This window comes from Netta rufina, assembly GCF_964035555.1.
Source record: "Netta rufina genome assembly, chromosome: 9".
In the NCBI taxonomy this organism is placed as follows: domain Eukaryota; kingdom Metazoa; phylum Chordata; class Aves; order Anseriformes; family Anatidae; genus Netta; species Netta rufina.
In genome coordinates, this window is record NC_140132.1 from 22,862,242 (window position 1) to 22,932,534 (window position 70,293).

The 70,293-nt window shown below is 41.1% G+C and overlaps 1 protein-coding gene across 3 annotated transcripts; it reads left to right on the top strand.

The window, feature by feature from the left end:
• The first annotated feature begins 3,347 nt into the window (after positions 1-3,347).
• On the top strand, positions 3,348-35,768 carry GOLIM4 (golgi integral membrane protein 4). 3 transcript variants are annotated; one of them, XM_084291900.1, is made up of 17 exons: positions 3,348-3,371; positions 3,854-3,995; positions 17,569-17,643; positions 18,851-18,900; positions 19,657-19,710; positions 20,221-20,371; positions 21,688-21,770; positions 22,338-22,421; positions 25,285-25,452; positions 26,234-26,566; positions 27,826-28,064; positions 28,655-28,734; positions 29,203-29,312; positions 30,557-30,727; positions 31,461-31,529; positions 33,485-33,565; positions 33,915-35,768. In XM_084291900.1, the coding sequence occupies exons 2-17, from the start codon at positions 3,899-3,901 to the stop codon at positions 34,065-34,067; spliced, it is 1,998 nt and encodes a 665-aa protein (XP_084148026.1). In that variant the 5' UTR covers positions 3,348-3,371; positions 3,854-3,898; the 3' UTR covers positions 34,068-35,768. The 3 variants fall into 3 exon arrangements, with proteins under 3 accessions (XP_084148026.1, XP_084148024.1, XP_084148025.1); XM_084291898.1 differs by lacking the exon at positions 3,348-3,371 and having other exon boundaries at positions 3,394-3,995; XM_084291899.1 differs by lacking the exons at positions 3,348-3,371; positions 22,338-22,421 and having other exon boundaries at positions 3,394-3,995.
• The last annotated feature ends 34,525 nt before the right edge of the window (positions 35,769-70,293 follow it).

A 70,293-nucleotide genomic window follows, 5' to 3' on the forward strand; every position in this document is an offset into this window, starting at 1 on the left:
ACAAGTGCACATTTTAATGCATCTGCTCCCCTGCGTTAATTATTTACAAGGGTAATGTTTTGGAGCCACTAAAGCGACAAGGCTGTTTGAGTCATGAAGCACCAGAAACAAGATGCTCAAGGTCTGAGCGTGTCCTCCGTATTCATCCGCACTAGTAACCACATTTTCTCACCTCAGCACGGCACGCTGTTTTAATTTTACTCTGCACCTACACAGAATTTCTGATTGGTGTTTTATCCCCATTCTTATCATGACTGCCAAGTGGTTTTAAAACAATGCATCTTCGTTTGTATCCAAGAGGTAGAAGTCAGTCATCTGTTATTTCATAGCCAGAACCAAGGTCCAGAAAGCAAATGTCAAAACTGTGCTGAGTTTCCAGTTTGGGATACCTTATTTTTGATATTTATTATTATTATTATTATTATTTTTCAGATTAAGGAGCACAGCACTTTCTATATTGAAACACAGCCCTGCTTGTCTTCACCTCAAATTGGGACATCAGCCAACAGAGTTCAACTGATTATATAAGCTGGAAACTCAGACAAAAGCAGATGAAAGGTCAGCTATCAAAAGCCAGGTTTAAGTGACTTCCCCTAACGCCACAGCCTATGACCTCAGGCAAAGATAAGTTCAATTTTACCAGGAGCATTCACCTCATGAAGTCCAACCTTTTTATTTCTTCAGTTCCTGGCCACTAATAAATGACACTGTGTGTTAAAACAAACTTTGTATGCATTAGTGGGCTTCAGTCACAGGACAAAAAGGTCATTCTTGCCTAAACATCTGCAGTTGGAATGTACTTTGTAGCTGGAGAGGTAATAACATATGCCTTGCCAGGACATTCCTTAACTTTTGGCAACCAAATGACTGGGCTGTGAGTTGTATAGGACAACCTTCACTGTACATTTCCACAACTTTGGATCCCTGATCCATTAACTGGTAGGTTTATATATATATACATATAAAACCTGCTGTCCGCTCTATTTAACTGCTGTGTTCATTGGATCATTCATGAAAAAAACTGTATAAATGTCAGCTTATGAATTCCCTGTTGTAACCTCTGAGTGTGCTTCCTATGGTACAACATGGCTCAGAAAGGACCTATCCCTCTTCTTTCCTGATTGCATCAAGAACTTACTCAGTAATTAATCAAAGTAATATTCCTCTCCTAGCTACTACTTTAAATATTTTTTTTTAATATATTACAGTCTTTTTTAGGTCCAAACCTTTCTATATTGGGACTTTCAATTCAAATTTGCGTAATAGCTTCACATAATTGTCCCTTGCTCCCAATAAATTACTTATTTTAACTAATTGGTTTGCTCATGAACAATCACAATTTACATGAGCTGAAGATGAGATGTAACTAGCTATTACTGAATGTAGGTAATATTTGATTAAGCAAAAGAGACAGAGACTCATTTCCTTTCCTTCTCAGCATTTGTTAATGATATTGCCAATTTCTACAAGCAGATAAATTAGATTTACCGTAACAATTACATGTGTTTGGAATAGGTTTTAAATAATGATGTTAATTCAGTGTCCTCTTAAATTTATGATGTCTATTCAATGAGTATAAACCCATAATGATTACCAAAAGTGACAAATGCATTCACATGTTGTAGCTGGTTAAACAATTAATTGTTCTTCAGCACAAAGTCATCAAAACTAAAGGCATAGACTGGTTTTATAAAAGGTAATGCAGGCAACAGGTGGACACACAAGAAGTTCAGCAACTTGAATAACTGCAAGACTGAAGTATAAATCACTTTCAGTGATTTCAAAGCCTCAGTCCCAAGATAAAAAAGTGTCTCATGCTACATCACAGCTCATCCTGATGAGCCTGGTAAAGCAACAATGCACAGGACATCTCTGAAGGACTCTTGGGGAGGAAAGGGAGCTGGATTTGGATTCTGCGTGATGATATTAATAAGCCTACCGTGACTACTTTGTGAAAGTAACGGATACTGAATGAAAATAAGGCAATTTGAAACACCTGTGGTTTTGAACAAAAGTTTGAAAATGTAACTTTGAGGGCTTCAGGAAGCTTCCTAAAGGCAAGGGAAAAGAAAATGAATTTTTAAAAAACATCACTATTTCAAAGCAATTACAATCACTTCCTGGGTGCTTACCTCTCAGCTTTGAACAAGCCCCCTATCTTATAATTAAGAAAGCAAGGCATTCAGTTAAATTAAAAGACAATGAATAAAAATTTGAAATACATCTAGACAGAATTCATACCAGCTTGTTGTACCGACTGCTATTTAGTACTGGTAGATGTAGAATATTTGAATAACAAAGTTTTAAACCTCTTTTATGTTGTTTTTCTTTTAAGGCCAGAATAATGCCTGTGAAAAAAACACAGATCAATGAGTTGGATATGTTCAGAAAAAGAACTTTGGAGTACGCCTTTGATTTTTTGTTAATGCCACTAGTTTAGCTTGAGACAAGCAGGTTTTTCTTTTTCTTTTTCTTTCTAATAAGATACAATAGCAGAGAGAACTCTTGACATCATGCTGGTGAGGGATGAATCCCATAAAACTTTCCTCACCTCTTTATGCATGACAGCAGCATTTGGGAGCAGGGCCCTAGCACGGCCATGCCGCGTACCTGACATAAAATCCAGCAGTGGCCTCAGCAAGACTCTGGGCGAAGGAAAAGGCCAAGCAGGGTGAGGGCAGCACCTCCTGGGTGCAAACAGCAGCCTGCGGACAAAAATAAAGGAATGGGATGACCAAGAGAAATAAGTATGAGTGAATAAGGGAATTGGGGTTGTTTAGTCTGGAGGAGGTTCAGGGGAGACTTTATTGCTCTCTGCAACTACCTGAAAGGGAGGTGTGGGGAGCTGGGGGTTGTGTCTTCGCACAGGTAAGTGGTGATAGGACTAGAGGGAATGGCCTCAAGTTGTGCCAGGGGAGGTTCAGGCTGGAAATTCAGAGACATTTCTCCTCAGGAAGAGCAGCCAGGCGTGGGGACGGGTTGCTGAGGGAGGTGGTGGCGTCCCCATCCCTGGGGGTGGTCGAGGGAAGGTTGGACGTGGTGCTTGGGGACACGGTTCGGTGGGTGACGGTGCTTGGGGGATGCTTGGACTAGCTGATCTTGGAGCTCTTTTCCAACCCTAATGATTCTGGGATATTAAAGCGGGACCTCTCGCACCCACAGCCCTCACACTGAGCCCCCTCAGAGGGGTCGCTGCGGGCTCTGCAAGCCCCGTGCGGGCCGGACAGACGCGGCGGGCACCCAATGCGCTCAGCCGCTGCCTCCCCGAAGGGAGGGGAGAGAGCCGCGGCCGGGCCCAATGAGGCGGCGCCCGGAGCGGGACTTCCTCCGGGGAACCGGCGGCGGCTGCGGCGGGGCAGCGGCGGCGACACGTAAGTGAGGGGCCGGGGGAGCTGCCTTTGTTCCCCTCGGGTGGCGGCGGCGGCGGGGCCGGCTTCAAGGAAGGAAGGAAAAAAGGGGGAGCCGGGGATCCCCGGACCCGCTTCAGCCCGGCCCCACCGCCGGGGGCAGCCCCCTCCGGTCAGCCCCTCGTAGCCCCCTCCGAGCCCCGCGGCCGCAGCATGCGGCTGGGGCAGCGGCCCCGCTCCGCCTCGCCGCGCCGGGGCCGCCGGCAGGAGGAGAGCGGCCCGGGTGTCGCCACGGTGGTGCCCCGGGGCTGAGGAGCCCTCCCGGCCCCTCTGTCCCTCCTCCACCCCCCTCCCGGTCCTCCCTCCCTCCCTCCCATGTCTCCGCCTCGTCGTCCGCCGCCTGCAGCCGCCCGCCGCTGAGCCGTGAGGGGCGGGGGGCCCCCGGGACCCCGCCGGGGGACATGGGCAACGGGATGTGCTCCCGAAAACAGAAGCGGATTTTCCAGAGCCTGCTGCTCTTGACCGTGGTGTTCGGCTTCATCTACGGGGCCATGCTGTACTACGAGCTGCAGAGCCAGCTGCGGAAGGCTGAGGCCACGGCGCTCAAGTACCAGCAGCATCAGGAGTCCCTCTCGGCCCAGCTACAAGGTACCGCTGCCAGGCAGGTCCCCTGCCCGTACACTCTGCTGGGGAACCCCAGCTCCAGCCGTCCCGATGCTTGCCAAGTTTTGCTCCTTGCCTTCTTCTTCCCTTCCTCTCTCCCCGTGAGGTTTTGCTGTCAGGCCATGGTGAGCCCCCAGCCCCGCTGACGTCAGTGGGAGGTTTCACGGCTGGTTCCTAGAAAGCTCCCCTATTCCCTCGCCCCCGCACGCTTTCTGGAGTGCCTCTCGATCCCCAAGGGCTGCACATCGCTCGGCAGTTCCTGGTATAAAAGGCAGGGATGCTCCCATTCGTGTCCCACAGACCACATCCAGTTCTGGGACTTCTGTGTGCTTCTGTGTTGTCTTAGCAGTGCTAGTGGTGCTGAGCGGCTACTCGGCTGTAAAAAGGCAAGGCTGCAGTTCCAGGAAGACAGCGTGAAAGTTAAATAGCTCCAGCAGGGTGAGGAATATTGTAATAAACATTTTTTTCAAAGGGTAAGTTATTTGGATAAAGCTATTCCGTAACTGTTGAAACAGCCTTGAATTTCTTGGCTTAAAGTTGCCACTTAAATACAGATCCGTATGTATCTTGGTTTGATGCTGCACCAAACGTGGGCTTTCAGTGCTTGAAGATGAAAAGATGCCGATCTCTGACACGTGCATGTCCCGAAATCAGATGCAAAGTGGCAAACATCTACGTGAAGTATCAGCACTGTAGGTAGGGCAAGACCTCAGCACCTCGCTAATTGGCGGGTGCAAAGTTATCAGCCCAACGTGTACAGAGTCCAAAGACAACCTTCAGAACAGGATTTTTTTTTCTCAAGGTTGTGTAAATCATGAATACAGGTGATCTGCTTCAGTTCAGGGCGATCTTCTGCCATGCTTTTTTACTGTGGAAGTGTACATAAGAGCACGTCCAGAAGCATACTGCTTTTATGCAGAAATAGCAGAATTAGGCTTATGCTGTTAGATTCTCATAGCGGTTTGTAACTTGGAGTATGCTTATCTGTGATCTGAGACCGTTGTTGCTTCATATTTCAATTTCAGGAAATAATGATGCAATGCCTTGGGAAAAAAAAAAGATAAAATCCTTCATTTTTTGTCACTGAAAAGGCCTGAGTGTTTGGCTGGGAGATGGGTATGTGGCAGTGGGCTAAAAGGCTACTTTTGCTAGTCTGTATATTTGCCAGCGGTATTTGAAGGGGAAACAGGAACATCTTGTTCTCAAGTTAAAATTCAACAAGTTGGCTTTTTCTGTCGCTGTGGCTATACCAAGGAGGGTCATGCAATAAACTTTGTCCTAACAGCGATAGTCTCTTGATCAGATGCATTGGGTCTGGATTGTGAGTTTTAACTTTCCCCTTCTGAAACGTTATTTTAAGTGGGCATCTACCCAAATGAATTCATGGAAGCAGCAGGCAATCAGTAGCTGATGAACGCAGCAACAATGATGCACTGAAAAAAAAGTAAGAGAATAATTATATAAAAATGCAGCAATGAGAAATGTAAAATATGAACCAGGATCTGAAAATGCAAATACATTTGATTATCAATGAAATATCTTTAAATTGTTCTGGGATGCGTGCCAGTGTATCAAGCCTAATAAATAGGGATGTTTAGCTATGCCTAATGCGGTAGCTGTAAACTTTGGGGAAAAAATACTTACAATTAAATCAGAGCATACAATGAAAAATATGATTTAAAAATAAAATTGTTTCTTAAAAATTGTTCTATGTTGTGGCAGCAGTTAATGGAACTAACAGAGGGTGAGGCTGGGAGCTCCAGGCAGGTTAAATGCAGCAGCAAGCGTTAGGTTCCTGATCTCCTGCTACAGTAAGTGGAAGCTACAAAGTAAACTTCTCTTCCCTGCATTTCCCTGTAGATTTCACATGACACTTGCTAGGATGAGCTGCCTTGTGTCATCACCAGCATTTCTGCAGAAGGAGTTCATTAGGGATGAGAACATGGAGAAGTCAGGATCTATGCCCAGTTCACCCTGAGATACACAAACACCACGTTAACTGGTGAAATACAAAACCAAAGCTATTTCTGAACCTTTCCCATTTGTTAAACTCTTTCACATGGAACAACAGAAGGGAATTTGTTTTAAACAGAGAAGACTTGAAAACAATGCAAATGCTAACAGAAAACCTTGTGTTTGCAGGTGCAGCGTCTGACTGCACTTTGAACTTTTAAATAGCCTGGATTTTAAATCAACAATGTCTCTGTTACCAAACAAAAAAGCTCTGCAACTATCTAGGCTACATATCTTTGCTGTCCTTCACATTGCAAGATACATTTCCTTGGATTTATCCTTTTAGGAGAACAATAAAATGTGTCATTGCTACACATGCAGCACAACTTCTCTTCCTCGTGACGTAATTGGTTTCTCAAAGATGCTGATACTGGTGTAGAGATAACTTTGGGACTTGCAGTGTGCTGGGAGCACTGAAATCTTTAAGAGGGAAGCAGTTAAAAGGGCTGCTTCACTTGCATAGTAGTGCCAGGAGGAAAAGAGTGGGTGTATTCACAATGCTTGATTTCTTAGTGCTTACTGCTCTTTTCTGGGTGATTGAATAAGACTTTAAAGCTCATTACAAGCTGAGGAGAGAATTGAACCTTGGACTTCTGCTTCCTGAGCAAACATTTCATCAGTAAGCTTTTATTTAATTAAAAAAAAAAAAAAAAAGAAGAAAAAGGCAACTTCTTAAAGTTGGCCTTTTGAGGATCCTGAGGCTGTATTGTGCTGGGCTGGCTGTGCTCCTGGAAAGCCTGCAGGATTGAAACGCGTGGATGCCAGCGAAATACCACCCGGTCTCTGAATCTCGTTGGGTTTCGTTGTGGCTGTTCGGGCCTATAAGGGTAGCTGCTTTCCTGATTGTGCACAGAGGAACGCTGTTAGGGCTTGCGGGTGAAATATGAGTCGGTTTGGGAAATGCTTAAGGCAGTGTAGGTGACTCCTAGGTTTGTATATCCAGTCAGAGTTCGGTGCCAGAGTTTTAGACTTGAAAGCCTTTGGTCTCCCCAAAATCTTGAGAAGGCTCCTTGGATATAGCTTGGAGTGTAGCCTCCCTTAACTTCCTGCTATCTGCTGTTTTCTCTCTCTGTAGTTTTTCAGGTTTTTCATCTGCGCTATGTAATAGGAACCTCCCTTTCAGTACTTGCCAGTTCTTTATGCCTGAATGAGCAGTGTTTTCTGTTTTTGCTTGAAAAGCCAGTCTTTTTAGATTTTAATCTTTTTCACGGTCTTGCTTTGTTCAAATGCAGCATGTGAAGCAGGCTGAATCTGCTGCACGCTTGGGCAGAAGCAGCACCACAACCTGCCATGGCAGAAGGTACAGATCACTGAAAAACGGTGATGGGAGAGGTGTCAAAATCATTTAGCTCGTGTGCTGATCTGAAGAATGGGGCATACGATGGTTGTTGTAGGGAGCTCTGCTTTCTGTGGAGCTCACAGCTTAAGGTACTGGGCTGAGAAGTGTTTGTGCCTCCTGAAATAAGATCAGGTTGCTGTTCGAGCAATGATTGACTTGGGAAGCCTAGGAATAACTGGCTGGAAAGGTTGGATCTTTAGCCCAGCTCACGTTGTAGCAGATCTCGTGTTTGAAAGCTAGACTTCCAGGGCATTTCATGAAAGAGAACGTCAAACTTCAGTATTATCATCTCTTAACAATGTCCTGATGGGCAAGGAGAAAGCAGGGCTGCTTCTGTAAGTAACGAGGGGAATGCCAGAGGCAAGATTTTGAGATGACACAGAATCTCGTGACTGCTAAGAAAACTAAGCCATTGTTATCTTAAAGTCCTTGTTTTCTGGCAGGTGTTTCACAGAGAAGCAGATCTCCCCAGTAAGCTGATTATTTTAGTCTCATTCTCTGAGCATTATGTGTTTGAAACATGAAGATAATCTTACTTAATATTCCTTAAAATGATTAAAACCAAAACTTGATACTGTTCACCTCCTGCAAAGATGCATCAAATGAAGTCTTAAGCTACTGGCTTACTGGAACAGACTTCAGTTACTAGAACAGATCTGTACTGACAGCTGTAGACAAACCTGATCATATCTTTGCTTCAAGATTTAATGTATCTACATGATTTATTTATTTATTTATCAGCCTTTGCAACTTCTGGCTTCTCATCTTCCAGGTATTAGGTAATTCCTTGTGTACTGTTTTAATCTGTTTAATCTGTTTCAATCCCTAATCCTAATAACAGCATACATTTAGTGTCTTTTCCTCCTTTATTTTCCTGCTCTTAGAGTTTAAATGTCTGATGGCTTCAGGTGATCTCTGCAGGCTGAGGCTGTGCGAGGTAACCCAGCAGGGGCTCTGGACTTGCAAGCTGAGAGCATACACTGTTGTAGACAACATCTGGATTTCCACAAAACTATTCCATCCAGTGCTAGAAAGCTTCACCTGAACAGCAAATGGAGATTCCTCTGGGCCTTTTGTGCTGTGTGTCCTAAACCAAGGCCCCTCCTTGCAGGTGACCCGATAAAACTTCACCAGATCTGTAGCAGCCAGGTGTAGAGACTCGCACAATGTGGCACCGTACTGGATCCATAGATTTCCAAACTGTTCATAGTGAAGTACTTAAACATGGAGATGTTCTTCATTCTTGCACCCCTTTTTGTAGCACTGTATTGAAACTTGTTCCTTAAGTTGGCTGAGCTAGAACTAATTACTTCTGACAGTTTGTTCTTCATGTGCATCATCCAAGTAGAATGACACCTGTGCAGCTCCTGCATGGTTTCATTGCTCCTTGTAACAGCAGCCTGAAGTCCCGTGAATCCCATTAGTGTCAGATTGTACCTAACACTATAAAACGATCCCCTACAGTTTTAGGAAATGGGTCAAACTGAAAAAAAGTGCAGAGCAACCTTTAATGTGTGTACAAACTTAAGGAAGTTTGTCTCACATGCCAAGTAAGACTCCAGTGCCTGTATTTTGAACTTGCTGATGTTGAGGGCAACATGCACCTGCTAAAGTGAGTCTTCTGCATCAGTACCATGCTAAATAGCAAAGAAGGCATCCCTTGTTCTGCTACCATTGCAGTATCCTGCCCCCTTATTCTGAAGTGCTGTGCTTGTGCATGTTTAGAACCGATCTAAATATGTATGTGTCTGTTTTGAAGACAAAAGACCTGTAGATCTAAGGTTACCTGGAGTTACCAGTATTTCTTCATACTCTGAGCACAGAAAAGGTGCTGGAGCTTTGAGTTCTGTAACCCAGGGAGCTGCTTTGCTCCTTCTAGGCCCAGAGGGATAGGTCTGGGCAGCTGAATTCCAAGACTGGAAAAAGCAAATTGAGAAAATGCCCATAGTTATAGTTCTGTGTGGTGGTGGGTGGGTGTTTTCTACTCCTGTAATATGTTCCTGAATACTCTAAAATCACTTCCCTTATGGGCATAATACTTCCTGGACGAATATGTACTAGTGCTGCAACTTCACACCTGCTTGGGATCTGGTGTGCAGATCACAGAGCATGTAGTCTAGATGAACGCTGGGCAATATGAGATAGAGCCACTATCCTGAAACTCTGTGTTGCTGATTACAATTGAAGCCTTTTCAAGCTTGTGAGCGATGGGTCTGTCTGGGTCTGTGAACATTTCAGAGCTGAGAGAGGAGGGAGAAAAGATGGGTGAATGCTTTGGAGGGTTTACGTTTGACGTTTTCAACAGTCACCTTCCGTCGTTTGGTCCTAGCAGGTGAAGTTTGACAGGAGCTTCTGCATCACCTAAATATCTCCAGCTTTGGTGAGGGAGACCTGTAGAGAAGGAGCAGATGCCACAACCTCAACCTGATGCAGCTGCAAACTGAGCCCGAGTCCTGCAGTCCCCAGCACAGGTCAAGTGGTGTCTAGCTGTGACTCTGCAGTTGCACTGACAGTATTTTTGCAGTTAATGTCAGAGAGTTAGGTACTGCTGGAAGGGTTCAGCTAATACTGTAAGATTCTTACGCCTTAAATAAAACGTTCCAGACGCATTGTGTCACCGGACTGCGTGTTTTGGCTGGCAGGATGCCGGGTGTCTCTAGGTGGGGCTTCTGTAGGAATAAAGTTTCCACCCGCCCTCTGATTTGGGTATGCATTGTAGCATGTCTTACACAGTCGTGAGGATCTCATCAGCAATTTGTGGTTAGTATAGTTCGCTTTGCTCATTTTGGAATAGGATCTTTGCGTAGCAAAAAGTAATTACATCTGCCCTGCTAAAAAGTCAGGTGCTATTTTGAGGTTTAATTGTAATGAAAGCTAAATAATTCAGATTAATAGCTCTGTGTACTCCATTTTTTCAGTAATTAAGGCAGAATCTGTTGTTGGGTGACTTTTTTAATGAGTCAGGGGTATGAATTTCTTGTCGTACCGGAGCCTGAGGTAAGCACGTAGGGAACACAGCCTGTTTGGATGCTGTTCTTTGTTTAAAAACGTCTTCTGTGATGGATGTAGTTCTGTTCTTTTTCTGGTGATCTAGCATAACCCAAACTTCCTGAGATTTTTCCACTATGTCTCTAATTGAAAAATTAAAGAAACTTCAACTGTTCCGCCTCTTCCTTTGCAGTTTTTTTCTTTCCTCCAAGGTATCCAAAATTAGTCTAGTATCTTATTTCCTAGAGGTGACTCAGATCCCGAACTTGGCAGTCATTTCCAGGGATAATTACAGAGATGCTGAGAGAAGCGTGGCCTGTTTGCCCTCCTGGAGGGCACGGTAGGCGGCCTATTCCTATTCATGCCACCACTGAATAATGACGTTTTTGGTGTTCCAGTCAATCTGTCATGCTCAGATGTATATTGTAAGGTTTGATAGTGATTTTCTGTTTAAAAAATAAAAACGATGATACATTAACTTAAACTATTGATTTTTTTTTTTTTTTTTTTTGTATGCAGCTTTTTGAAATGTACAACTGAAGCTGACTCCCAGTCCCCTATGTTAGAGTTCTCTTGAACAAATTTAAGGAAGCGGTTTAGCAGTTTTGTAAGTTGATAACTGTAGCTATTGCATCAATTTTTGCCATACTTTAAGATAAAAGTGCAAATGTAGGTTTTTGTTGGGACAGACCGTTAGAATGCACATGTGAAGTAATCTACACCATTTTTCTTCACTGCCAATTTTAAACTAGTAGCTGAATGTATATATCTGAAAAGTGTATATATATGGAAAAAGATACAGAATCTTAGCAGCATGTAGATAGAGTCACTGGACTTCTTCAGAAAGTTGGAAGAGCTCTAAAACAATTTTTGAGAGAAGGAACAGGCCCTTGTTTCCTGGAGCCAAGAGGTGAGCAGCCCCAGACATTCAGAAATGAAATGGAAACTTGCTGCCACAGCCCTTCTGCATGTTTGTGTGTCTCTACAAAATGAGCCTGTGTGTTGTGACACAAAGGGCAGGAGAACTGAGAGAAGAAAATAAATAAAAAGGGGAGAGGAATCCTGTTAGAAGAAAATTTGCTAATCACCCTGTGTGAAGGACAATGTAAGCAGCATTCATGCCACTTGCCAGCCAAGGAGTTGAACAGCCATGTACCTGATGTGTTTTAAATACAATCATAAAAATAAAGTTAAGCATTTGTCTAAAATCACCAATCAGGTTTTGTCTGAACAATTTGCATTTATCACTTTAAAAAAGCAAACAAAACCAAACAAATTAAAAACCACTTCAGCATAGGCAGGTGGATAGGAAATGCCACATGCAGGGTGAGATGGTGATCTGATCATGGGCACTCTAGAGGTTGGAAGAAAGCATTGGTGGAGTGTGCAGGAAATCTCTTCTGTGACAGAAAATGTGATCTATTTCCAAATAAAAGTCATGTTTGAAGCCTAGCAGGCATTAAACATTCAATCACATTTAATGCTCCTTCTCAAACTTTTGTTTTGAGCAGCACCTACTCCAGTTCACTGCTTCAACATGATAAATACCTCCCCAAATCCCACCTCATTGTTTGCTTGCAATTTGTTTATAAACATGTTGTTTCCTAGAGGTGGTCTTAACTTCTAAGAAAGAAAAGCATATATGAGGTAGGGTGAAATATGAGTCTTTTAAACTTAGATGTTTACTCCACTTTAGAAATCCATTTTCACATCATCCTGATAAATGAATAGAGGCGAAGACTATTTCTTAGAAACATAAGCGTGTTTCTGGGGTGAACTGCAGTAGTGTGCTGAATTCTCCCGTTCCACAACTGCAAAAAAGCAAACTTTTAAGACCTGCAACACTTCTATGTGCTGTGCTTCAGCTTTTCCTTTTCTATTTGAGGATGCAAAGCTGAAGGTTTGATAAGCATATGAAACTTCTTGTATGCTTATCTGACCTCTGCACACATTCCAGAGTGGGTTTTGAAGTTCTATCATGATGAGTTCTGGTATCTTTTTTTAATCTGTTTCCACACTCAATGTTGCAGAGCTTGGTCCAAACCCTTTGATGTAGGGCATGTTCCACAGAGAGCACCAGCGTTCTTGTCCCTGTCAACACCCCAGGGACCGAGTTGGATTTCATAGTGCTGGAAGCAGGAGTCTCACAGCTTTCAGTAAGAAATCAGCTGTGAGCTGTAACGGGCTCCCGGTGCTCTCTGTGGTAGGGACCAGCAGGATACAGGTACTTCCTCAATTACCCTCTAGTTTTTCAGATACAATCTGACTTACCTGGAAGAGATGCCTGTGTTGCAAGATTAGAAAAAAAAAGTTGCATAAAAATGCAAGTTTTCAGTTCTGCATTATCTTTGGGTAGGTTTTATCTGGTTGATCTTTAAACTTTGACATAAATGCCTCCTAAGGCAGCATAAAGCTGCATAATTTGCTCAAGTCCCATTCTCCAGTTCAAGTTTAATGTTGGAGTGCTGACTGAGCTAAAGGAACAGACTTACTTTAATTGGTAGGCTATTTTTGGTGGGGTTTTGGTTTCTTGCCTTGTGCAGCTGAAATCATCACTAGGTTTATGATGGGCACTACAAAACCCCTGAATATGGAGATCCATGTATTAAGTACAAACCTCTCTTAAATTTATTAATGCTATGGGCAAAGTAAACGACCAGAGAATTAAGTCAAAGCAGTGGTTATTTTTAAGTACAATTACCACCACATTGATTTAGTTTGTCAGGAGAAATCCCGTTCCTTTGTTGTAACTGTTGTAATGTGACAAAGCTGTTATCTGTTTTTTTTATGTGTGAAAACTGAAAAGTGTAGGGCTTTGTTTTAAAGTGAACATAAATGTGATACTGCCTGCAGTGCTAGTTGGGGTTTTCAGTGAACAAAACAGAGCAGCCCATTCCTGCCTGTATACAAAGCTGTTTCTTAATTAAGCCAGAAGAAAGTTTGTTTTTCACGCACGATCAGCTTTGTGTTATCTTGGCTTCTATTTCTGTTCTTTTTATATGAATTCAAAACAGAAATTTTAAAGGGCATAAAATATGAAATAATTTCAATATTTTGTTCAATATATTGTAACTGTACTATTTCTGTAATGCTGTTTACTTGCACTTTATTTAAAAAACAGCTTTCCTACTCTTTACTGCTGTGGGAATGCTTCTTTAGCTTTATATTTCTTAGATATTTGCACTGTCACTGGAATATTGATTTATTGTGAACCTCACAAATGAGTCTTTCAAGTAGGAGGAGTGCATCCTGTGACCAGTATGGGTTGTACTGGTTGGATTGTCAGCGGTGAAGGTGAAACAGGAGATCTTCCAGTCTGAAGGCAGATTCACTGACTTAACAACATGCAGAGCTTGGAGCTGGGAGAGCAAGTCGTGCTATACTAATAACGTGTTCTCCCAGCATGAAACATTAGCATCAGATGAGTCAAGAAATCTTTTCTGAGATCAACATTTTAATTATTATCATTGGACTAGAAAATCTATTCTAGAAGGGATTACATGCCTAATAGAAATGTTTTTCTCCAAACAGAAAAGCTATTTGCATGGGTTCACAACTTAAATGGCTCTCTTTGAAGTGACAAGAACTTGAGATGTAACTGTATTTCTGTAACAAGTCTGCGTTCTACAGCCCTGCATAGCCTTACCAGAGAAGTGCTGGTGTGGTGGGCCCTGCTCTGCTGCTTCAGTTCAACTCTGCCCCAGTCTGAGACAAAATAACATTGGATGTTGCCAAGACTACTGAAATCTGCTGTTTTAAAACCAAAGATGGTATTGCTGTGAGCTCAGAGAAAGATTGCAGAATTAGTTAAGAAACAATAACACTGCAGTTAGTGAAACTCCTGGCATCGTGCATATTTAAGTTCCAGTATGTTCTTAATTTTTCAGTGTGTAAGATGGATGTTGGGGTGCTTGAGGCTTTTTTGGGTCATGCTTCAGACAGACCAAAATGCCAAAGTAACACAGCTGGAGTTGCTGATAATGTAAAATCAGAAATACATTCTTTTATATGTATTATAATGGCTTATTTTTTCTAATAGTTTGACTGCTTAGAGATGCAAGGCCAAGTGAGCTAACTATGACTGTTAAATAAACTTGCTTTCATCAGATAACTGGACTCCGGTGTTGCAATTAACGTTCAGCCATGAACGCGGTGATGCAATCTGCTGAGAAGCTTCCCCCCTTCCCCTGCTACCTGTTCTTCCACTTCCCTTCCTGAATGGTAAAAACTCTCACACCTTAATTCAAGATCTGTTAGGTGTCTGCTTACTGAAGACAGGGTGTCTGAACTAGCTGTGATTTTACTGGTTGTGTTTCTGGGCTCTGCTCCTTGAGGCTGGATCACCTTTCTGTGCATTCCTGTTGTGTTGTCTGTTTAGTCACATAGGTGACATTATATAGATCCCCTAGGCTTGATACCTGCCATTATTTTGGTTTGGGAATAGTGCATATTAACAGTTAAATTATGTTTCTCCCTTTGTTTTGTACCGTTCTATTGAATAACATACCAACAAAATGCAGTTACTTGTGCAAAGCTTAGTAGGAGATTAGGGGTGGGAGAACTTACCCTGGGACAAAAGATGTTTAAGTGCTGTGTCTGTGCATCACACTGCCAGGAATTTATCCCTTTCCTTGTATAGTTTCCATACCCTGGATGGGAGATCTGTAATAGAAACCATGTTTTTCAATATGTGTATATATATATTTGAAATTCTTGCTCAGGCATATCCATGCTGGTAGTGGAGAAAGAAATCCCCTGCTACGAAAACAAGCCTTTGGACTCTTGCCTAGAAAGTTTACATCACGATTTCCACCTTACTGGTACATTAATGGGAGATAAACTCCAACCTGTATGAAATCTGACCTCTGCCCTACTCCCGAAAAGAGCTAGTGAGAATATATGGCAGCTACGCTTTCTTAAAAATCATTCTTCATGTTGCATGTTATGGGTTTTTATTAGAGAAAAAATGTTGCAGAACATGTTTCGACCAGCACATTAACTAGGTGGGAAGAGAGGTGGGAGGAAGTTTTTCTTACCCTCCTCTTTGGTTGCTTTTTGGCTGTCTGAGAGACTCCTCAGGACGCTGCAGGCTGTATCCCAGGATTTCAGGGGCTGTCGCACACAAGGTGGCAGTGAGGATGCACCCCCCAGGAGGGGCACCAGTGACACCGAGTGCTGGGTGAGGGCAGCAAAGCCACAGCTCAGCAGAGCCAAAATTGGGTGCGGAAGTGAAAGAGCACTGTGTGAAAGTTAAGCATCGCATTCCTCGTCTCCTTTCTTCCGGCCCTTACCGTGATGGCTTTGGTGTGAGTTCCCCACTTGTTAAAACACCAGGAGGAGCTGCGCAAGGTCGCCTGCGGACAAAGAAGTGCAACAAGAAACGTTACCTCAGAATCCGTTTGTGGCTCAGTCTGCTTGCCAAAAAGCCTATTTCCACTCCTAATGGCGTGGGAGGGGAAAACCATTATGGATTTTCATTTCTCTCCTGAGTTGCTATGCTACAACCGCTGCTCCTCTTGCAATGTGATTCAGCATTCACCATCTTCGGTGCCTAGATAAAACCATTACTGTAGTGCTGCCATCTTTTCTTCTTCTCTGGAAACTTACTTGCTGGCGACTTTGTGAGTGTTCATTAAATGCCTGTTTTGTTGCAGAGGATGTTGATACATTAGTTCATCTTGACTGATGCCCTTGACTTTAGATGATAAATGGCAAGGCAGGGATAGAGGCGGGATTGCTAATCAATCCTTGTCACCTAAGCCAAACTGTAAACATTTCGAGATAAGCCAGTAGCTAAAGAGCCTGCAGAACGAAGCTTGGGGGAATTAAGAATGCTTTTTAAGGTGCAAGAGGAGTTTTCTGTGGCTGCCAAGATACTGATCTTTGAGACTTCCTGTTGAAGGCTTATGCACACCAATGGTTTGATATTCAGAGAACACGTTTCCTAGTTTTGAAGGAAAAAATCAAGTTCCTTTAATTTGTGTAACAACTCTTTGGTGCAAGAGTACAAATTAAAATTCAAACAGTGAAAGGTGCTGGTGTCAAACCAAGCTTTAGCAAATCCAATTGTGAATTTATGAGAGATCTAATTAATATTGTTGCTGCAAAGTCAGCTATTTCAGATAATGATCCTTCTGTCTAGTGAGTGGTGAGGAAAGGGTAAATAGGGTCTGATGTTCACTGTCTGTTGAGACACATCCAAAACTCACTGTCCAAAGCACGTGCTGCCTGAAAAGCTGCTCAACATGTACCAAAGTGGTGGAACCCTCTGCCAGGGGATACAGCACGTCCAAAGTACGTGTGGGTACAACAAACAGATAAATTCTTAAAAGCAAAAACCTTTTGGCAGGTAAAACTAGATGTCAATTCATTTTTATCCAGATTACATGCAGGTGTTCACACAATCTTGGCTTTAAAAGAGCTTATCAAAGACATCGGGACACCTTCCTTAGAGAACACATGGGATTTTTTCCTAGCAGATGCCCCCCATGGAGGAGATGCGGGCACCATACATGCCTGCCTTGCCTGGCCTGTCAAGGGTTTTGTGGGATGTGCTCTGAAAGCTTTGCCTTTAAGCTCGGCTTGTTGCTCTTTGCCCGAAGCACTGCACGCAGACCACTTCTTCATCTCCAGAATATCGTATGGGTACTTTGACTCAAAGGAAATGCATAAATGGAGTTAATCAGTGAAGATTAAATTTTGTTCTCAAACTGAAATGATCCATGACTAGCAGTCTCTGATACCCAAGCCTTACAGAGAAGTGCTATGGGATGTGTTTTTTTTGTTTGTTTGTTTTTTGTTTATTTTAGCTATGCTAGCCCCTCAGATGGCTTATTTTGTTCTTCTTGCTTTATCTTCTCTTTACAAAAAAGGCAGAAGATGAGGAAAGCATGGAAAAATGTGTATGTACATACCCTAGAAGGAACGATGATCTACACAGGTTTCGTGTAGAACAACCATAGCTGACTCCACCAAGGATAGAATGCAGTAACTGTACTCTGTAATGCAATAGAAATAACAAAAATATTCAGGACCAATATCACATGCAAAAATAAAAATAAAAAAGATGTAAGCAGTCCTTAACCTTATGACCTCATTCCACTTGTATTTTCTGGGTATGTTTTTTTTTCTTTGGGTGTTCTGGGAGATGGGGACTTTTATATATTTTTTTAATATCCTGCTTTTAAAATTAACTGTGTATAAAATCTGTCTTTTCAGTTGTATATGAACACAGATCAAGATTAGAAAAATCATTGCAAAAAGAAAGGCTTGAACATAAGAAAGCAAAAGAAGGTAAAATATGATTTTCACCTTGATATCTATGATAAATTGACTATTAAAAATAGTGACTTTAGATGTTTATTGTTCAATTTTAAATGAGTTGTCAATATATTTAAAAAACAACACATCAGGAGGACCACCTTGGCAGATCTGTGGAATACATTTTTAGTGCTTTTCACAGATCACTACAACGTGGCACAGTATGCGCAGGAAACATGTATATGGATATACCTACAACAAAAATGTATGTGGAGTATGGGCATGTGTAAATCCTGCTATGGCATAACAAAGTTTTAAACCTTGTCACAAAAACATAGGATCTTTTCCTGCATTCCAATGTGAAATTAGACTGATTCAGTTAAATTGATTCACTCTGATTTACTTAAAGGTACATGCATGCTTGCATACCTTTTTCTGATTTAAAATTAAGTTCTTGATGTGTGTGATGGAGAAGTGTTCACACATTTTATTTCTTACTTTTTTTTCTTAACATCTCCCCTCAACAAAACTTTAGCAGAATGCAGAAGTTTGAGTTTTCTCCGAGTCTTTTGTAGTTGTAAATTCACTGTAATTCTCGGAGTGAAGTCTGCATTATTCCTAAAACCGATGACTCAGCCACTGCATTCAAATAACTACTTTAGGGAAGGCATAAGAGCATTTAAAAAAACAAACCTCTTAGTGTGCAGCTCCTGATAGCTGTCTGGTGCCATCTGGTGGACAGCTGCCTCATAGGTATGCAAAGGTGAGTCGTCATTTTTAAATCCTGAAAAGAAGCGAAAAGAGGAGATTTTTGTTGTACTTCAATTTAGTCTTGACTTTCAAACTTTTTGAAGTACAGATCTTTATTGTAATACAAATAGGCACGATTTATAAATGTCCTGTTCCTTTTGAATGATGCTACTGCGCCTCTACTGAGAAAGCTCGTGTGGTATGTGATAATTGCTTCCATAGTCTTGAGCCTTTATATGTGAGCCTTATAGTCTATATCCCCTATATCTCACACAAAGATTTAAAATACATTGTTATTTATGACTTTTTTGAATGAAAATATTTGGGCAAAACTTGAACATTTTTTTAAAGTTCCTCTGTTCTTGAAGATCTCTTGGAAAATTGTAACTGCATAAGTATTCAGCTCTTAAGAGAAATTATGTACAGACAATTATGCTATTTAAGTACAGATGTTTTTTTATTCATCAGTGTTTTTCCTTTTATGTTTTAGATTTTCTTGTTTATAAACTAGAAGCACAGGAAACACTAAATAAAGGAAGGGTAAGTCTCATCATTCCTAGTACCAGCTTTTAATATTTTGCTAATATTTGATGCTATTTGAGCTGCAGGAACAAGGAAGTGCTTTGCAATTATAGCTGTTCAAAGAAAGAGGTCTCACAAGTGCTAATTGAAAGAGCTCTCACTCCATTTCTGCTCTGCTGTTCTTAATTATTTTTACCTCTTACTTTATAAGAGATAGATAATATCTTTCCAGAAAATTAATTTAGGAAATATCATATCCTCCTGTGTATATTATTGGCATTCAAACATTTTTATTTTTAAGTGCACAGGCCAATGAGAAGGCATTGGAAATCTTTTCATTGCTTAGTCTGCAGGGAAAAGGACAGTGACAACTTTCTAACAAGTGGTCAAGTGGTCTTTGAACTGAAAAGTATAAAAATAAGTAAATCATGAACCTGTTTTAGATACCAAGTGCTAGAAAGAAGGATGTGTCTGGTAAAGGACCCAGAAACCTGTAGAGAACTCTTTATAAAGAAGAGAATAAGCTAGTATTTTATGGACACTTCAGGTTGAAAGTGGGAAGACTTTGTGAGCTGAGTTAGGTATGTTACAACTACACAGTTGCTACAGCAAGTGCAAAATATGTATACTTGCTATGGTCAAAACAAGTGGAGAGCTTAATTTGTTTCCTGTGAAGTTATGTCCATTGGCTTGTGACTTCTAAATAAGCATGTACAGAGGTTAGAAGAATGACAATATTGTTCTGATGAACACTGTTTTGTTTTCTTTTTACAGCAAGACTCAAATAGCCGATACAGTGCACTGAGTGTACAACACCAGATGTTGAAGGTAGGTGACTGAGGTAACCGGTGTCACAGGACACTGCAGTTCGAAGGGTGTACGGCCTCAGTGGCTTCTGGAAATTCATTCCAGAACATCAATACATTGACAGTGCCTTCCTCGCGCAGCAGTACTGTTGAAAGATGATTTATTGCGGTTTTCACTAGTCAGGCTTTCCAGTGGATAATTTAATCTTCTCAAATGCAATTACTTGCATGGAGCAGTGACTAATCAAACTTCACATATTTTGGCATCTAAGGAATTTCTTAGACACATTCAGCAGCTCCCCATGGGACAGTGCAACTGCTGAGTGAGGTGACGTAGCCCTAGAAAAGGAGACTACTCATCACAGAGATCATTTTGTGTTTGAAAGGATCTGCAGTGTGCATGCTTTGAATAATAAGCTTCCTTTTATGAAAGCTTCGTATTCATCTGGACTTATTAAATAAATTGCCAAAGACAATATTAGGCGGATATGCTAATACAGAACTGTTCCGGTGTCCAACTTGGTATTTGCAGAGTCAACATGAAGAACTAAAGAAACAGCATGCTGACCTTGAGGAAGACCACCGAAAACAAGGAGAAGAGTTTAGCAGAACATTCAGTGATCACAAGGAGAGATATTTACAACTGCAGCAGGAAAAAGAGCAGGAGATCTCTAAGCTGAAGGGTATGTGCTGGCTGTCCATATTAAAGTGTGCGTCTGTCATCGTGTTTTGTGTGATGTGACACAAAGGCGGTGTCTCTGTTCTCACTAACAGGTCATTCACTCACAGCCTGTGCCTATGATAAGTTACACTTTCTTGATGATTTTCCATGGCCTCTTTCTGAAAGCTCTTCGTATTTGTGCTTTCTGTTTCTGTCTAGATTAGGGAAGCAGTAAGAAACAGATCACTCAAAAGCCCACCAAGTGTCAGAGGCTGGTTTATCCTACCATTCATTTTTAGTTCTAAAATTCATATAAAAGCTGGAGAAAAAGGTCTCCCTCTTTGCCTTTTGTTTACCAAAAAAGGTAAAGAGTTTTTGTCATTTCTATTAGAGACCTAAATGTGCCTTTTTATGAAGATAATTTACATAATTTCTCATAGACCTAATTTTCTCTTTCTCAGCTCCTCTGAAACATGTTGCACCTGTATACTTAGGGGATGAATTAGTAATTTTTTTACTCTTAGCATCCAGCTTTCTATTACAGAGATTTCTTGCAGTTTGCAGAACTTTTCAATCCTAATAATACAATAGCATAGAACAAAAGGATGAGGCATTTCCCATCGAGGGCCTTTGGCCACTTTCTGCCATGTGTCACTAACACGAGTTAGTTTTGGAGCTGTCTGCAGTTTTGTCTGCACAGTATTTTGCAGGCAGAGGCTGTGTTCATTAGTTCTGCCTTGGCACCACACCAGTGAAGTCATACAGCGAGCTCTTGGACTGAGCTGGATTGCAGCCTAGCAGCTTGGCGTGTCGGTAGAGCTTGCTTGTGTCTGCTTGCAGTATTCCACATCACCATAATGTAACAAGTGGGAAGAAAAGCCCCTCTCCCTGGTCCCAGAATGTAGTGCTGCTTAAGTATGCTGGCCATCTGGGCACCTTTTCCAAAATAATAGCGTAGTCCTACAGAACAAAACTCTCACTCACCAGATGCGATGTGGGGGAAGAAGGAAGAGCAGAGGGTGTCTTCCTCTCTGCATTTTAAAGATTTGGATTACCATAATGAATTTTGCCATCTGCAGACCCTAGAATGAACAATAATGCATAGTTCCAGTTGCACAGTGGGTACACCAAAAAGAAATTTAACCAACTATTAAGTTTTCTGCTTAAAAATGTAAAGTTCTGTACAGGGTGGGGGGGAGATGTAAGGTAAGCAAATCCTACAATTACTCTAATCCAGAGTTACTACAGGAATTGTTTAGAATTAATTGTAGTTAATGTTACAGTGCTTTAGTATTATAAATCTGGGCTTAACCTCTGTATTTTGTTTCTTTTAAACAGAATCCCTGTATAATTTACGGGAGGAGAACAGACAGTTGAGAAAAGCTCACCAAGACATTCATACCCAGTTACAAGATGTAAAGGTAGGCTTTGTTTTGAAGGAGAACTGTCAAAGCAATTGGCAACAAGAACAGATTTTCCAAGTTCTAACAAGCCAGAAATGGGCAATAACAAAGAGTTGTAGTTTCTCTACTGTGGCAAAAGAATATAGCTGAACTGGATTTGTCTTCTGCCACCAGCATTTAAGGAACATGCTCATTTACAATAAAATAATGAACTAAAAAAAGACTAAATTGGAAGAGAAGTATTTAGTATAGAAATTGGAATTGGAAATGTGACTTTGTAAGTAATGAACTGTGTGTTTGCCAAAAAGAATGTTTCCCAGCTCTATTTTATCAAGCATTTATTGAAATCGACTCCAATTTTTAGTTGCATAAATTCTGGACTTCAGATTTTCTTTACTGGCACCGCTCGCTTTCTCTATGCTTAATATGCATTCCAGGTTAAATAAATAAATGCTGTTATGCCAACTCAGTGTTTTCATTTTAGAATACACTGAATTATCTTCTTAGCTCAGAACCCCCCAGGCTACCTAATTTACCTTTAGAATGAACTTTGTGAAACATGTTATGTTCTTTTTTTTTGTGTAGCAACAGCATAAGAATTTACTCTCCCAGCACAACCAGCTTGTAGTGACATTGGAAGACCACAAGAGTGCACTAGCTGCTGCACAGGTCAGAAAGGAAAGCAGCTTGTAGTAGCTCTAACCTTCCTTAAAACTCCTTTCTCCTAGTTCAGCTGACTGTAATGTTCTGCATGTAGCCTTTCGCATGGGGAATTTGCAGGTAGCACCATGCTGCACACTGCAGGGAACTGCATGAGTTAAGAGGTTGCTTTTAAGAAGAAGCTGCAACAGCTTATATGGCTGTCAGAAAACACAAAGCTCTGTTTGTAGGCCCAAGAGTGCATGTATTACTGGTAAGAGAAGTACCTCTGCATTCATGAGAGCTGTAGAATACCTTTCTCTGTCTTCTCTGATAGAGCTTCTGTTAGCTTAATGTCTCACTTTCTGACATTCACTTGTATCACTTTTAAAATGCAGATCTATTGATATTTCAAAGTTTCATTTTATGTACACCTAGAATGTTTAGAAAGCTACATACATCAGTGCTACAGGGGTCGGGTATATACCAAAGTATGCAAGCTCCATATGAAACCCAAATTAGGTTTTTGTTTAAAAAATAAATCAGCAGTGTCTTAAATGCCAATTTCAAATGACCTATCCATGTAGCACAAACTTTGCTAGGCTGTGGCAAATTCAGTCAGCTGTACCACCTGTGTAGGTCGCAGGGAATTGGAAATTAGGAGTAAAGAAGGTAATTTTGAGCAAGGAAGACTTCAGTGAAAGATCAGAGGGAAGGTAATGAGGTAGAATGAAGATACTCTTATTCCTGACTAATTTTCTTCATTTGAGTGTTTTTCAAGGTCCAAAAAAAACATGAGTAGCACTAAAAGGACTAAATGTATTTGAGTGCTGCTTGTTTTATGTGTCACATGTAGATATTCAAGTGATAGAGAAAGACCAGGAAAGTCACTCAGAGAATAAATATGCAAAGATTCTGAATTTCCAGCACTAAAACATACTGGAAGCTAATTGTAACCTCTTCTCCCCCTGGCCCTATTAGTTATGTGGTACATATTTGCTTATATCAGAAACTCACCCAGAGCAGATTGAAGGTCTGACTTAAGGTCCACCAAAGGGAGGCTCCTCTTACTTCTGGCTTTTATTCAGTTCTTTATTTTGAACACCTGTGTCTCACACAGCCTTCCTGTCTGCAATCAGAATGTGGCATTTCTCATGGAGAGCCTTTGTTCGAGTTGAGGATCTTGTGGAGCCTTTCAGAACAGAAGGTGTTCAGCACAGTCACGCAGTTTCTCCTGCAAACTAGCTACAGAAAGTTCACAGGGGATTATTGCTTAGAAACACAGCTCTGTAAATTACCCCGCTGTTTCTAGGTGTATTCTAGACATAAAATATCAGTAGTCAACCCAGCACTAATGTATTTGTGACCTGAATCTTTAAGACTTTGTGATCTTTGTCCTTTCCCATAGCTCAAACAGCCAGACAGATCCTTCATATATTTTTACAAACCCCATCTGTCTGCCAGCATTAATACCTTTTAGGCTGTGGCCTTGGATCACAGTGTTCAGCTTAGAATGATTTGTATTGTGGGGTGGAGTACTTCGATTCTAGACGTGCACAGTTTAAATATCCACATGTATTAAGTCTCTCTGCATGGTCAGCGAGCGGGGAGAAAAAACAAAGACCTCTGTATTAGCCTATGGCTAAATAAATACTGGTTTTTACTCTAAAGTTTCTTACTGCACTCTCCAGCAGCTAATCAGGGAACAGCAGTGCCCTTCTGGAATGATGAGTGTAATTACTTTGAACTCTGCTTTGCTTTGCTTTTAGGCCCATCCGTTTTAATGGATGCCATAGTCTTTTGAAGATGCCTCGAGGTGCGTCTAGCTTGAGAGCTGTTATGCATTGCATCATGTCAATCCGTAGCACTGTGGATATTGTTTTGTATGAGTATCATGCATTGTACATCAATGCATCGTGCCTGTCTGCTGTACTATTGATTGCTATGATACCACGTAACACACACAAAGTGGCACACACAGTGCTGAGTGTAAAGTGTAATGGTTCTAACCCCAACTCTTAAATGACTTACGAAAAGCACCTCTGACTTCAGAACAGTAAACACTCCCACCACCTCCCCTGGAGCAACAGAGAAGCCCTGTCATGGGGCACCACCTCTTGTCTGTGCAGTTGGTCAGCTTTTATAAGTCTTATGCCTCAAAATTTTAACTCTATTCTCTGCTGTATAGACTGTGTGCCAACCAGTCTTGCTTCTCACACTGGACTTTAAAGCTTGTTGAAAATACTCTGATCTTGTACAGAGTTAAGCTGCAAACCAAAATACAACATCCTACTGTTGCATTTTAGGAAGACAAATTTACATGTCGTCATCGTTTTTTTTTCTTTTCCTTTGTTTCTTGCTCTTCACCAAAGGTGTTCTGTGACTTTCTTTGCCTCAGTTCCGTACCTTGACTGTTGTCTTTTAAAACACCTGCCTAAATGTTGTGGAGTTGGCGTTTTCACGATGTGTATATAAACTCTTGGTTCCAAAAAAACGGCACTGCTTCCTACCAGTAAAGAAGTTGTGGTGCTCTCAGTTTCCCTCGCTTTAGTCTTCCAAGAAAACTGAATCATCCTCTTCTGAAAATTCTCCTGCTTGGCATGAAAAAAACAATCTTTGTCTTTGTCCCATGGGGATTTTTCCAGTATCTTTGTATGCATGTGCACTGTGGCTGAAAAGATCGTGATGAATCAATGCTGTTTAGCGCATGGAAACAACCGATCTTGAAAGCTCTCATCCCTGCTTCTCCCCAGTCTTTGCTCTGATGTGAATATCGAGTCGTTCTAGCATACATCTTGCCAGCAAGTTCACTCAGGGGTGACTGTTTTATTAAAACACTTTTATTGGTTTTTGTTGATCGGGACACTAGTTGTAATTAATATGTCGACTTTAGTCCCAGGTGGAGGAATACAAACAGCTGAAGGACACGCTCAACAAAATGCCAAGTTTCCGGCAGCCTGAGAGGTTGGAACAACCCAATGAGCAACCAGAGGTGCGGGCACCGTCTCCCCACAGCAGCCTCCCAGTACACCACGAAGCTGTGGCTGAAGAGCCTAAGGAGGTACGCAGCACTGACTGGAGCTGTGGGAAATAGTTCTCATTCAGCAAAACACTAGCTGTGCGCTCAGCTTCCCTTAGAAACGTGTGGATAATTATACGTGTTTGTCACTTCTTGAATAAGGTAGTTAGGAACAGTTTAATTTGATTGAGTAGTAGAAAACTACGGTCAAGATGATGTTCAAAGGCCTTTAAAACTGTTTTATGTAAGCTGTTTTCAGAAGTTGCTAAAAATATGAAGTTTAATAATACGTTGTCCATAACATTTTAGATATTTCATGTGTTATAAAAAGCTTTAGCTTAGTTCTGAAGAAATTGTCTTGTCATGCGTTTCATAAGGTTTCAGTGGCACACTTGAAGTCAGTATAGTTAAAATTGACATACTACCTGATGCTCAAAGATAAAAAAGGCAAAGATGTGGGTAAAGTCTACAGGTTAAAATACCAGTAGTGTTTTTGTTTTACTAGAGTTATTGACTGGCAGAACCCACAGGAAATAAAAACACATTCTTTTTAGATGCAAAGTGGTAATAGTTTGTTCCACCTCAGAATAAAGTGAGGCTTAAACTGCTTTTATGATGCTATTGTGCAACAAGTTGTTTAGCTATGTAGAGCCAGGAGCCGGGTACTCATCCCTCTTGGCAGGAAGGGTAGTTTGTTCTGAGGCAGGCACTTGGCTCTCCTGACTACAGATTCACTACTGCAGGCTGGATTAAAGGTATCCATATCTGGTCTATAGCTCTCTTGAAAATATGAAATCCTTAATGTCTTGTGCGTGTTTTTCAGGATGAGAAACCAAAAGAGAGAGAAGAAATAAATACCCAGGAAAGAGAAGACAGAGCCGAGCCTTTTCATCTACAAAGAAGGCCTAATGAGGGCCATCATGCCAAAGAACTCAACATTCAGGAGCAACAAGAAGCTGGAGAGGATGATGAGCAACATGTTGACCAAGTTGAAGAGGAACACAAAAAAGAACTTGAGGAGGAAGAAATGGAGCAGGCAGGTCAGCCTGAGCACTTAGAAGAGGAACAGGATCAAGTACCAGAAGAACATGAGTGGAAGAAACAGGAACAGAAGGAAGAAGAAACCAACATGTTGGGTGAACGTTCTCAGTCAGAGGTATGGTGAGCTTTTTCCTACTAATTGATTAGATTTGCTGTTGAAATGGAGGCATCTCTTATCATTGCTGGCCCTATATCGCACTCAGCTGTTCCTAGATAAAATCATATTTACAGAAAGCTTGGGATTCAGAGCACTCACCTGTTTTTAGGTAAAACTAATGTCATATTTATAGAAAATTTGGGATTCAGAGCACTTAGATGCGTAGGATTCAGGCTCAGCTTTAGCACATGCTCACTGCTCTGCTTGCCAAGTGCAGCTTAATGAACATTAATTCTGCTGATAAAAAGCAACAGATGGAAGAAAAGAGCTGTCAGGTTGAATCCTATCTCCCGCTTTAAATTTGAGGCCTGTGGTAGCTGATGGAAGGAAGACAGGTGATGAGCACAAATCATAGAATATCCTGAGCTGGAAAGGACTTCTGTTCAGCACTTTGGTGAGGAGGTGTCCCACCTTAGTAACTTGAGGCATCTCAGCAAATTGCAGTTTCCTTTTCAGGTATACCTGCTTTCTGTAAACGCTTCCATCTGAGGGTCATTTAACAGGTTTTTTTAACAACAAGATGAACGTGACTAAAATAGTCCGGGAAAACCAGTGCAGAGCAGTGGCAAGTCTTGCTCTGTGTAGCTCTAAATAAAACCATTGAAACGTGGATTTACGTTCCGGATCGGATCTCGAATGGAAAATATGTTTTACTGATCTCACTTTAGGCCTTGTAAACACTTACTCTCCTAGCAGATTAACTGTGCAACTCCAAAGGGATGAGAAGTCATTGCTGAACAGGTGCAGCGGATTAGAACAACAGCGATAGGTTAAGCTGTGAAAGAGGACTTACAATTTGGCTGTAAAGAATGTGCAGCATCTCACTTAACTACCACACAGCAGCCCCTACTGAATCTACCCATAGTCAACGGAAGCCTATTTACTGTCTTTATTGACAGCCTTCAAAGCTTTTTTTAATCTGGTAGTATGTTGGGTTCTTTATTGACCTGTAAGAAATGCATGGCTTCCCCAGGTCTGTTACCCCCTTAGCTGTGTTCTCCACAAACACACCAAAACCTCCAAGGTCTGTGTAGTGAAAAATTAATATAAATTTAAACAAAGACAAAAATAAACAAAAAATCTTTTCTGTAATTTTCTCAATTGCATGTAGCATCAGCATAACTTTCCTTCTTCTTTTTGGTGCTATAGGTTTCTGCATGCTTGCTTTTGATCATTGAATCTAGGATTAAACTATGACTAAACCATTTCTCTGACAGATAACACCAACAAAAGCTGTAACAAAAAGATATAAGGCAGCCTATGAGCAACAGCTGGAGCAGCAGCACCTTGCAGCCCAAAGAGCAGAGGAGGCCGACCAGCTGAGAGAACATCAGGAATCGCTGCACCAGCAAAGACTGCGAACACAGCTATTGCGGCAGCAGCAGCTTCAAGAAAAAGAGCTTCAGCTACAGAAGGAGGCAGAACAAGGGGAAAAACTCTATAAAAACCGGCTAAGGTTAAAATCTTTTATGTAAGCTTGTTATGGTCGGGGCTCTGGGCTTCATGGCTTCCACCACACAATCACTGACAAGAGGCTGGCTGAAAGCTATAAACCTGGACTGCCCAGAAACTAAATAAATACAGTGAGCCTCATCTCCTTCTTTCCAAGGATAAATCTGGTTGCTATTTTAAGGGTGGTTTTCGGTGGATTTTGGTGTTGCTTTTTTTTTCTTTGTCCCCTTTTACTATAGAAGCTCTGATGTCTGGACTAATGAGTGCACGTTCCAGTTCATAGCATTTTGCTTTGATTAAGGACTACCCTAGCTTAGGAGTTTTAAAAATGCAAGGCAGATCCCATTGGTATATAGCGAAATCTAAGTACAGAAGTTAGTGCAGTGGAACAAGTGACTTTGTTCTACACAGAGCACCTTCTTTCAGGAAAGATGATGCAAAAATATAACAGCTAATAGCTAAAGTTAAGAGCTAAACTGAAACCCATTCTGGCAGGAGCTGGGAGAGGCAGAGATGAGGTAGGGTGATTTGTTTCTTGAAGCAAAAACATTCTTTTTGAAGCTGAAATGATGAATTTGCATTTACTTTTCTCAGTCAACAGGCTCGTTATGATAACATGGACCATGACATTGTACAAGGGGAAGAAGAGCAAGGTATTCAGGAAGAAGAAGCAGGTAAGATAACATTTATGCCCCTACCATGTTCATAGGTTCCCTCTGAACCTCCTTTCATGTGGGATTTTAATATCCAGTTTGGATTTAAATGAAATACAAACTCAGTTTAAAACCCCAAGCTCAAATAACACTGGCTGAACTGACTGAAATACAGGTGTTAATAAAGATCCTATCCATATTGCTGAAAAGAAGAGTGCCCTTTTGATTAAGCCACTAGGATTGTGTCTCTGTTACATTCCTGGCTCTGCCTATGATTTTGTCTGATGTCTTCAAATTGTATAGTCTTCCAGTGTTGGTTTCCTACTAGCAGTAAAACAATTTTGTTGGTATTATCTGTTTAGTAAACACTTCAGGGAGAAGCTGCCTACTGCTAAAAGCACGTATGGAAGCTATTATATAGGAGACTGTTTCTTAAAAGGGCTAAGTAGAAACTTCTGTAATACAATAATAATATTAAAAATTTGTCAGCTTATGAACGTGACAACCAGCACCAGGATGAAGGTGAAGATGATCAAAATAATGCAAATGAACAGCAAGAACCAGAACATCAAGTAGAAAATCAGCAGGTTGATGAATCAGTGAGTATGAATTAAGATGCTATGGATTGCAATTGCTACTGAAATGAAAACCCAGAAGTCTCATCTAACATAATTATACATTGCAGAAGTAAGGTGAAACAGAGGTCTGCTAGGAAGACAAGTTTGACAGTTTAAAGCTACATCCGCAATCTATTTAAAGTTGCTGTTACTGATTTGGGAAGAAATAAAAAAGAGCTTTCTTGTTGGAAGCAAGTTGCTTTTCTACATTCCTTTGATCTGTGTTTTATGTTGAACAAAGGATTTGGACTTAGCTGGGACTGAACAGGGAAAATTGGATTCAAAAAAATAATAGAAGTAATTCATTGGTGGTCAGTCAAAGAGTGGTGACAGTATTTTTTTTTTTCTTATCATTAGATAAGAGGGTGAGAGCCAACTTAATAATCACTGAAACCAGCTGGAGTCTTCCCACAGGAATCTGTGATCACTAAATCAAAACCTTTTCAGTATCGAAGAAGTGTGAGCTCTTGAAAGAGAACATAACTGCAGCGCTGAATGCAGCCATAATATGGATTACACAGATTCAGGAGATTCAGTACTGTGCTTTCCCCAAGTTTCATCTTATTTGGTGTAGTAGAACATAAAATGCATCATTTTTCCTCCCCTTCTCTTCAGCAAAATTATTTGTATAGCAGATATTTCAAAGGAACTTTATATTGTCATTTATAAAGATATTGGAAACGCTTTTCTTGAAAAAAAAAAGCAGTAATAAAATGCTCATTTTCTGAATGGTAAACTATAATGAAGACGGCATGTGTTGGTGTGTGTTTGGGTATTTTCCTTCAAGCTCCTGTTAACATAGATGAGGTCAATATTATAGGACAGATTGATCATGAAAGATGTCATCAGCTCTTGAGCTGTGAACACTAATTAAACTCTTCGGTATTTTTTTAAAGCTGGTCTTATTAGGCATTGCCAGTTGTCAGATAGTCAGTAAACAGAGTTCAGCAGCCGATGAGAAATAAGTCACCAGCTTCATTCCAGGTTTTAGCATGCAGTTCTATACTCTTAGCGTGTGTTCAGTACTCTTTCTTTCAGAACTGACAATTCTCTGGTGACTAGGTTTTGATGTAGTGACCCCTGATGTCTGTCAAGATTCCAGCTGGTTTCAGTGGGTATGGAGATGGCTCTACTATAGCTCATGCTCTAGGGTAGCTTTGAAGTGAAGTGGAATTCAGCTGTGAGATTAAAAATATGTATTTAATATTCATTTCTGAAAATTACAGAAGGCAGCAGCCATGGAAGATTTGAACCCTGCTGATGACCCCAACAACCAGGGAGAAGATGAATTTGAGGAGGCTGAGCAAGAGAGAGAAGAAAATCTACCAGATGAAAATGAAAAGCACAAGCAGAACAGTGAGAAACAAGGACATCCGGGAGTTGAAGAGCACCTAGTGGTCAGTAAAGGGAAGGAAAGATCTGCAGGTCCCTTTTAGGAACACTGTAGCACTGCCTGATGATAGAACACTGAACTCCAGTTTTAAAGATCTGTATTAAACCACATATGACGTGCAGGTAGAAGTATGAAACTATTCCTGGTGATATACCAGGATTGCTTTCACCATGAGATTCACTCACCAAGGTTCTGTAATGTCATGCTTAAGGGTTCCCTATTTCCCTTCACATAATTGCCTGCAGGAACTCCTGTTCATATGATCTTACTGTTTTTGCACAAATTCCTGCTGTGCTGGTTCCATGCCATCAGCACTCAATCAGCTGTAAGCAGTGGTGTCCATTTCCTTCTGTGGCCATTCCAGTGAATGCTGCACACTTGAGTTGTCTTCACTGTAAACTTCTCTAGGCAGAGATAATTCATATTTTTCTGACATCGGTCTTTATTGGTAAGACTGTGTCATTGTCTTCCTGATTAGTATGGAAAGTCTGGCTTTATTCTGTGAAATGAATTTTATTGTAATCATTCTGCTGTCTATTTTTTAATTTAGGGCAATTCTAAATCATGTAGCCAGGCTATCATTAATGCTAATGAAAGCACTATAACTTCGTACGCTGTTATTGTTCCTTTGTCTTGACATGAAGTCTTTAGTCCCAGAACAAGAAGCTTTAACCCTTGGTCTTCTAAAGTTAATAGATATGTATGCAGAGCTAAATTTTCACATGATCTTTCTGCAGATGGCAGGAAATCCTGACCAGCAGGAAGATAATGTGGATGAACAGTATCAGGAAGAAGGAGAAGAAGAGGTAAGAAAGCAGATGTAAGGTGTATGTGGACTCAGGTAGTATAGCAAATGCTCGTTAACTTTCAATGCTGGTACCGTTTCTAACTGCAAAATGAACCCAAATCACTTTGCCAATGGTAGTTTCTGACTTTGTGAAACCTAAGGAGTCTTTGCCATTACTCTGCTCTCCACTAATGAACACATTTAGTGTTATTCATGCTTACCTGTTGTAATCTATTAGTGTTGTAATCTATTAGCCTTCCGTACAACACAGCATTAATTGTGCAATAATTGCAAAGATTAAGCCATTCACAATGCAAGGAAAAATTCCTGCAAACCTCAAGCCCTTTGGAGGTCACTGAAAACCTCATGAACTTTGCACCCTTAATCACACACCACTGTTCTGGGCCAACTGCTTTCTTGGTCAGTTATTTACTCTTTAGGACTGACTTCACTTTATCTGTGCTCTTCCTGAGCAGCCCAAGTTACATAAGCTCCTACTATTCGTGGAGCACATTGCTTTGAACTGGAGGAAGAAGGGACTTTTCCTTCGTATGTTGAATGGCATGCTCATAATGCATGCAGCAGCATATATTCTGCTCTGCATTTCTTCCATACCTAATCAATTGCTGTTTTCTACTTCATACATAATGATTTACAAAAAGCAATAGAAAAGGCTATTCATTATTCAGTTGTGGGGAGTACTTTGTCTAGATTAGCTGGAATGCAATTAGAATTCACCACTCCAAAATATGGTTACTTAAATCAAATTAGGTCATCAGGAACTGGGAATAGTTGGCCTTTGGCAATTACCTTGGCTTACAGGAAATAATTTGATGCATGTTTCATGAAGGACTAGAACCAGCGTGCTTACTGGAAGTATTAAGAGTGAGCAGCGATTGAATGGGTAACCAAGAGTGAGGTAAGATGCTATAATTAGGAACAGTTTCTTTAGTGTGGTGACTAAAATACTGCACACTGGAAAGATTATTCAGATCTTTCCAATAAATTCTTCAGTGATCCAGGTTTGATAGTTGCTTATCTGGTAGCAGTAATACCTAACCTCAAACAACATGTTCTCAAGCAGCTTTCCCCTCCTGATGGAAGAAGCTGATAAATAAACTGCCCTGCTACTGGTGAAGGTTGATACAAGGAGGGAGAGAAAAAGTATTTGGCTGTTGCTGCTATCTGCTACAGGAAGGGAGCCCAGTCAGAAGCAGCAGTTGTATTCCTGCTGTTGTGGCGGGGTAGGTGGCAGCAGTGAGTGGTGAATATTCCCCAGCCAGGTGAAATGGCTGTTTTCCATGAGGGAAGCTGAAAGGCTTTAGGGAAGCATCTTCCCCAACTTATAGGACACTGTTTGGAGCAGCTGTGCACAAAAGCTCACATTTTTCCAACAGAAAATCAAGTTTACTTCTTTCTAACTTGCACCTAAACATAAAGAAACATAAAGGGACATGGAAGTGAGGGAAAGTGCTGACAGAAAGGACAGAGGAGATTATCCTTTCCTACCAGTCCGCACTTGCTCTTCTCTGATTTTCCAAGAGCAGTTAGCAGAGGGATCACTCAACCACTAGGAAAACATGGACAGCATTAGCATTAAATACGCACATCACCTGTCAGAGCTGATATATTTATAGGAGCCCACGGTGGGATGGAATGTTAGTAGTGACTCTTCGTTGTCATGATACTCTCACTGTAAAAGACAAGCAGAAAATACCGTATGCATCGAGTTAAATGTGGAAAAGCAATTTAAAATAAATTAGCTGATGATAAGAGGGTCTGTAAAAACTGCAGTTAAAATTAAATACACTTTCAGAGGAATTGAGTTTCCTGATTTGTTCCTTTTTTCCCTTAAACTCTCCATGCCCTTGTCTTAATTCTGCAAAAGTTTAGCCGTGAAAATGTGCACCCTTATGCCACAGGTTGCTTTTTTAAAGGAAATTAAAATGTACAGAACATCTCTGTGCTTTGCAGATTCAGGAAGATTTGACTGAAGAGAAGAAACGAGAACTGGAACGCAACGCTGAAGAGCCATATGGTGAAAATGATGAAAATGTGAGTACTGCGTAAACCCATAAACTCGGTGACATGACAGGATTAAACGCTTAACACAGCTGTGATCATGTCACAGCGACACTGCACAATAATTGTAGTAGCGTTCTTTAGATTGTAAACCTTAATATTTCACACTGTCTGAACTTCCTTTTGCTCATCCTTCCACCCCCACATACATTTTTGCTGCTTGAAGACCTCTGAAAAGTTTTTTCCTGTGTTTGGTCATTGGCTCTAACAACTCTGAGTCATTTTTTGTGTTCTTTAACTTCATCTCATGGCCCAAGATTAAACTATAATAAAACTGTCACTTCCATGGAATCTTACTTTTTTTTTTTTTTTTTTTAATCAGGCAGACGAAAAGAATAATGGGGGAGCAGACCAAGAGCAAGAAATGCCAGAAGAGAACAACCAGAAAGAAGTCCATGAAGAAAATTATGAAGAGGAGGAGGAGGAGGAACGTGGAGCTGCTGCAGCAAAAACACGTAGACGAGGGGAGATGTAGTCCTCAATCTTTTGCAGCACATACATTCCTGATTTTAAGAAAAACTTTTTTAGGATATTTAATTCCCCAAAGAAGTTTGTGTTTTACACTTTTTACTTTTCTATTTAGATGCTCTCATATGTTTATATGAATACAGTATTTTGATACTCTAGATTAGGATTTCTTTTCTATTAAAGATGTACATAAACAGACATCATATAGGTTTCATTTTCTATAATTCTGGGCATGTTTTAAGAGGCCATTTTGTAACACATTTTCACCTTATCCAAGTCTGAGATGTTTGGTCTAATTTCAGATATGTTCAACGTCTGAGGGAATCTATCTAGTGCCTAAACCCAGTCTGTAGTAGTCAAGTTCCATCTTCCTTGACACTACATAGGGGACTAATGGCTGGCCACACTACGTGTCCAAGGCACAACCTGCAGTGCTCCTGGAGGCCTGCAGGCAGTTTCATTCATTGTAATCTCATGAGAGTCTTCAAATCCTTAAAGATAAGCACATGCCCAGCTATCTGCAGGACCAAGCCTCTTATAGATGCAGGGCGGTTATAAAATATGCAAGTTTTACAAGCCTTCAAAATACAGCCAGGTTAACAGCTGCTCATTTTGGCAGCTGTTTATATACAGTTAAATTATGCATTTATTTTAATGAGCATACCTAGGTACTTCAATTACATGCACTACATAGCAGATAACGTAAATGGTGCTCTGCTGAGATGTGAGCTAGAAATCTATTTAGACTTGACGATCCGTTATGCCAAATCAAAACACTACAGCTGCCACACGAAGAAAATCTCCAGAAGGGACAATTTTGTCATCCTAGTTAATACGTTATAAATTTGACTGGACAAATGGAATTCCTTCACCTTAGTGACCTGCTTTCTGGAGACTGTGGAGGTGGTTAAGGCATTTTAAATGAGTTGACATGATCGGTGCAAGGTGTTGAACGAAGGCCTTTACCTTCTTTTACTTATTTATTTTTAAGTCTAATCTGGAAAGATTTCTGTGTCCTCTAGTGTGAAAATCAGACTAGAGACATCCTACAGGAGCTTTTTGAACAGCGAGCATCTCTAGCGCTGCATGCCTAAATGTAAGGGAGAGGGGGGTGGGGAATGACACAAAATTGTGCCTTGGTAGGCTACTAGGAACATAATCACAGTGCATGAATATATACAATATTTGTATTGGTACAGACCCTAGTTATTTAATATATGTTATAAGGAGAATGGGAATCTGGATTTCCTAGGCTATGCCCCGTTGCTGGAAATGGGGCGCACAGTAGCTTCCCATGAAAGTGTGTGTTAATATATAAAAGGAGAAGGTTTGGGATTTTTCCCTTTTTAAATAATGACGCATAGCAATGTTTTTAGTTTAACTTTTTATATGAATGTAATTTAATTCATTTTTCTACTAACTCAATTATGTTTTATAGCTGGTTTCCATTTTTTGCAATTTTCCTGAGTATCCTAGACACAACGCTTATGTTTCATAGGAATATTTTCGTCAGCAAGTATTTTGGGTTTTAGTTACCATAAATCAGAGTTACCTTATGTATAAAAAAAAAAGTTTACATGATACTGTAAAATGTATAATATGTACATAATCTGCAGAATACAATTATTTTGGTAAATTGGCCTGTATTTTTAATGTCACTGTTACAGTATTTAATTATTTGAGGCATAATAAAACTTGACTGCAGTCAATAAACTAGAATATAGTCACTGAACTTTCACAAGCATGGCAGTTTGTTTTATTTTTCCAAATGCTGTGTTCATGCTATATTTTAAGATAGAGTACAGCAGAGACTGGCAAAGAGGTGAAGGAGCAGCCATGGTGGCATATGCAGTGAAGTGGAGCTGTGCTAAGGCCAGCGCTAACAATAGTGGCAGCTTTAGCTGAGTCTCCCCTCCTCTTGCAGCTCTTCTGTTGCCCCATGGCAGAGGGACAGGACTGGAGCTCTGAAGGTACAGGGACACAAACTGAACTCAGCTGCACCTCAGAATACAAAGGGCTCTGTTTTCACAGTACCTCTCACACCTAGAGGTGTACTTCAGTTACTTTAATGACACAGCATTACCTCTTACAGAACGCATATGGCAGCTTCAGTGCTGGTGAAGATGCTGAAAATGGAGGCTCTCTGTCTTCTGTCTTTTCTGCAGAAGTGGAAAAAGCCAAAATCATCTGCAGATGCAAATGATCTGCAGTCTCTACCACTATAGCATCACCGTGCCAAAATAAGCTGCTGCTTGTTCCTCCCAAGTCAAGAAAGCAATTGCTTGAGGAATTCTCAGATGAAGTTACACGGGTGCTTGCACGTTTTGCTGGATTACGGGCCGTAGTGCTGCCAAGGCCCCTGGGCACAGAGCATGTTTATTGTGCAGCTATGATGATACCCTTCGGTGTGCTGTCAGGCAGTGGGGCTTCACTTGCATAACCTGCGACTCCAGCAAAAGTCCGGAGTGACAACAAAACTGCCCAGAATCAGAAGCAACAGAATAAAGGGATCCTGTTATGTCTTGTGTGAGCCAGTGTTCGCAGCAGATGCAATGTTTACTTCAGCAAGCATAACAAGTTCAGCCAAGAAAGTCTTAATGAAAGCCTCTTCTGTTCTTTATCAAGGGCCTGTTCACTTCAGAGAAGAGTTACTTGACTGAAGATCAACTCTGCATGAGATTTAAGTCTTGGCTGACAATAGCAGCGTGCAGGCTCCGTAACACGCCCCAGCTCCAGCTCCAGCGATGACTGCTGGGGCTTCCCCAGGGCTTCCCAGCCAACCTCTGCTGCTGGCTGCCTTGGAGGCTGGCATGACTCAAAACATCATTCAACAATACAGTTCAAAATGAACATTGGCACGGGGGCAGGATTAGGGGAGCTCCTGCATCAGAGGACAAACACAGAGGGTCTGTGTTTGTATCGGTGTCCCTCCAAAGGCTGCTAGATTTACCATGAATTTGTGAAATGTCTGATGGAAACACCCCTCTTACCAGGGATTTTGGCTTACAAATGCGAATGTTCGCAGAGTTACACTCCTGAAGGAGCTCGTATTCATGTCAGTGCTGACCATTTCACATTTGTCTGCAAGATGCAATTAAGAATGTAGCCATGTACTGAAGTAGATAAAGAAGGTTAGCTTTAATGAAAGGTTAAACTTCACGGGGTATTTTATACACTGCCTTACGCCAAGGGAACAAAATGTCATAGATGGCATTTGGGAAAAGGCAGCATCCTTAATTAATGAACAAATGATACTGTTAGCCGTCACCAAAATCAAATAGCCACAGTCATGTAAAAATGGGATTATGAAATTAATGCACAATCTGTCTGAGGTGCCTTATTCTACCGGTGTCAAAGCGGGTGGCAAGACCTGCAGTTTCTCTCTGACCTGTGGGACAGACGAGCTCGATCGTTCCTGGCAGGAGCTGCAAGGCACCGTCCTACCCCAGTAACTGTGGTGAACAGCCCAGGGCGGCCCTGTGCATGGCACACACCCCAAGCTGCTCATCTGCAGGAGAGATGGAGCAGCCCTGCTCACATGTTTCAGTCCTTTCTTTTGACAGGCCAGAAACACAAAGGCCCCAGTGACTGTTTATACTGCTATAGGCTCCTCAGCCCCAAATCCTACACGGATTTAGCTTTACTAACAGTTTTATGCTGCAGTGTCAAAGAGTAAACTCAGTTTCTGGGGAGAAACACAAATGCTTGGAGTGTTTGCTGAAAAGTTGGTGCAGAGCACAAATCGAGGTGGACGACTGCCAGAGACACCTCGGTGCACCTCCAGCATCAGCTCCTAAAAGCAGCAGTGGTGCCAACGAAAACTGCTCTATTCAAGTCACAGCTAGCAGGGCCCGTGCCAGAAATCTGACATTAAAGAAAGATTAAAGGAGTTTTCTATTTCGCCGTGGGACCGACCAAGATGTATGAGCAATGAACACATGCAAATGCCTGCTGCAGCAGTGACACCGTGGAAAGCTTACGAGCAACCTCATGGCAAGTCCTGGACACCAGGGCTGCTTTATCAGCTTTTACAAGCTCAGCCCTGCACCAGAGCAACGCCGGGGTGCTGCTGGGATGCAAGGCACTTGGGAAGGATCTCCTGGGATCTGCGCTACACCTCTCTGAATGTGCAAATCTTTCACTGAGGAGCAATAATGTTACATGGCGCAGCAGAAAAAACTGACTCCTGTACACACTTTGGGCTTCCAAATGCTCCAGAAGATGTGGAAATGGTTCCAGTTGTCTTGCCAGTATGTCAGATGGCCATGTTATCCAATCGATCCGCTTGTGAAATTAGGGGACGTGGTGGAATGACTAAGTAGGCTGAGATGTTTCCCATCTCAGGATCAATATTCTGATGTTTTTAAACGAAACATTGAAAATAATGCTGAAATTGAACAAGTCTTTGTAGAAGCACTACAGTTTGCAGTGATAAATGTGAGAGGTCACAAATCATGTTATTCCTGAAAAGGCATTGAGATTTGTTCTAGAGAAAGTTTCTTTGTACCAGAATATTGGACCAGTTTCAGAATAATAGACGAGTCTCTTAGAAAGGAATTCATTGGTGTTTTTATGTAGAGCTTCATAAGCTCTTCCAGGAGGCAGATCTAGCTCTGCTGTCCTGAAAACTGAAAACTCCAAGAGGTTGTGCAGATTACCTGGTGGCTGTTAAAAACCAAGGTGATTTAGTGCAAGCTCGAGGAAGGAATATGTCAGAGCTGCTAGCCTGCTTCGACCTGCTGTATCGATTCTTACTGTGATGTAATTAGTTGTTCCCCAGGTCGTTTTGCAGGTGATGCCACTCTGTCCAGTGCTCTCCTTGGGGCTTGTCCTCAAGCAAAGGCCATTAAATTCATGCCTGACCTCGGTGCCCGCTATGCTCCCCATCGAGACAAACCTTCCTGTCATTTTGTTCCAGCTAACACAAAGAACTATTGGTCTGCCACTCTTAAATGCGACGCTGAAAGCAGTTTTCTTGTCCTTTTTGGTGTTTTAGAAGTGTGGGATTTTTGATACAACATAAGGCATCACAGATGTATGGTCTAAGATCTAGCACGGGATGGATGTATTTTAAGTATCAGCACAGAGTTGGGCCTTAGTTTTCAAACCTTTCTGTTCACTCGCCTGCATGGGATGATATTTTTCCTTCTGAAGCTGTTTTCTTGGGCTAGTTCTGTCCAGAAGCCAGCCAGCTGCCAGCTTGGCTTTCTGGGGGACTCTGTTGAGCTCCCTCTCTGGTTCTGTTTACCGATCACTCAGCCACCGATTAACACCCCATCTGTACAGGCACTCAGCACCGCGGTGCACTGCCATTACAAGCCTGGCATCAGCTGCTGAATTTGCAGCGTGACAGAGTTCAGCCCCTCTGAACACCTCCCTGCCTCTGAAACCCACAAACTTCCTTACAGCACAGAGCAACAAAAAGAGGGGCTTCAGCCCTCCCAGGAGGGCCTTGGTTTGCTTGGTTCCCCCTGATTTCACGTGGAGGTGAAGCCCTTCCACACTGTGCATTACTGGGCCCATGTTCAACAACTCAGGGAGCAGAACCACAGGGTATGCTCATCCTCTGCAAGAGAGGCCATTCGTCTCACTTTTGGTAAATATGCCCCATCCCTCAAAAGATTTGTGCCCATATGGGCATCATCTCTTGTGCCGTACCAATGCCAACTTTCCCTTTCCATACAAACCACTTACAGCCTCCTCAGCACTGACAGGTCGCTTCATTACTCGCTTTTACCAACAGGTAGCAAGCACGCTAACAGCCGACGTAATGCAATACCTAATAAGAGGATTAAGTAGAGAGGATTTCTCTTTAATATTGCATTAGCAATCGCAGATACCTTCCCTGCCTGTTCTAACTCCCTCACAGGATACGATGTCCACACTTGTAAGGGAAGCTTGCTGACATCTGAGCAGTCAATAAATCTGCGTGTGTTTTTTAATGACCCCAAGAGTTGTTTCCACAGGCTCACATAATCTTACCAACAATTTACCCTCATTAATTAATAACTAACTTCAGGGCTTTTTAACCCGAGGACCTCATTTGGCTCCTTTGCATCTCTTCTAACTGTAAATCAAGACTCAGTGTGGGCCAGGCCTAAGCCCCCCCAACCAAGGGAACACCACAGGGACAGAGACTAAGAATCCCCTTGTGTGTGCCATCAACCTGACACCCACAAACCTTAGCAAATAAACCTTCTCCAAGGAAATGGGTGATACAGAAGCCAGGACACTTGGTTTGGAGTAAGCGGTTTTGAGTCTTTGCTGCTAAATCCTGCATGACATTTGAAGTTATTTTCACATCTGTGTTTCAATTTTCTGTCTATAAACGGGGATAAAAGCACTTTGCTATCACACGAGGATTAGATCAATAAGAATATATTAAAGATTCATATATAAGTACATTAAAATATCCACGCTAAGCTAATGCCTGCCATCTAAATACCATAAAATGCTCAGTGGGCTTTTGACTGAACCATTAAATGAAAGACTGTCAAATCCGAAACGTTCAGGAAAAAAAACAGAATTACATTCTGCCATGACACACCGGGCAATTCCCATAAAATCGATGGGACTGCATGGCAGTAAATTGCCGGGGAGATGAGCTTTATTTCATGGCTCATAAATGAAGATGCGTCTCTAACAACCTGCCAGCCCTGACAGCTTTGCCTCTGGAGACAACCGGCCTCTCGGCCGCCGTGGCCGCAGCCTCTGTGCCTGTCCCACTTCAACCCTTCCCTTCGGTGGGCCAATGTCTGGTCCCCAAAACACTGTGGGATGGCAGAGAGGTCACCTCAGTGCTTGGAGGGCCAACCCCACCAAAACTCATGGCACGTGAGGATGATGCAGGAGGGAACACGGCATGGTTCAGCCCAACTGTGAAGGCCTCAGTGGGGTTTCAAAGTGGGTTTACCTGATGGCCGCCTGACAACCTTACGCTTCAACCAACCAAATTTTCCATTAATGATCTTGTCACTGCACGTTAAAGAAGGAGACGCGGAGAGGGAAGGCAGCGTGCCTGAAAACAAACGGGAAATTTATGACAAGGCCACAAATTGAAATGAGACCAGTGCTCCCGCATGCCTTGAAATTTGTGTCCCAGTCCAGAGCCTAACCAAAACAGAAAGATCGGGCATTAGCTAGCTGGTTTTATGGTAGGAAAATTGTTAACACATGGCAGTCATCAAATGAGACTGGCAGCAACTGCCGCGCTACAAAATACATTACAAGAGGAGGAGAGGCATATATGAGAGACTTGGACTTTGGTGACTGTGCTGTGCTCACCGAACCGGCAGGATGGCTGAGTTTGAGGGAAAGCGCACGTTAATATGCAAGATGTCCTGCGAACACGAGTAGCTTTGCTGCTCCCTTAGCTTGCTGGCAGAACATTTATCTACCCTTGTATGCCAGACGCCTAGCATGTGCCAATAAATTATCTCTTTTTGGATTACCATACAAATAACTTGTTTTGACACTGGCTGTTCAGTTAGGGACCGTGGTGCCATCCTCCTGACTCAACAACAAGAAAAGCCAACAGGGGATCTCTACAAATTAGGACTTTGTGTCCATAAGTAGAAATAAAGGTCTATGGGAACAATAGATGAATTTGAAAAAATTATATACATCCCTGAGGTTCAGGGAAAAAAAAAAAAAAAAAAAAAAAAAAGAAAAATCAGAATTTTTATCATTTTTTAACATTACCTACTTCTTCTCACACAGAAATTAGAAGAGACCTTTTTATCTGACAAAGCACGAGCTCCTGAAGCCTCAAGACAACAAACCAGCCTAAAACTAGCATGTATTTGCCTTCCAGCCAAGTTCCTAGCCTTATCCTCTCCCTAGATACCGTGCTTGCCTTTGGCTTCCTCCTTCAAGCTGCCAAATCCTCGCAGAGCCCATGTCAGGCAGGCACTTCCATCTATCTCTGCCTGATCTTTCAACTGTTTTCCTCTTCCATAGTGATTTTTCCTGATAATGATTTCTTATTGCCCTCCAAAAGACATTTGAATCTGTTTTCCCAGCTCATACAGCACAATAAATTATCAGGAATCAAATTAGCTATCAAAGGGCTAATAGACTTGCTCCTTCAAGGGCTAAATTAGTTTTATCATACGTTATCTGGAAGAGGGGAGGTTTAAAAACAGGTTTTGTTCCTCATTATGTATACTGAAGCCTATCTTCAGCAGTCACTCAAGGGACCAAGAAAAGTCAGTAGCTCAGCACAGATGGCCTTGAACTAAAGGTCAAATAAAAGAGCATGAAAAACGTGGAAATACTTTAAAAGTGTTCTTGCAGACAGCAGCTGCTGGCTGGAGTTACTTTTCTGTATGGGCTTCACCATCTTTGAAATGTCTTCTCAGTATTACCGCATGCAATTTAATTTTACAAGAAGTTTTTGTTTGTTTGTTTAGCTCTGCTTTGTGTTTTAAGAGGGATTTCTGTTATCTCTCAATAAAGGAAAAATATTTGCTTTATTGTGAAAGGATTAGGAAATACGGATGGCTGAATTAGCTCAGACATTGTACAATATCAAAGCAACCTGAACTTCCCATTATACTGCACAAGGTCAACTAAAAAAGCCCTCGAAAACAAACTACGACAACTTCTTTTCCCTGTATATAACATCTTGATTCCTACTGAATCAAGCTGAGTGGGTGAAAACCCTATACTGGGTATTATTACAGCTAGAAAAACCGTTGGATAAATACCTATTGACTAAAATTCCTTTCAGCTTGTCAGCTGATATCCAAGCAAAATAGCAGACACCATTTCTTTGACATTACTGCTTAAATACTGCTCTCAAATCACAGCTTAGTGCTGCACTCTGTGTGGTTTATGTTTCACGTACTCATTAATACAGAGATTATATGAAAACAGAGATCCTGGGTATAACCAATAGGGAACCTGGAACAGATGTAAGACACATCAGTTTGCTGCCCAGCTTGGAAAAGAAGTCTTTCCAACACAGGAGCTTCCCTTCTCTGGGGGAGGTTGGGCCAGAAGCCCTCCAGAGATGTTCGTTCAACCCGAAGTCTCCAACACAACCTTTCCATCAAAAGCACTGCACAGAGTGCACCAAGCACCACAAAGTGTTCCAGCAAGACACATCTGTGAGACCTGCATCGAAAGCAGCTGTGTTTGGTGAGAGGGGATGGCTACGTGAGGGTGCAAAACCTGCACGAAGCAACGGGCTGCTCCCCCCATGCCCAGACTGAAGAATGGCAATAGTGATATGACTTTATTTAACATGTAAGTGAACAGGGAAAGATGAAACTTCATACTTTTGTAGGAAAAAGTGGTTAAACAGAAACAGGTCATGATAGATACTTGGGGTGCTTTGCGGAGCTGAATGTGCTCTGTTGTACAGTGCTTGTTAGAGCTGAGCATCTTGGGACAGAAAAGGCACCTTGTGAGTCTAGACACCCTTAAAATGAACATCTAGTTAATTCTAAGAAATGCTGTGATAGAGATTTCATTCCTTTGAGAACTCCATGACATGGAATTCTTTGAAGCCACCAGGAGGCCCTCAAGAATAATTTGCAGAACCCCCAAAATTATCACAAAGATGGGAAAAAGCACTTTAAGCCTAAGGCTTGCTGGCAGCTGCCTCAGGCAGGCTCTTTCAGGCATGCTGGACACAACAGGCTACACTTTCAGCACAGTCAACAACCTAGGGATCCAGAATGGCTTAAGGAAGAAAGAAAGAGCAGCAAATTGCAGCTGATTGTTATTGTCAAAAAAAATCAGTGTTTCTCTGTGAAATCAGTCTTTCTTTTGGCCGTAGTTCATTCCACAGGGGGAAAAAAAAAAAAAAAAAAAAAAAAAAAACTTTTTATTTTACTCATTCATTTTAACTTTTGACAGTTGTACTGAAGCTCATCAGCTCAGGTTTGGTGGCTACTCTGCTCTCTGCTGTTGTTCTCATTAGATAATTCAGGTCCTATTATTTTGCCCAAGATAATATTAATTGCTGTGGAAGTTTTCAGAGCTCATACAGGTATCTGTCTAATAGCTAAACCACCACCACCAATTCTGTGTAGATCTATCTTCTCTTCCAATCAGTGTGCTTTATTGAAACAGAGCTTGACAATGAGATGAATAAAAGAAGATTCTATAGCAAGTAACTACAGTTAGTAGTGAGAGAGTTACAAAGCCCCTGCTTTGGGAAGGATCTGTGTATGGGCTGGTGATATGCAGATTTGCCCTTCACCAATCTCCAGAAGAGAACAAGAGCTAAGCATATCTGAGAAACCCTATTTGTTTTCTTTGAAAGATTGCACCTAGGCTCTACTGCAAATAGCACACCATCCGTATAGCCCTATCTCAGACTAAAGGATGCGTCTCCAAGTAAATTAGAAAAACAATTTATTCTAAAGAAAGAGATGAATTATAACTTAATTAAAACTACACAAGAAGGATGGGGAAAGAAGGATTAATTCAGGCCAGTCCTAAGGGAACTCCAGCCCTAGCAGCACTTTGAAAAAAGACATTTGGTTACCATCCATCACCAGCACAGGAATTGCCATCAGTTATTCCCAGGGGGCACGACTTTTCCCAGGTAGATGGCTTCACAAATGTACCTCTTTACCACAGCGTGCTTCCCGAGCACAGAAATCACTCACTCCAAAGTCAGCTTGTATTTAGAAACAAAAAGAAGCAGAGATTGAATGGGAACACAGCAGCAGGCTACTTTGGAAAGATTTAGAGTCGCAGCAGACAGCATAGAAGATGCGATACTTGCATAGCATAAAATGCACCCTTAATTTACAGCAAAATCGCCAAAGAGGGTGTTTCAGCATGCTGCCCCATGTTGGAGAGCAGACAGTACTATTGGAAGGTTGATAAATGCACAGAGAGCATTAACCTTCAGCAATATATATCCTGTAAAGAAACTTGTTTACCAGCTGCTTTCCCCCAACAAAGTCACATTCAGTAATTAATAACCCAAGCTTTATGGTCTATGAAAGATGTGTTATAATTAGCTTACCTTGTTTAGCACCATGTTGCCTCCTTATCTGCTTCCATTCGCGTGTTGGTAGCTGTCCTCAGACTGCTGGGAAGGGGCTTCAGCAAGTCGGCCGAGGCTGGGGGAGCAACCCACAGTAAGTCCTGAGGGGCAAAGTGCTTGCACAAAAAAATTCAACCTCTGTGATCCCCTTCCCTGCCACTCCACACCCAAACCCTTCATCTACTCTTTCTTTGCAGGCTCCAAAGTTCAGGTGACCAAGTTTTACCTAATTAGGCAAAGCCCACAGATGCCTTGGTCTGCTGGCCATGCTTCGGCTCTGGGCCTTATAAACATGTCCTTCACCATTTGTGTTTGGTGGGGGCCTCATGGCTCCTGTCTTCAGCTTCCTGAGAGCCTCACAAAAGCCCTGCCTGTACTGGAAGGGCTGCCTTGTATTTGGAGATGGCTGCACAGGCCCCAGGCCTGGAGGGAAGCCTATTTTTTAATTTAGAGGCAGGGGAAGGAGGAGAGGGAGCAATCAGTAGCAACTGGAATATGAGCACGTCAGGAGTCCAGCTCACTTAGCGATAGGCCTTGCAGCAGCCATACTGGACTCCGGCCCTTCAGAGGAATCAGGCCCATGGAGGAAATCTGCTTATAGAGGCAGAAACGGCTTTCGCTTACACACAGATGTTTATAATTAGAAACAGAAACTGAGATATTTTTTTCTCCCAATATTGTCACGAGATATGTTCCACTGCAGTTGTTTAAAAAAGGCCTAGGGTATTTCAGAAATTACCATTTACATTTACCAACCAAACCACGCCATGTTCCCAAAGCCCTGATGCTTCTCTCACATTACAAGCAGCACTTTCTAGCTGCCCATACTGCAAAGTTGCTTGATGTTAAACACACACACGGAGTTACTATGTCCCAGCATATTTTGCCATAAGTGTAGATATTTGGGATATCTGGGGCTTTAATCATGACTTTCACCACTACTAATTACCACAGAAGACATTACCTTTTCAGCCATGTTTGTGGTTGCACACCTGAAGGTAACTGAGCACTGCATCACAGTCACAAGCAAGGCACGGCAATCCAGCTTCTGGGCCACCGAGGCATCACACAGTGCTGTAGAGCTGAAATGTCTCTCCAACACCACCCTTCTAGCCCTTGCCCAGGCTCTGGCCCAGCCCAAGGTGGTCCCCAGCCGTCCGACCCTCTGGTGAATCCCCGCAGCCTGGTCTGGCTCGTTGTCATGGCACAAACCACTGTAGTGTGACCCTGCCCAGGCTCACACACGTTGTGCTAACGTTATCCTGCTTCCAACACTGCAGCTCCTTCACCCATTCAGGCATTGGGATGTGACAATCCAAAATTTAAAGGCAGGTTTAGTGTGGACATAATTATAGCCTTTTCGGTAACTGGCAGACATCTGGACAGTAAATAGACCCGACTAGAATAAATGGAATTATAACTGGAGACAAATTTGTCCTGGAATTATTCCGGTACGTTCAAGCTGACACATATAATAATTAGGCACTCTGCTATTGTGAGTCTCTTTTTGGTTCACAGTGCCCAAGTGTGATACTGTCGCAGGAAAAACCTTAGGACACTTTTATCTAATTTTTGTGGCACAGGACATGATAAGTACTTTGAACACTTCCCTTTGTAGTTAAATTAACATTATATTCCAATTTCTCTCTGGGCATAGATCTATACTTTTGAACTTAAGCTGTGGTTTTAGGCTTGTATGCATTGCAATGTTTAGACAAAGACAATAAACAAAGCAAAAGAGCAGAGGAAAACAGCATGCCAATACTGCCAAGTTAGAATCAGTGGTAAAACATTAAGCTGAGTGAAGAACTGCAGCAGGTCTAAGCTCCTTATCCTTTATCTTGTAGACACTGTTGATTTTAAATGTCCTCCAAGTTGAACTCATTCTTCTATAATCTTGTGCCCTGAATTAGACATCTGTCCTCACAAAGAACTCTGCCTTTGAAAGATTAAAGAGGGACAGCTCATACAGAATGGATGTCTGTTTAATTTAAATTATTTTACTGATTTATTTAAATCCACAGAACTTGTTGCTGCACCAATGGTCTTGCTTTGCCTCCATGATACCAAGCATACCATATGCAGTGGTGGACCTGAAGGTGGAAGTGGGAGAAACTGGGAGAAACTGGGAGAACAGCTGGGCCTGGCAGGCAACAAAAGGCTTGCAGCAGCCGGAGTGACCAGACCCAGCCTGGGCTGGAGTTTTATGCTCAAGAGAAGCATGGGCCCAACACAAGGAAGGTCTCTGGAGCTACAAGATTGGCACTGAGCTAACACAGAAGAAGATGCAGGATAAGACCCCAAAGGGTAAAACTCAAAGATGTGCAATGCTGAGAAAAGATGAGAGAAAAGTACTGACTATAAAAGGGCTTGGAGCCCCCAGCATAGATGCAGTCTCCTGTTTGACTTCCCTTGTGTTCAGAAAAACGGAGCTTTGTACATTTTATGCAGGAAATTGCAGTTGTGTCACGGAAACATCTGACTTCATCATCAGTTGCTTTTAATAGGAGCATCCTTAAACCGGCTCAGTGCTCAGATTGAAAGCAGTAATTCCAGCAATCTAATAGAAAGAAAACAGACAGTACATAGAGTAGAAGTGGGAAATTTATTATGTTAACAAAAATAAAAATAAAACGATCAGTGTGAAAAAGAAAAAAGAAAAAAGAAAAGAAAAGAAAAGAAAAGAAAAGAAAAGAAAAGAAAAGAAAAGAAAAGAAAAGAAAAGAAAAGAAAAGAAAAGAAAAGAAAAGAAAAGAAAAGAAAAGAAAAAAAACTTGGATTTCAATCCTCAGGGCTGACTGCACAGTTTCCTATAGTTTGACTATTCAAGAACTTTCTGGTCATTCCCAATTTGTTACTATCCATGCTTGTCTCGTCCCTGGTATGGTCATTACATTTATTTTTATAGCTGCTTTTATCCAAAGCATATGTTTTCAATGGCCTTCATTCCTTATCTTCAGTGCTTTCAATTACATAATGCAGCACGGTACCTGGCAATTCCAAAGCAAATGTATCTTGGATGATAGATTACAAATGAAAAATGAACGCTCTGAGACATCTTAATAGCTTATTTCCACCCATGCTTCCTGCCAATGTGCCTCTGTGTCTCATACATGTATCCAGATAGATCAAAACATCGCTATATTCAGTATATTCACCAGTCTGTATACTCACTGCATTCCTTTTTAGTTTCAGTGCTGATAGCCAGGAAATCATCAAAAATGCTGAAGTTCTTCATTGAACAGCAAAACTTAAATGGCAGTGATTGAAAACCACCTTACATAGACTAGAAAGTATTTGATTTTAATCAGGAAGGAAATGGTAAAACAAATGAACATAGTCTGATCTTCAGAAAGGGCCTCATGGGAAAGGGGAGAGCGCTCTGCTTCTCAAAGGTTAACAGCCTCACAGTGCCCTTTCTGGGAACCCGGTGCCTGATTTGCGAGCTGGTTGCTTCCTGCCTTCCTCTTGTCCATGCAGAAGAAGAAAGCAGGGCTTCTGCAGCTTTGAAGCAAGTGGAAGTTTTGCTGTTAAATTAAACATGGGAAGGAGTTGGGTAGTCACTTGTGTTAAGTGAGGGAATAATAAGCAAGTACCAAAGGCACCACTGTCTGGCTTCACTGATACACAAATATCACAAACAGAGGCCAGAGCAGACCAAAGAGAGAAAATCAACCCCTCTGTGCCACAGGAATGTGCCAGCTGCTCCAGGGAAGAAGTGCAGAAACAGTGACACCTGTGATGTCCCTATACCCGCTCTGTGCCCCAGCACTTCCAGGTTAAATTCTAGGCAACCAGAATATTTCTTCTAAATCATTGTCAAGTTACATACTCCATATGGGTCTATACATGGCTCGAGCCATGTGCATTAACATTTGTGATGCTGAATCTGCAGGCTTTATTGATCATTTCTAGTTTGCCTCTGATGTGCTTTAAGCCTCTGAAGCTCAGTGTAAGGGAGCTAAAAGAGAATGTTTGTAAAGAAAAACATTGAGCCACTGCTCTCCCGTTCCCTGTGCTCGTGTCTGGTGCTGGTGCCTGCAATGCACAATCCTGGAGAAGGATAATAGCCCACGGTCTTCATTTCCTGGGTGATTTAAATCATTTGGGCAGATAAGAACACAGTGTGCTTGTGCTTCATGTTGTACAGGGTTAATGCATACACGAGCCAAGGGTCTTCTCAGAAATGCTCATTAGTAGCTGGTGATTTCTTTTCTGTTAGGGCTTTGACTGCTTCCAAGATCCATGTACTTAATACTTTCAGATGTTTTAAATCCTGCTCTGGAATTCCCAGGCTGATAGTAAATAGACTAAATGACAAGTGTTGTTTTTTCTCATTTTCTTTCAGGAATCTGTCTTTGATTTGGTATTGCTTACTCCTTATTTCATACTGAAAGACTAAGACATAATGACGGATAGACAATTATAATGAGACTTGGGAACTCACTTCTGATCTCTGTCAAACCCAGACCTGTCTCATGATGTTAGGCAAGATTTTGGAATGTTCTGGCAAAGTTTCATGAAATATCAGATCTCAAGGTATCTTTGTAAGTAATCAGAAATACACAGTTCATTTTGGGATGCTTTGATACCAAGCTCACAGGTGGTTGTTATTATTCTAGATTTCAGAGTGCAATCACTGTAAATAAAATCTCAAAACCTCCAGCCAAATAAAGGCTCTACTTTCATTCCACTCCTTCCAGGTTTTCTTGAAATCTTAGATTAGGTTTCAATTAGACCGCTCCATAACATAACTGCAGAAAACAAAGGCATAAAGCTCAACAGTAATTTGCTTTGGGCACATCTTTTCTTGGGCTTGGACAAGTGTTTCTCATGACTGCAACACAGTCTTGGGCCGAAAGCCCATCTTTTGAGATGAGAACAAAACAACTTCTTAACCTTATAGCAGCTGCAGTGACCCCTTCACCTTATTTGAGCCCTGACCAAGTGCAAGCGATCTACTCTCATTGGTGCCAGGCCTGGAACACTGAAATGGGGCAAGCTTGGACTTTCCCCCCCTAACAAATGTCACAGTCAAGCTGAGTGTAAGTTTAGCAGGAAAGGAAAGATAGTAATAATCAAATTTAGAGCCTAAAATGTGTGTTAATTTATCCCTGGTTTGGCTTGTTCCTAAAGGTTCCTGCTGCTGGGGTTTCCAGCTGCCTGGTGATGTTGAAACGTGCCCAGGATGCTTCCTCTGTCTCATGGCTGTTGTCCAGCCAAACAGCTGGAACCTGATTGCTCTTTCTTCCTGGTTTCCCTTGTGACAGTGCTGACAGTGAATGTCTCATTTAAATCTCATTGCAGCAAAGTGACTCAAACATTACCGGTGCATTCTTGCTCCTGGATGCACTTTAAATAAGATCAGCGTGGCTCCCCAGATAGTACCTAGGATTCATCTGGGATTCCAAGCCAGAGCATTAAAATACTGAAAGGAAAACAGAGTGGAACCAGCTCCCCCTCAGGAAAGAATAAACCTGCATCCATTCCTCTGTCTTGTGACTGACCCAGGTCTCAGGTCAAGAGAGGAAAGCCTCCAGGGGTGTTCCCAGCAGACAATCGACCATTTTTTTTGGAAAAGCTTGTTCCCCTTCCCCGGTCTCCAAAAAGGCCAGCTGGGGTTTTCCTTCCCACACCCCATCTCCTCTCAGCTTTTGCTCCTAGCCTTGCTTTGGAGGAGAAGGTGTTTTCTCACATACATCCTCGGTTGAGAAGAAAATATTTCACCCTTTGTTTTCATGCTTTCCATTCCCAATCACAACAGTTGGGGTTTTATGTTGATTACTGTAATATACTAGTTCTGGATAAATCTGGATAAATCTGGATCAGTTTGCCATGCTGCACAGCACACACTGTTTTGCTTTGCCTATCTCAAAGTTCTTGCCCCTGTGTAAACCACATCTCTTCCCTGAATCCGTAAGAGCTTGTTGGACTGTATCATCTTCATATTTCCTGTGTACGAGCCCTCAGCCTGAGACTTTTCCTGTCACAGCACTACAAAATATTTTAAGCTAGGTGCTGTTACACGCTCAGAATCATGGGATCTAGCTCATATTTTGATCAGTATCTTGACCAACTGTTTTGACTGCTAAGCTGTGGAAGAGGTAAGGATACTCGTAAGGGAGAGCCTTAACTTCTTGAGCTGGTCATTTCCCTTGCTCTGATCCAACACAGCCTGAGCTGCTGCAGCCTTTCTGTGGCCGGGACATTGCACTGCAGAGCACACAGGGCTGGGCACCCATTATTCCTCTCTCTGTAACTGAACCAAACCACGCCTGTAGCCAATACACAGTAGAGAATTTATTGCCTGTCTCTGGAATTAGGCAATTCTGTTAATTGTCTTCTTTTTCCAGGACTCTATCATTGTCTTCCCGAACCATTAGTGGCACCAGCATGAGCTGCCTGGAAGAAAATCTAAAATTGAACAAAAAGTGAATCAAAGCCAAGGACAGACACCTCTCAAAGACAGTTGCACTCAGCTATCCTGGGGAGCCCTGATAAATCCCTTTTCTGCTTCCACAGCTCTTCTCTCATTGTAGCTTTGGTCTGAGGAACCTTTACTAAGCAGCAAGACATTCCTAAACAACACCAGCGACCAGATGAAAGACTTCTTTCCTCTTTTGTGATTTACTTTGTCACTGGTTTCTAGACATACCAAATGCACTAGTGCAAATATTTTCTAAGTACCAAAATGATTGCGGTGGCTCAGGCTTTCCCACCTACAAAGCCCACTAAAGAGCCCACTAGGACATCAGTGAGACATAAAGAAGGAAACTGCACAGCCTGTTCTATTATTTTTTTTCCCTTTGTAGCCTGGATGTTAATCCCTGTATCATTTTCCACAATGGACACATGGTCCAGAGTTGGACACGTTTTATGTGAACATAATGGAAGTCAATAATTGTGGGTTGTTTTTGACACAAGAGTCCCTAGACCAGCAAGTCACCCCATATTTTTAATACACTAAATTTGTGACACTCAGCATACACGTTATATCTTATTTATATGTCATTTATCCATACTTACTTGATATCTGTGGTATCATGAACACATTCAGAAGAATTTTAGTTCTGATTCAATGCCTCTTTGATCAGAAAAAAATATTAACTTCCATGTGCAGGATTTATTGATTCTTTAAATAAGATGATTCCAGCACAGTTGTGATGCTACAAGAACACAGTGCTAGAGCACAGTACACATTTTGGGAAAAAATCTGGTAGCTGCGGGTGAAAAGTCCTCTGGTAGTTTTGGGACACCATCCAGTATTTTCAGATTTGGCAAACTGAAGAATACACTTAAAAAGAGACAAAAGAAAAATAGAAATTGAGAGAAGTATTCTTTGGAGATGTTGAGAACAAAACAGACACTGACAAAAAAAAAAAAAACAAAAAGAGGATACAAAGATAACCAAAATATATTTGTGTTGTTGGAAATCTTGATTTGGTATTTGTTGCAGAATTGATGCGGTAAAGAATTAATTAAATTTTCTCAGTTTTCATTCTGTTGCCCAATTTTTATATCCTCAAACTCATGAAAGCACTCCAGGTGTCTACATTTTGAACAGAGTACAACCAAACCGGTTGTCTAATGCAAAAGAGAGGGCACAGGGTTAGTCTAGACTGAAATTCCTGGGCTGCTGAAAATCAAAGATTCAGACTGCAAGAAGCCCAGCTCAACTTTTATCCTTCTGTGAGAGCGAAGCAGGGCTCTCTGCAAAGCACCTCCATTTCTCACAAAGAAAATAAGTCCTCCCTCTTTTGTAGGCATGCTGCCAAACTGAAATGAATGGCTCTACCTCCTGTCATACTGCTCCTTTCAAACAGCTCATCAGTATCTCTAACCTTGGTCATTACGACTGCTGTTTGCTTCAGAAGAGGTGTTTGATGGAATCGTAGCCCCCTACAAGCATTACACAGGGTCCTAACCCACACGCTGTGGCGTTTGCTTGTGCACCTTCTGAGGTGAGCAAGGACTTCAGGGCTCAGCTTCGGCATGTCAGGGCTTTATCTAGGCTTGAAAATGATTCACTTTGTCTTCCAACACTGGCAGTAAAAGCAATACCAGAGAGATATATTTAATTGCTTTAAAAGTTGGTAGGATTAAGGGCATAAAGATAATTAATAGTTGTTAAAAAGCGCTTTTCAGCTTTTCTTCTCCTGGACCTTTTGATATGGAAATAAGATGTGAAATCCATTATATTAAATTTACTGTGTAACTTTCCCTTTGATATCTGCCTATCCATCTTTAAAAAGCACAAGCATTACCATCACACTGGTAAAGGGCTGCCTACTAGACTGAAGTAAAAGCCAACTGGAAACTCAGAAAGGTTTCATTTAACAAGTTCCTTCTCTTTTTTTCTCTCCTGGGAAGAAAGGACTTCTCAGACACATGCAGTAAGGTTTAGCTCAGAAATAACCTGCTGTAGATGACTGACTAGATACTGTGTTTGTTATTGGGAAAAACACCCAACCATGTAGATTTCAGGAGTTCAGAAGGAACACACATCATTCCCCATTTTGACCTATGTCCAATTTTTTTCCTGGCAACAGGGTTTTGGAGTCAACATTAATTGGGTAAAATGGAATAGGGATGTGAGTGTCAAAATGTGCACAAGATTTAGAATAAATTATCTTGCCCTGAATTCTCTACTCCATCATGGATTTGAGTTTTCATTTCTAGTATCTGAGGCAGCTCAGTTAAGTCTATGCTACATGGCATTGCCTGCAACTTGTACATACACCAGGTGTATTACATACACCAGGTGGAGGATTCAACCCAGTGCTGTCACAAAGAGAAAGCACTAAATCTAGAAAAATCAAATGAAGGTAACTGAAATGTCTCTTGCTTTAGCTCCTATCTTTCAACACATCCTTCTCATTCCACCTCTGACATCTAATGCAATTTAGACTCCTTTCGGAATACATGAGTGATGCAATGAGATAGAAGAGAGTTTGAGTAATAGGTAGTTTCTATTAATAAAAGAGAATCTAATTTATCTGCCCTACTCGCTGTCTCTAAACGTGATCCATGGACTTAGTTCAGTTCATGAACTGCCATTCACATGATTAGAAAGCCTCCCAGGAAGTTTCTGAATCCTTTGTGGGTATTCTCAGATAATGGCTTGCAAGCTCACCTTCCTGAAGCTCCTGTGATGATTGGGAATATGGGAAAATAAAGAGACTACTTGGGAGAGCTTGTATTTCACAGAATCACAGAATGGCTTAGGATGGAAGGGACCTCTGGAGGTCATCTGGTCCAAATTCTTCTCCTGTCATTGGGCACCAAATTTGGGATCCTGGTTGAGATCCTATTCCTTTTGTGCACTCTCACAAATATTTCTTTCTGTTAACCCACTTTTTTGGCCATGGGAAGGTAAGACTTACTGTTGCCTGTAGCTTTCTTGAAACTCACAGGGATTCCTCTTGAGTATAAGGGATTCGAGTGGAGTGTGTCTCAAGTCTGATATTCCACTTAGTGTCATAATGTTATTTTCAGCCAGTGACAAGTGCTGAATCTGAGGTATTTTTGGCAGCTGTTTGAAGGATGTAAAGTAGTTTTTATTGACATTTAGTTCTCTGCATCTGTAAAGTACAAAGCACATGACATCACTGACCACGTTCATAATAGTACATACCTGTAAGCCAAGCATGGCATCTTAGAGTTTCCAATGAGAGGTACAACAATTTGATTCGTAGGGACCTGTTTTCACACTTTTTTACATATGTGTTATTTTTGCTAGCCAAGGTCTGCAAGATAATATCCTTATACTTTGTACTCTCAGCTTTCTTTATATTGTACAATAGATACATCATTATTCCTGTTCCCTGTATTAGAGCTTTGGATATACCTAGCCACAAGACATCAGGATAGCAATAGACCCACTGTAAAAATATAGTTGTAATGGTTGCACCTGGCCTCTCTGCTCAGGTCATGTTCAACCATCTCTTTGTACACATTCTTTCAGTGTTTAACAAGTTCCCTTTTAGGAAAAATATCACTTAACTTAAGAAGAACTCATGAATTATCCACCAGGAATAAAGGGGACGTCATCTTACCTCCTTACTGAATATTTTCAACTCGGGTATAACATGAACTCAGAATAGAAATATACTGATGGATTCTCAATATAACAACTCCCAAAATATCATATTTTGGCAGTTTGCAAGAGTCTGCTTCAGCCATTACTTACGTAAATAACAGTTTTTATTTCTATGATATCAAAAATATACATATAAGCAGAACATTTTGTCTACCTTGGCAACCGTATGGCACTTAGGTCTGTCAAGGAATTGTCCACCAACCACAGTTTTTCCACACGAATTAATCTTTGGAGAATCCTCCTGAAGTTTTCCACCTGGTAAAGATCACCCAGGTCCTGAAATGAGAGGTTCAACTCCTGGGGAGAGAAAAGTAACAGAAATTACTTACATTTTTTTCTTGCTTTCTAGTAACTACATTATTAAATCTTTTCAATGTCAGAATTAGTTAAAAGGTGAATCGATTTTATTATGCTGCTCTTCCACCGATTAAAAACAAATGGTGGTGCCAAATTTGCCTTTGAATCTTAGTGATGCACTACACAGTGCAATGAAAGTAAGGGTCACCTGAAGTGGTAATGATACAAAAAGCTGGAGTTCTGCCAATCAGATAGCAGTTATCTGTGTGGGGCCACAAATGGGAGTGTTTCCTGAACTCCAGCTCTCTCTATCGTCATCTGATCCACTGGTCTCCTTCCTCCACCCACTCTCCAACAGTCTTTTCCATAACTTCCCATTTTCTTCGCTTCATTATTTTTGTATTTTCTCCCACGTGTTCTTTGATGCCAGAAAACATCTCTCAAGTATGTGAACTTTTCTTCCAGCCTCCTCCTTCCTCTTTGATTGGGGATGCCTGTGTGTGCTGGGTGGACAAAGCAGGACTAAGTGATCATGGCTTAAAGGTAAGTTCCTACATGGCTTCCTCCTTGATCTCGGAGGTCATCACTTATTCCTGGTGAGAACCTGCAATAATGTGGTACCTCCAGCCAAAAGAATTGCATAAGCTGGTATGAGGACAGAGGGGGAGAACTGAAATTGAACTACACCATTCTCTAACATTTGCTTATCATCATTTTTTGAGGAAGGTGCTAAGAAGGCAAAGAATTTCACTAGTTTTATATGCCCAAGCACAAATGAGGCTTCATCAAAAGATAGGAGCTAACTCTTCTCACCAACTCAAATTACCACATATTCCAGTGTTCCTTCCAGCTTGTAAAAACCTTCTGGTTTAAAGTGTCATGGTACCAACCTGAGCTTTAAAACTACTAACTGGAAGGAGCAGCCAGTGCATTATTTATTTGGCTTATTTACAATCACAGTACAAAGAATTAATGAGAAAGTTTTACAGCACAGTTTTCCCAGTTCTCTTGAAGTTTCTTTTGCCACTTCTCTGTGTCAGTTACTAGCTTCCTTTTTTTCAACGTATGTTCTTCTCCTCTGAAAAACAGCTCTTCTTCTGAAGGCCCTGCTCAGAAAAAAAAAGATTTACAATAATGGATGTGATATAGAACTGGCATTTAGCTACTTGCTGAAAGATTATATATATGGCTGGGATGATATCTGAAATGAGGGAATATATATAGTATTAAAGGTGCGTAGGTTTCCAGGCTTCAATGAAGTAAATTATTGTGAAGATGTTCTACCATTTCTGGGCCCATTATTCAGCAAGCAATTTAAGGTCATGATGATTTGGTACATGGTTAGTAAGTGACATTTCTTCTACAGCTCAGAAAAAAAGGTTTTTTCCTAAACGGTTGCACACAAGCATCTGAGTTCTAAAATACTGTTTCTATATATTCTATCATATTTTTAAGTAAGATTATATAACAGAGATGCGCTTATCCTTCAACTGTCCTGAGCAAGAGATACGTTTCTAACTTGCCAGTCACTGACAACAGCTGCAACTTGGCCTAATATCCTCATCTAAAAGTCATTTGTATTAAGAACAACACATGCTGAAGACTTCAAGTCAGTGGGTCTACTGAAATGCTTACAGCTATGAACATCTTTACATTTCTAACAAAAGAAAGGACAGCATGGCAGTGGCTAATGTGCAAACACCAGATTTTAAAATCCATCTTTCATTCCTCTTTCTTGAGCACACCTTCAGATTGTAACTGGGCCAATTAGGCCTTAGAGTAAAGTATATGTCACTGTTAGCAGGACTGGACTTCACTCTTGGTTTCTTGTTTGGTATATGCCTTTAGCATTTTGAACAGTATTTAAATGTTAATGAACTTTTGGGAGAGGTGGTAAACACCAGAATACTTAAATTTTTTAAATTCTGGCTTTTGTTTCCTGTTTTCAGAGTTACAAAGAGTATTTTCATAGTAATTTTAAAAAAGTAAGGATGTACAATATGGAGTGAAATCCTGTCCCTTTTTAAAACAGTGCTGAGCTCCATGGTTTCATCTATAACATTTACCAGCACACTTTCAGAATAAATACAGATGAGGCATAAACATGAATATGTCTTTTTGTTCCTTACCTTTTCTCACTCGGGGACAGTGAAGCTGATTTCCCTGAACATCATGTTCCTCTATGTCATGCCAGCTCAGATACTTGAAGGAATCAGAAGGAAGCTTAAAAAAAGCACACACACACACACACAAAATAAAAAGAAAGAAATAAAAGAATCAGATAAGGTTGTTTTAGGTTTTTCACATTATATTTTCTTATATTTCTGGCCTTATTACAGTATCAACAATATTCATACATGTTTACACTGTCTTATACCTTAATAACGTTTGGTGAACAGCAAAATGATGTATGGAAGTGAGACTACAACAGCATGCATTTGTACATGCATATGCATGTAAACACATCTATGGATCATCTTACATACAAAATAACCTGCATGCAAATGAGACATTAAATCTATACAGAGAAAACGTGCCACTGCAGTCAAGAACATGAGGTTTCTGCCCATTTTGCCTTTCCACTAAAACATGTTCTATAATTTCCAGGGCATTTTTCCCTCAAGTTATGGCTGAGCAATGTACACATCCAGAAGCTGGTAGATGCTGTAGGGATTCAGCCAAAGCTGACACCATAGCATATAATCTTATTTGTAATCTGATCTAGCTTTGGAAGATAAAAGGCCTCCTTGCATTAACATAATAAGCTTCAAAGCTGAGGAAGAGATTTCAGCCTTAATTACCCTTTGTCAGTCTCTCATCTATAAACTTGTCATCAGACCGGTACACCAAACACTTACTGGGGAAGGCAGCCCGGAGTCCCAGTTCTGCCTGATGAATCCTCTGCTTGGTGATAAAACTGGTGAAATAATATCTGTATCACTCAGGATGGAGCAGCAGGTTGAATAGGATTTACAGAATTTCTGATTGCTTGTAGTCAGACCTGAGGAACTAGAGAGGAGTTGTTAAACCAGTAATTGATTCTGTTCAAAGAAATGCAAAATATTTTATAATACTAGAAAATACAGAGTAGCAAGGGTAGGACACATCACCAGATGAGAGCCTCACGATCCTGTCAAACCATAGTTACAGCACTCCCCTGCAGTCCCTTAGTGGGACCTCTCATGTAAATACCATTTCATACATACAGGAGGCTTTCATGGATATGTCCAAACATTAGGCAGAGGAGCTTACTTGCGGTTTGTCAGAAAAAAAAACCTGGAGATAATGAAGAACTGAACCTGTTCAGTAACATGGTATGTCCCCTTCTCTCCTGAATAGCCCTGCTGTCATATATCCAGGTTGTATGAAAAGATAACTCAGCTGCATAGTTATTTTAATCCCTTAAGTATGTTTCAGTAGAGTATCAAAGTTCCTAAGAGGAGCTGAACTTTGTTTAATAGAGTCTTGAAGTCATGTGCTTGTGAGCTTTGCCAGCTCATTGCCCAAGAACACTTTCAAAAGTACATTTTATATACCCCAAATGGTGTAATTTCTCCAATTGTGCTTCACAGATATTGAATAATTTGCAGACTGGCAGATACAATTTAGAAATTTACCATGGAATACTTCAGAAAAATAATTTTAACTTAGTAAGTGTGTGCATACAGCACTATAATTTGACTTTCACTGTACCAGCTCAGTGAGAGCTTGCCAGAAAGTATCAGCTGTCAGAAAGCATCATTAAAACAATTATAGTCAGGAGCAGAAATGGAGAATAAAAATGCTGTTTTAAAATGGTCTAGTGAGGATGGTAATGAAAGTTTCATATTTAGTGTTAAAGACAAGCTAGATAGCATATCAGTTAAAATTTGGGATTACAGACTTATTGGAAAATAATCATGAAGAGACTTACTCTGTTGACCTTCTAAGATTGTTATGCCTCTTCAATCATTATCAAAACCAAATATTACTTCTAGCCTGGAAGTGCCTACTGGCTGTAGAGAAAAGTACTGACATATGGAATTACTCCTCCCTTCCTGTTTTACGATTTTTTTTTTTTTATGCAATCAAAGCTGTCACAATAAACCATAGGTGACTTAAAAGCTGAGTATGCTCAGCATTTCTGAAAATAACGGTTATTTACTTAGGCATTTTTAGAGGCTGTCTTGAGGCAAACAGACCATTTTCAGATGTGTGTGCTGCTACAAGTCAGCAGGCATTCACACACACAGCAACTCTGTGAAAAGAAGATTTAGCTTTGGTCAATGTGAAAAAAAGAAAAGAAAAAAGAAAAAAAGTGCAGGGAACTCTTGCTTAGAACTGTCCTGGTATTTACTTTGCTTCCTTATGCATTAAATGAGGTCATATCGGAAAAAGATATAAAAATGCTTTTATATTCAAGGGAAAGATCTGTTATTCTTCTAAGTTATGGAAAAAAATTGTTAAGACGTATTCAAATAACTGTTTATAATTGTGAGACTTTTCAAAACCTTCCTCTCACCTAGAAAATGCCTCCTCTGCTGAGACATGAATATACGCTGCCAGTCCCTTGAAATGTGGGCTAAAACATTTTAGCTGGATGATTTCTATTCTGATATTTTGGCAGAAACCCACTCGCTAAATTCTGTACCAGTGATAGAAAATAAAACATAAAATTCCAGAATCAATATGTGATAGATAACACTTCTCAAGTCAGGTGGGTAGTGAGATTTCTATTGGAAAGAGTGACAGAAGGAAGCGTTTTTCATCTCCAAACTGCCTGAGTTTAATAAGCACCAGCTGGACCCTAACAATGTGTCACAGGATTTTGCAGAAGGAGCGAGTGCAACACCGCTTTTCTCTCTCTTGCTTTGTTTTCCTGATCATTTTGCTGTAAAATTGACATAAAAGAAATTGCAATGAATGAGGCAGGATGCAATTCCAAACAATTACAGATCACACAATACATGAAAGTAACAAAATTTTCTGCCTTGATTGTGAGGCCCTTCGGCTGGATATGAATCTCCAATGACACCTCTGGGAGCAGCACACTAGATTATGTCAAGCATTAGGGAAAAAAATTAGATTCATGATGTCTGTCCAGGCTGACTCATTTCCTCTCACTTTGCCTGCAGTGAGAAATTGGTGGCTATCATAAATCATAGATCTAAATTCTTATGAGAGAGGAATTAATTTCAGTAATGGAAACCCTCTGTGGCAATAACCTTTCTCCATTCCTCTCTCTTCTTGGGGTCTGGGGTGGGGGGGTCAGCATCTATGATGTCTTTTAAGCAGAGATACTTAGCTATATTTTAAGAATCCTATAAAATGGGATTGGAAGTGAAACATAAATTAGTAAGGGGGGAAAAACCTTGTATGTGACCAACTTCTAATTCCTGAGGCTGCTGGTGTCATCAGTATGGTTTGGTCACTGATATCCAATCTGCACACAAAATTTCAGAATAATCAAGTAAACATTAAACATCTAAAACCTTGACCTGGATAAAATATGATTATTCTCACCTAGCTGGAGTTGCCAGCCTGCAAATTGTCTTGACTCTGTCTACAGTTAGTGGAGGCAAGTGGGTATGTCCAGATACTTTCAGCTGGAGTCTGCTCTGCCTACACAAGGACTATCATAAGGAGGACTATCATGACATAAGTCATGACTATCTCTGTGTTCTTTATACTTCATTGGTGGAAGTCAGAGTGGAGAATGCAGCGACTGAAATACTTTGTGAACTGCGCAGAATGAGTAGAGAACAGCTACTGCTTTTTTCAAAACATCATTTATGAGATATCACGCTATACTTTCAAACATCGTGCACTCCTATAGACTTAACTAATAAAAGTCACAGATATCAAGATGTCAGTGTCAGTCCTGCCAGTGAATTGGGTCTGCCTCTCCTCCCACTGAAATCTTAGCAAAATTTTCATAGGCAATAAAATATTGGGAATGTTCTCACTGCAATGGAAGTACATTTGAGTCCAGCTGACTTTAAGGGTAGAATACATTAAAAGCCCATGAAATGCTTTGATGAGCTATAGATGTGCTGCTTCTGAAGCTATGCCAGTGAAAGATATTCTGAGTGAAAAATATCCCTCCTGTGTATTATTTTAGGCATTTGGCCTTTAAGAAAAGGCTGTCAGTCAAAAGACTTTTCTCCTGACACAACTGGCAGCCTTGATACGGAAACATTTTAGACTCTGGAGCACATGTTCAGCTTTGCCTCGTGAAAAACAGCAAATGGCAAACTCGGCAGATGAGCAGTCAAGACAAGGCAGGCTATAAGCGAACACTTGCAATTGGGATTTGGAAGGCTTTTGTCCCGGTGTTTTGAGCAGTTGTGGGGTCTGGCCTAGCCTCCAGGAGCGTTAACCCCAGTTGCTTCCCAGGACTCAGCGGCTCCGAGCAGGCCTAGCTTTCACTGAACCCTGCCTACTTGCCATTTAAACCTGAAATGCCCTTGCTCCAAGAAGCAGAGCTGCTTATTCTTTCTCGTAGGGACATCCAGAGTGGGAATTGCTCTGGTGACTGCTATGGTGACCTCCACCCAAACCTGAGAGCAGCAGGATGGAAGGCGTTGGGCTCCTGTGCAGCTGACCCCAGTGAAGCCTTCTCAAATTGCTACTTAACAGCAAAGAGCTTCGAGACCTTTTAGTCCTACAACTATACAAGTGAAAAACACGGATCACTCTAAAGGATTAAAATCTGCCAAATTTTAAGATCATCTTTAAGAAAAATAAAATAAAAACGGGTGATAAACTCTCCCAAAGTGACGAGTTCTTACACCCAGGTAAGAGCCACTGACTTCGCATAAGCTCTGACAGAGCTGGTTATGGATCTGTCCAAACCACTCGCGCAAATAGCTAGCTGTTTGCCTGCATGATGCAAACACCCAGTTATTTGTGTTGTCTCAGCCAATTGCACATGCCAAAGCTGATCAACAGAAATGAACTGCAGGGTTAACTTACAAATGCAATTTGTAAAGGTATTTAAAAGCCAGGAAACTCAGACTTCAGGCTGTGCTTTGTTCAAAATGCACACAATTTACTGCGATGTAGCAGGTGTTGCTTGTTTGCAAAGGTTTATTATGAGAACCCTCTGAACTTAGAAGAGAAGAGGACTTGGACATAGTGTTTTCATGCTCTATTGCCCTTCAATTACTTTTATAGGGGTTTTATGAGACATTATCTCGCATTCTGAAGCAGTTCATCTGAGCATAATTTAGTGACAAACACACCTGTAAGTTACGAATCCAATGCATCCTTGCTGCTAACTCAATCATCAATTATCTTGCTTTACGCATCATGAAGTTGCCCCCCCAAAAGACATAATTAACATAATTAGTTCTTATCGACATATTATACATTCCTAGTATATTAACTAGTATTCCGTGCAGCTCTTCATGGATCTAACTTGCCAAAATACAAATTCCACACCTCAATGTGCCTGTTGCACATTTTAATAATAAATCGTACACCTTTGTTGAGACACCTTCTGTCTTTCAGTAATCAACCAATGACACCAAGAAAAAACAAAACAAAACCATTTTTTCCTGTTTTCACTGCACAACAATCTCCATCAGCAATGCAGGTTGGCACACTTAAAAAAGACACTCGATCCTGTAACACTATCTTTGTTGTCAAAGCATGTTGAGCCGGCTGTGCAATGACTGCAGGTACTTCTCTCCTTTCACCCTCCTACCTTTCAGACATGTCTTGCTGCTGCATGAAATCCTCACATCGTGCAGAAGGCCATTTGTCTACAGCCCACGCTTATCTTCCCATCTCTTCCCCTTTACAGAGAGGTGGTTCGACATCCTTGGAAGAGAGGTGACTCGTCAGGATCCTGGCCAGGGCTGTAGGGATTCAGAGTCTCCAGGACAATCCTGTCAGCTCACAACGCAGCGGCGTTAGGAGCAATTGTCACTGATCCCTTAAGCACATCAAGCAAATCCCTCTGCTGGTGTAGCTGGTATCAGTGAGCTGCCCGTCCTTCCCTGAGGTGGCTGCAGGTAGGTGGGTGATACCTGCTGCCAGACACGTGGTCACCCCGCTCAATTGCCGTGACTGCTCATTTCTGACTTACTTTCACAGTTTCGCCCATTTTAAGTTTAGCTTGCCTTTACTTAAAACATCCCCTCCTTCATTAATATCTGTTAAAAAGCTTATTAAGTAATCCAAGAACTTTGGATGAAAACAAAATAGATGCTTGTAGATTCTGATATTTTAAGTAACATACATCAAGGGCATCAAGAGCATCTCTTTGCTCTGTTGAATGTCCTTACACCATTGAGCATGCTCAGCCATTTCATTCCCAGCCTTCCAGGCTACCTTCTTTGAGTTTGCATCTGAGAATGAAAACAAGGAACATTTCTCCTTGGTGGAAACCGACAGGTCAGTTTTGTGTCTATTTTTATATTATATTTTTCTTTAAAGTTTAAAGCTATAGGTCTTGTGAATGTGTAGTGAAGCTATCCACTTTAAAATGGGTTTGGTGTAATGTTCATTTGGTTCACTCAGACAGAGTGGAGCTGCTGGCAGCATGCCACTGATGGAATTGCAGCAGCTCAATATTGTTATGGACATTGACTAGTCTCTGCTGAAGTTTACAGGTGCCTTTTAAACTCCAGCAGTAGTTACGGGAACCAAGTTTTGATGTTGTGCTGTATAAGGTTATAATAGAGCAGTCAATCATGCCCTATTGATCTGCAAGTCAGCTCCCACATTGCAGGCATAGCTCCTTCCTCACTGAAGCTCCTAGCCTTCATACAGAAAGAAGAGGGGATAAATGGATTAGGATCAATGTGAAAAAAATTACATAGTAAACTCCTCTGCCCACGGATACTCAACTGGAAATAACATAGTCGTGAACTTCTATGGTTCTGCCTTCTGACCTTTCATTTTCTTCACAGAAAATCTATTCCCTATCCTCCCTTTCCTTCAGAATTCCCCTTTTCTCTTCTTCTTGGTCATTATAAAGGCTGGTCATTAAAATAGATTTTTACATATAAAGGCTCGTACTTTAATGAAGAGTGCTTGAAGTCTCCAAAACATTCTGTTAGAAATTTTACTTGCAAATTTTATTTTGCCAGTAAAGTGCAAGATATACAATATACAAAGGTATTTGTGGCCCCAAATGTTGACTCATCAGTTCATTATCTGAAATTTAACAAAATAACTTTTCCACTCGGGTTTCACTAAAACTTTAGGTTGTACAAACGGAGTTAACTACAGGGTGGGCAGAGAATGGGGTATGAAGAACCTCATCAGGTCAGTTAAGCACATCTTTTCTCTACCTGCTCAGAATGAAAATTAATATTTCATTTTTAAATTAAACAAGACGGTAGTCTGGGGGCTTCTTATTTAACATTTTTCCTGTCTGTGTTAAATGAAAGTCCACATCATATTAGTCCACATCACAGCCTAATGGGCTTCAGATCTTCTATGGCAAATACTTTCCTCATAAAGCATATGAAAAATTCCCTATGTGCTACTTCAGTGAAATGACATATTTAAGGTGGTGGCAGCATTTCCATTGTAAACACTATTTTTCAGATCCTTACAACCTGCCCATAAAAATGTGCTTCTGCCTAGAAATTCAGCAGCATAACCACAAGCCTGCAAGAAAGAAATAGCTTCTCCCTCTTTGTCCAATACTGATAATAATTTTGTTTTCGAAGTGGCTGAGTGGGGCAAATACACAGTGTGCAGCCTTCTCAGCCACGTATCCCTCCCATCTACGTGTGATTGATCAGATGCTTCCCTGCATGTCCTACAGATCCAGCTGGTGCTCTCCTGAAATATGTATGAACTGTGCAGAATCCGCCTCATCGTGAGGCCTAACTAATGACAGCAACAACTCAAATGATCACGGCTGCTGTAGGCCACAAGATGCCCTGATGTTCTGGGCACCACAGGAAGGCACTAAAGAGAGTTTGCTCCAGAGAGTTTAGTCTAATTGAACAGAGCAGACAGACAAAGAGTAGGAGAAAGGCAATAATATTATCCTTCCCCCTTTCATAATAACTGAAATACTCAGACCATGAAATCCTGGCGCTGTGGTAGTCAACAGCAAAAAATCTGTTAATGTGAATAGGGTCAGCATTCAAACATGATTCATGGAGACTGGCTTCATTAAAATCAGACCAGACAAGCAATATGCCCTTAAAGCCTATGCACTTAAATTGCTGAGATTTTCTGTTCTGACATTATGTTAATAATCTTTAAAGAATACTTAAATGACAGTTCTTCATTACAACGTTTTTGTGATGTGGGAATACAGCAGCTTGTAAAAATCAGTTTGTTGATGTTATTTCATGTTCTTTATGTAAGCTCCTTACTTACTGTTAGCTTGATACCTGTTGGTGTTTTCAGACTGTTAGGTTGATGACACCACTACAATCAGATCTAAAAATCTGATGACATTTATCTACAGTAGAAAGTTAATTTTTGACTATACCCAGGAATCTATGACATTCATGCAGGATGACTTGGTTAGGGAGAATTTCTTCGAATATTTAATTGGCATAATCCGAATGGATACTCAGAGGAAGCACTAGAAAAGGAACTCAATATTAAACACATATATGCTCATCTGTGTTCTGGCACATAAGCAGGCATTCTTGCATAAACTATCCAGTTATTTTGTCGGGTTTCCTAGGCAACAAATTTCTTTTTGTCCTGCCCATTCAGGATTCCAGTAAAAGGTTTCACTCCCAGTGGTAGGACTTGGAGAGAGTTTATAGGGAAAAGCCAAGTACAGCAGAATAAAGCTTTGGACAGCAGAAGAGCAGAGGCAGTGCAGCAGTTCATCAGGGTTACCAGACAAAAAGGAATCAACAACTAACTACATAAATAAGTGAAGGGAAAACTACGTATATCTAGTTTTCCAAGGTTTTATAAAGCCAAGAGTTTCAAGGGGGTTGCTGGGGCTGTAACCAAGCACTGCTACTGAAACTTGGTTCTCCCTTCTGGAAAAACAAAGGGCTCGCAAGGCCTAACGACAATATCTGGCACTGAGGATTGAGTCTTTCCATTGATTTTATGGTCTTTGGCTCAAGTCACAGAAAGAGATATTATGGAATGAAGAATGGCATTTTTATTTGGTTTAGGAGACACTATCAGACTTGCCTTTACTAATAAAATGTCAGTCAAAAATTCTGGATGAAGTAGACTTTTTCTGACACTAAGAAAGAACATGTATAAGTAATGTTTTGAGATTTATTTTTTTTCTCAAAGGTTTCTTTTCTTTACAGACAATATGCCTTTCCTAAAAAACAGAATGGGCATAACTTGCCTTCTCTTGTAGTTGGCAACTTATCTGTGGGTATGTGAAAGAGAAAACAAAATTATATCTGAAGTTGGTGGCATGCAGCACTCCTGTTCATTGAAGTGCAATAATGATTTCTCCCATTATAAGCCTCACTGAGATAAGGTTTATTTCCCCTTTCACCTTAAAACACAGCTTTTCGTATTGCACAGAGTTATTGCATCCCTCATCCACAGATGCACTTAAGCTTATGCTTAACCTTGTAGTCCTTAAGAGTAAGGCCACTGAATTCAACTGGAGCAGAGTCAAACTTTCATGTGCCTACAGAAGAGAATAAATAAATAAATAAATACATGGTATCTGCCAGATATCTGACAGATTTTTCACGAGAATGAACCAAGCATTCTTTTAGGGAGGTCATGGTTTAGAGCTCATTGAAACTGATAGGCAAACTGCCATCCATTTTAATGAGCTTTCTGTCAGTCCTGACTTGTCCAAATGCTATTTCTGTCTAATTCTCAAAAATTGAAACATCTTATCCAAAGCTGCCAAAATGAATAAAGTCAGACAGTTAATGAAGCCACCAAGAGATGAAAACTCTGATAAGAGCAGGACAGTCTCACTGCCTCCATCCACATCTCTGTTATGAATCTCCTGTTTCACCTTTTCATATTTTAATTGTTAATAATTCCCAGTGGAATACAATGCTCATTAAGCGCTTCCTAATTTATTGAACATAAGTTTCACGAGGTAATTTTAATCATACAAAAATCATTCTAAATTAATTTTGATAAATAATTTCCTGTTGCAGTCTTGTAAGCTTCCTTTTGCACTCTGCCATTTGAAGCAGCATCTCTGGTTATTCTCCCATCTAGCGTCCATCATTGCAGATGCCACCGAATTTCCATAAATTGTTGCATGGATTTATGTAACTGCTGCCAATTGCTAAAGAGTTATGTTTTATTTATTTATTTATTTATTTTGGGGGGGAGGTGAGAGAATTGATTACCTGAACTATAGTGAAAAAATTGTTTCACGTCATATATCAAAACCCTGCCTTCCTGAAACTCACATCTTGCAAATATGGGAATACTTAGGAGTCACCACAGCATGCCTTTAATAAGCTGGCTTTACGAAGTTGTCATATGTTAGATATTTAGGATAAATAGGCATAATCTTTTTAAATATGGAACAGGAAAACTACTCATAATACATTTGACTCAATCAGTCTGGCATTATCAATGCCAGCAGTTCTCAAATTCTTTATATTGCGCAGCCTTTCCTTTTGTCTGAAATATTTTGCACCTTTCCCTTCCTTTCTCCCCAGTACTTGTCTCCCTCACGTGTACATCTGTTTCATTCATATACTGCACACGTGTAGGTGGGTGCATGTACACACAACACACAGGACACCACCTGCACAGCCAGCCCATTTTATATGTGTACTTATAGGTATGTGTAACCATAGGTGTATATACATTTGAGTATTAAATACACATATTTAATTAACGTGCAGGGACTGGCAGGGGAACAGCATATCTCTTATACAGATAACAATTTCATAGAAGATCACTGAATTTTAGTACAAACGTGCTTAATACCTACGCTCTTTCAAGGAGCAATCCCTTCTTGCTCTAGTTTCGGTGATACAGGATGTTCTCCTGAGCTACAGTTCTGATTAATGTTACCCTGTTGCTGGGACAAGACATTAAATCCACCGAGCTCTACATATGCGAAGAAAGGGCTGGGAAAAACAGGAAAGCACGCAAAGCAATGCAGCTGAATGACGAACATAATTTGGTTGTTTAAAATTCACAGACAGCTGCCTCCACTGCAACCAATGATGGAACTGAGACCTATGAATGTGTATTTACAGGCGGAACTTGTTTCCTGACATCTCTGATTTTTTTTATCCCTGTTCTTTCCACAAGCCTTATTGCCAAAAAAAAAAAAAAAAGTAGTTCAAATGAAAATCTTGTTATTATTCACTGTCTGCAAGCATAATAAAGATGTTTTCTAGCTGAAAACAGAAAGCAGGGCCTCCTACAATCATGGGGAAAAGAACAGTGAAGTGCCATCTATTTTTATTGAAGATGTATTGTTCATGCAACTTTTCTCAGGAAATCCAAATAATTTGCTCCCAATTGCTTTCAGTTTGAAAAAAATGGCAGCCTCGTGTTACAAGCAAGCAGAAAGAGCATTATTTCCCTTCAGTGCTTATTTTATAGGAAGGACACAGACACACTGTAGCTAGAAACTGGCACGTCCTGCCAAAAGAGATGAAATGTAATGAAAATGTGTTTCTGGTTGAAGTCAGAGAATGCATTTGCCGTATCACATGATTGTAAAAACTTCACAAAGGCACAAGAAACTTGGGAAGAAAGGAGAATATTCACGTCCTGAGGGCTACATCTCTGTTCTCTGGCACTGAGGAGACACTGCTCTGCTCCACTGTTTCGGCAGTACTGGGGGTAGTTAAGAGTTCCTTGGACTGATTTTCCATGGCTTTGTCCCTCAGCTGTGTGTTTGTACCTGCTGCTATGCAGGTGTGAGTGCTGGCCGCACCAAATGGGGGACTCTGAGCAACAAGCATTTCGCATTCACAAAACACAAATATAATTATCAAATTTAAAACAGGTCTACTGACTTTGTAGAGAAGGCATTCTTGACTCGTATGTTCGTTCAAAAGACAAGAAGACCTTAAAGTATCTCCAGTTGAATAGGGTACCTTCCGCTTACTGCACTAACACTGCCTTTCTGCCCAAGCGTTGGTGTTATAGGACACCAAGCTCCCCTTTACCAGTTCTGTGTGGTATTTCAGCAGTTGGAGAACATGAAATTCCTTTTCTCCTTGACTTGCACTGGGGGAAGGTGCCCTGCCTTCAGCAGGAAACCTTATGTGGAGTTGTTGCATGGTCAGGCAAACAAATCTTATTAAAAAATGTGACTAGGTGCAATTCTGTTGATTAGGGTAGCTTAACGTTTCTACTGGTACTTGTAATTTTTTATCCATTCAGACCCCTGAGTTTTTGCAGTCAGATTGTGAAAGATCAGCAGCTGAGCTTCAATAACATTCCTCCTCATTTTGCATGCTGCCTTTCCTGTTTTGTAGAGCTTCTGAATACAAAATGAAGCAGCAAGAGTGTGTTTGCTCTATAGCTAGCAAGGCATGAAGCACTTCTTTCTACAGCTGTGGAGTACGTCCAGAATATTCATAACAGTGCTGCAGGAGATGTGATTCAATGTGTGACAGTCAGTGTGCCATTGTGCGACACCAGATGATTAATGCTCACAGCAAAACACTGCTTGGTTTAAGCAAACAAAATTAAATATTTCTTTATGATTATAGAAATCACACGTTAGATCTCTGAGGGAACATCAGCTGCTGCTCGCAAATGCTTCGTATTTGTTGACTTGTTTTCAAATGCTTTGATTCTGCACTGAATTTCCCTACCACATAAATCCATCAACACTTTGGGCCAGCATGGTGATTCAGGGATGGGGACGGTATAGCTCAGGACACAGGGGGTACCTGCATATCAGTCTGCCTCTTGTTTTAGGACCTGCAATTTACA

Coding starts and splice junctions, on each gene's coding strand:
- GOLIM4 (XM_084291898.1), top strand. CDS start 3,809: ATGGGCAACGGGATGTGCTCCCGAAAACAGAAGCGGATTTTCCAGAGC. Junction 18,901..19,656: donor AAACACTAAATAAAGGAAGG/GTAAGTCTCATC, acceptor TTCTTTTTACAG/CAAGACTCAAATAGCCGATA. Junction 28,065..28,654: donor CTCTATAAAAACCGGCTAAG/GTTAAAATCTTT, acceptor TACTTTTCTCAG/TCAACAGGCTCGTTATGATA.